The sequence below is a fragment of the Somniosus microcephalus genome, chromosome 4, assembly GCF_052327205.1.
Source record: "Somniosus microcephalus isolate GS21.2 chromosome 4, FLI_Smic_1.0, whole genome shotgun sequence".
Lineage (NCBI taxonomy): Eukaryota > Metazoa > Chordata > Chondrichthyes > Squaliformes > Somniosidae > Somniosus > Somniosus microcephalus.
Genome location: NC_140990.1, coordinates 159,197,410 through 159,268,858, shown reverse-complemented (window position 1 = coordinate 159,268,858; position 71,449 = coordinate 159,197,410). Strand labels below are relative to the sequence as shown.

The following is a 71,449-nucleotide window of genomic DNA, read 5'->3' as shown; positions in this document are numbered from 1 at the left end:
CTTACCTGGTCTCTGGAGCCTTTTATAGCCCCGCTGCTGCCGCTGAATTCCCACCGACGCTCTGAGGCCTTACCTGGTCTCTGGAGCCTTTTATAGCCCCGCTGCCGCCATGAATTCCCGCCGACGCTCTGAGGCCTACCTGGTCTCTGGAGCCTTTTATAGCCCCGCTGCCGCCATGAATTCCCGCCGACGCTCTGAGGCCTTACCTGGTCTCTGGAGCCTTTTATTGCCCCGCTGCCGCCGCTGAATTCCCGCCGACGCTCTGAGGCCTTACCTGGTCTCTGGAGCCTTTTATTGCCCCGCTGCCGCCGCTGAATTCCCGCCGACGCTCTGAGGCCTACCTGGTCTCTGGAGCCTTTTATTGCCCCGCTGCCGCCGCTGAATTCCCACCGACGCTCTGAGGCCTTACCTGGTCTCTGGAGCCTTTTATAGCCCCGCTGCTGCTGCTGAATTCCCACCGACGCTCTGAGGCCTTACCTGGTCTCTGGAGCCTTTTATTGCCCCGCTGCCGCCGCTGAATTCCCGCCGACGCTCTGAGGCCTTACCTGGTCTCTGGAGCCTTTTATTGCCCCGCTGCCGCCGCTGAATTCCCGCCGACGCTCTGAGGCCTACCTGGTCTCTGGAGCCTTTTATTGCCCCGCTGCCGCCGCTGAATTCCCACCGACGCTCTGAGGCCTTACCTGGTCTCTGGAGCCTTTTATAGCCCCGCTGCTGCCGCTGAATTCCCACCGACGCTCTGAGGCCTTACCTGGTCACTGGGGCCTTTTATAGTCCCGCTGCCGCCATGAATTCCCACCGACGCTCTGAGGCCTTACCTGGTCTCTGGAGCCTTTTATAGTCCCGCTGCCGCCATGAATTCCCGCCGACGCTCTGAGGCCTTACCTGGTCTCTGGAGCCTTTTATAGCCCCGCTGCTGCCGCTGAATTCCCACCGACGCTCTGAGGCCTTACCTGGTCTCTGGAGCCTTTTATAGCCCCGCTGCCGCCATGAATTCCCGCCGACGCTCTGAGGCCTTACCTGGTCCCTTCCAACCCCACTTCCTTCTGCTTCCATCCCTTGATAAAACTGCCCCCATCACTTACAATGTTACTTTCAAACTCCCAACTATCTAGACTTTGACTCTCTGTTCATCAGAGTACTTTTGTAGCTATTGATCTGCTGAATCACATCCTTACCTCCACCTTTGATGGCCTTGTCCCTAGACAAACCCTTACTCTCTCTCGCCCTGCTCTCCTCTGGCAAAATTGCTCACTCCTCCAGCATCATCCAGGAATGCAAAGATAGCCCCTGGCTTCTTTTCTCTACTACCAACCATCTCCTTAAACTCCCCTGCTCCCTCCACCCTCACCTCCAACAACAAGTGTGAGGAGCTCATGTACTTCTTTGTCACTAAGATTGAGACCATCCATTCAGCTACCATCTCTCCTTTCCCCTAGCCTATCAAGCCAAGCTTCCCCTTGCCATAGATGTGAACGAGCATCCCTGTCTAAGTTCTCTTTTATCTCCCCTCATGCCCTCACTGAGGTTTTATCCATGAGACTAACCTCCTGCTCTGTCGACCTTATTCCCACTAAACTGTTGACCATCTGATTTCCCTTCCTGTCCCCAGGTTAGCTGATATTGTTAACAGTTTCCTCTCCTCAGGTTTTCCTTCCTTTCAAATCTGCCGTCATCACCCCTCTCTGTGAAAATCCACCCTTGACACCTCTGACCATACAAACTATTGCCCCATCTCCAACCTCCCTTTCCTTTCTAAAGTCCTTGAACATATTGTTGCCTCCCCAATCCGTGCCCATCTTTCCTGCGACTCCATGTTTGAACCCCTCCAATCAGATTTCCACCCCTGCCACAGCACTGAAACAAAGTCATAAATGGCATCCTATGTGACTGACCATGGTAAACTATCCCTCCTCATCCTCCTCGACCTGTCTGCAGCCTTTGACATGGTTGACCACAACATCCTCCTCCAATGCCTCTCCTCCGTTGTCCAGCTGGGTGGGATTGCATTCGTCTGGTTCCATTCCTATCTATCCAGTTGTAGCTGGAGAATCACCTGCAATGGCTTCTCTTCCCACTCCCACACTGTTACCTCTGGTGTCCCCCAAGGATCTATCCTTGGCCTCCTCCTCTTTCTTATCTACATGCTCCCCCTCGGTGAAATGAGCCGAAAGCATAGCATCAGTTTCCACATGTACGCTGACGATACCCAGCTCTACCTCACCGCCACCTCTCTCGACTCCTCCACTGCCTCTGAGTCATAATTTCCTCCAATTAAATATTGGGAAGAACAAAGCCCACAAACTCCGTTCCCTAGCCACCAACTCCATCCTTCTCCCTGGCCATTGTCTGAGGCTTCACAACCTTGGTGTCCTACTTGACCCTGAGCTGAGCTTCCGACCCCATATCCTCTCCATCACAAAGACCACCTACCTCCACCTCCATCACATTGCCCATCTTTGGAAGTGGTTTCTTTTAGGAAAAGATTTCTCCATTCCAGGAGGAGAATTAGGTCCAACAATGAAACTGAAATAACCTGTTGCATTGAAGATACAATACTGCTGAAACCCTCATCCATGCTTTTGTTACCTCCAGACTCAACTATTCTCTTGCTCCCCTGGCTGGCCTCCCATCATCCATGTTCCACAAACTTGAGTTCATCGAAAACTCTGCTGCCCGTATTCTAACTTGCACCAAGTCCTGTTCCCCCATTACCCCGTATTCGCTGACCTACATTGGCTCCTGGTCCAGCCACGTCTCGATTTTTAAATTCTCAAGATTGTGTTCAAATCTCTCCATGGTCTCACCCCTTCCTATCTCTGTTACATCCTCCACTCCTGCAACCCACCAAGAACTCTGCGTTCCTCCAAATTGGGCCTCTTCTGCATCCCCGCTTTTCTTTGTGCTGCCATCGGCGGCCGTGCCTTCAGAAATCTCGGCCCTAAATCCTGGAATTCCCTCTCTAAACCTCTCCACCTCTCTCTCCTCCTTTGAAGCCCTTCTTAAAGCCGACCTTTTTGACCCAGCTTTTAGTCACCCATCCTACTATCTCCTCCTTTGGCTCGGTCTCATTTTTGTCTGATTACACTCCTGTGAAACATCTTGGGGTTATATAAATGCAAGTTGTTGTTGTTGTATCGTTGGGCTGTCCTGAGGTGGTGAAAGGTGCTATATGAGCACTGATATTGTTCTTTCTTTCTTCACTGTTTCTAGTACTCAATCTCCCATTTTCCCAAGATTTATTCTTCACTGGGGGTAATGATCCTTCGTCGCTTGGCAGTCAATTGGCAGAGCAGATCGCCCGCCTATTATAGAACCCACCCAATTTTCATTTCCACGAATTACATTTTTCAATGTTTGCAGTATTAACTCTTCAGTGTGTCTATTACATACTTTTCAGTGTTTCCAATACTCATATGTAGCCAAGTGGGAAAATGCAGTGAATATTTAAGTCCACTAGATGGCGCGGTTCATTTTCCCCTTTAGAATTTGAAAAAAGGAGAAAAGGGTTATGGGTAAGGCCATGTGATGCCAAAGGAACCTCCCCTTTCTTCACAGCCTCCATTTTCTAGATCCAGCGTGAGGGATGTGCTCTGAGGAGAGTTGGGGTGAATATGACTTTTGAAATGAACTTAGTCTGCGTAAAGTACAACTAAAACAGCATTTAGTGCAGCCAGACATAGTTTTAAAGTGATATTGTTTCCCAAATCACTCGATATCACGGGGATGCTTGCAGATTGTCCCACCATGTGCTGGTGTTAACCTTTGTTAAAATTGTTGTTGAGTCCTTGGGGCTACGTTTCGAACGAGTTTAATACTTTCTGTTTGCTTGTAAGAGGTAACAAGTGATAACGGGACATACGAATGTATGGTATGATATGTTTTGTTTTGTATAATGATTGTTAGCTAATTAACTACCTGCACCTGTGGTTTACCTCATGTTCTGTTTTACAGCAAGCCACTGCCGTATTTTATCGACTGTGTTTTATGTATTTACAATTTCATCCTAAACCTAGACCCAAGTTATTAATACAGAATAAAAAACCCCAAAAACGAAAGTTCGTGTCCTGTGCTGCTCCATTTCGCCAGGCTACACATTTTGGTACCAGGAGTGGGGTCTGTTAGCTTGGAGTTTCTCAGGCTTGGGAAAGTTACATAAAATACGGCAGTGGGGGAAGAGCGGTGTGATGCCAAGTGGACCTGGAGACGGACGGAGAGTGCTGCCTGGGGTTGCTAAGGAGGACCAGACCAGACAGACGGGATCCAGAGGGCGCCAGGACCAATCTGGGAGAGGACCCATCAAGGCACCGAGGAGGGACACCATTGGAGAAGAATCGTCGCAGCGGCCATCCCATTCAGTGACTGTCAGGGACTTGTGAACTGAGTCAAAATGTTAGACCCTCCTGAGGAGGCCGGTGGAGCTCACAATTCGGATGGTGAGGACAATACCTCTAGTGTGGGTGAGGGCAACCAGATAGATCAACTCAAGGCACAGATTTCAGAGTTGAAAAAAAACCATGACCAAGCAATGGCAATTATTGCCACTCTAGGTAATGGGGCAACCAAGTCATATGTGTATGTACCCAGAGAGCGTCAGGTCCAACCATTCAGTGGTGAGGTATCTAAAGATAGTCGTTCAGTTGATGAGTTCATTGAAGAGGTTGAAAGTGTACTACGAGCTAGAGATCAGACTCCTGCAGAGCAGGTAGATTTCATTCGATCTTTGTTGAGGGGGGCAGCCCTACAGGAAATTAGGTTACGGTTGGGTGGAGAGTCTAAGCAGCCCAGTGACCTGTTCAGTTACCTAAGGGGGGCTTTCACCGAAAAACGCAGTGAGTCCCAGCTGTTAGAAACTTTCTATGGACGCAAGCAAGAAGAGGGTGAAGATTTCCGAGAATACTCACATGCACTCTCTCAGATTATTAGAACTTTGGTAAAGCAATCACCTGATGCTGTGCCGGACACAAAACGGGTTGTCAGAAACAGATTTGTTGATGGTGTTAGAGATCCCTCACTCCGGAGAGAGTTGCGCAAGTTTGTACGAGACAACCCCCAGTCTACCCTGTTCGATGTACGTGAGGAAGCTGTCTTATGGTCCTTAGAAGACCAGCCCTGTAGCACTAAAGTTGCAAAGAGCAAGAATGTAGTGTGTGACAGTACGGGGAGGGATCTTCAGTGTTCTGCCATTGGGGTACCAGGCAGCCAGGCTGTCACTTTACAGGATGTTCTTAAAGTGGTGGCGGAACAGGGTAAAGCTATCGGGGAACTAACAGAGGCAGTACGGGGTCTTGCTCTACAGAAGGAAAACACGGGTAATGACAAGGTTGGGAAACCTAGAGCCAAGCCAAAGTTCACTGATGAAGGTCAGCCTATTTGCTTTAAGTGCAACGGGGCGGGGCACATTGCCAAACAGTGTCCTCAGAAGCACGAGGTAGCAAACACATCCACCAATGCTGGCTGGGGTGCAGGAAAACTAACTCCCTCGATTGCCATGAGCCGGGCAATGCGAGGAAAACCTGCAGGCTCTCAGAACAGTACTGGTATTCGTGACAGATTTCTTGACCGTGCAGTAGGTAAATGTCCAGTAGTAGATCTCAAGATTGGGGGGGTTACTGCTAACTGTTTACTGGATACCGGGAGCCAAGTCAGCACTATTACTGAAGTTTTTTTCAGAGAGCACTTACTTGGGAGGGATGAGGATATGCTGCCTACAACCGGGTGGCTTAAGATCACTGCCGCCAACGGGTTGGACATTCCCTACTTGGGCTACCTTGAGTTAGACGTTGAAACTATGGGCATAACCTTACCCGAATGTGGTTTCCTGGTAGTCAAAGAGCATCAGCAGTCACAGCCTGCAGCACCAGGTCTTATTGGTATGAACATTATCAGCCGATGCAGACAACTAGTTCATGCTGAGTTTGACACTACTCTAGGGGGAAAGTTGGATTCAGATTGGAGGGAGGCATTTCAGCAAGTACAACAGTGTAACATCACTCCAAAGTCATCTTCTGTCCGTGTAGCTGGTAGGGGTGCTGTACATGTGCCTGCGTCTTCCATAGCTACAGTCTATGTAAGGGGAATTAAAACTCAGTCAGGTGGCAGCACTAAAATGCTGTTGGAGCCAGGTAACACACCATTGCCAGGTGGCCTGGTAGTTGTCCCCACTCTAGTTCAATCAAAGGGACATTTATTTCCAGTGCAGGTGGTAAATTTCTCTGAGGAGGATGTGTGGTTAAGCCCCAGGACCAGGCTTGGTATTCCGACTCAGGCAGAGTGTGTAGACAAGGACTCCTGTGAGGTGCGATTTCAACGCATCTCCGCTGACACAGAGGAAGTAACTGTTGGCAGAAAAGAAGGACAGATGACAGACCAAGACATTCAGTTGCTTTTGGACAAACTACACATAGGTGGCACACAGGGCCAACAAGCAGAGTTAGGGGCACTTTTAGCCAGGTATTCGGAAGTATTTGCTTTTAAGGATGAGGACCTAGGCTACACTGATAAAGTTGAGCATGAGATTAACTTGGTAGATGACACACCAGTTACAGAGCCATACCGTTGTATCCCACCTACACTGTACAAAGAGGTGAGGGACTGATGCGCTATCAATTACTCATAAAAGACTGAGAGTTAGAAGAGTAACTAAAGGCTTTTATTAACAACAGAATGGAGGTCTGCCTCGAGTGGTCGACCGGTCCAGGATACCAAGGGCTGGGGAGCAGTCACCTTTATACTAGGACCTGTGGGAGGAGTCAGCCGAGGCATGTCCAGGCATGTACACAGTGGAATACAAACAGGACAAACAGGAATACAAACAGTGGTTTACCACATTCACCCCTTGTTTAAAATTGAGTCCGGCGGGGTGAAGTGTATTAAAAGTTAGTGTATTGGAGTCTCTCCGGAGGTCTTGTCTGCCGCTGTGATCGGCGTGGCGACGGCAGGGGTAGTGAAGCTTCCGGCGTCGAGTCCAGCGTAGGCTGTGGCACAGGCGTGTCGTCCTCGTAGATGTCGAGCGGGTCGCGGGGCCCAGGCCTGCCGTCTGCTGGGGCTGGATATCGGATCGTGGGGGGGGGTGGTAGTGGGTAGTGGGTTACTGTGGTCCCCGAGGGTGCAAGGTCTCTTATGGAGACTGTGTCCTCCCGCCCGTCCGGGTATGCGATGTAAGCATACTGGGGGTTGGCGTGGAGGAGGTCGACCCTCTCGACCAGGGGGTCCGTTTTATGGGTCCTCACGTGTCTTCTCAGTAGGACCGGCCCTGGGGACGTCAGCCATGGCGGTAGCGATGTCCCTGATGTGGACTTCCTTGGGAAGACAAACATTTTCTCATGAGGGGTGGCGTTAGTGGCAGTGCAGAGCAGTGACCGAATAGAGTGGAGCGCATCGGGGAGCACATCCTGCCAGCGGGAGGTTGGAAGGCCCCTAGACTTTAAGGCTAGCAGGACGGCCTTCCAAACTGTCGCATTTTCTCTTTCCACCTGTCCGTTCCCCCGGGGGTTGTAACTGGTGGTCCTGCTTGTGGCAATGCCCCTAGTTAGCAGGTACTGACGGAGTTCGTCGCTCATAAACGATGAGCCCCGGTCGCTATGGATATAGCTGGGGAAGCCGAACAGGGTGAAGAGGTTGTTCAGACATTTAATGACCGTGGCACTGGTCATGTCCGGGCAGGGGAAGGCGAACGGGAAACGGGAGTACTCATCAATAATATTGAGGAAGTACACATTGCGGTCGGAGGAGGGGAGAGGCCCTTTAAAATCAACGCTCAGGCGCTCGAAGGGGCGAGTGGCTTTTATCAGGTGGGCCCTGTCTGGTCCATAAAAGTGTGGTTTGCACTCAGCGCAGACTTGGCAGTTCCTGGTCATGGTCCTGACCTCCTCAATAGAGTAAGGCAGGTTGCGGGCCTTGATGAGGTGGAAGAACCTGGTGACCCCCGGGTGGCAGAGGTCATTGTGGAGGACCCGTAGTCTATCGATCTGCGCGCTGGCGCAGGTGCCACGCGATAGCGCATCCGGGGGTTCATTTAGCTTCCCGGGCCGGTACAAGATCTCGTAGTTGTAGGTGGAAAGTTCGATTCTCCACCTCAAGATCTTGTCATTTTTGATTTTGCCCCTCTGCTTGTTGTTAAACATAAAAGCAACTGAACGCTGGTCAGTGAGCAGGGTAAATCGTTTTCCGGCCAGGTAGTGCCTCCAATGACGCACAGCCTCCACAATCGCCTGGGCCTCCTTCTCAACAGCGGAGTGTCTGGTCTCCGGGCCTTGGAGGGTTCGTGAAAAGAAGGCCACGGGTCTCCCCGCCTGATTGAGGGTAGCGGCCAGGGCAAAGTCGGACGCGTCGCTTTCCACCTGGAAGGGGATGGATTCGTCCACTGCGTGCATGGTGGCTTTGGCAATGTCCTCCTTGATATGGTGGAAGGCTAAGCGGGCCTCTGCCGTCAAGGGAAAAGAGGTGGACTTGATCAGCGGACGGGCCTTGTCCGCATAGTAGGGGACCCACTGGGCGTAATAGGAGAAAAACCCTAGGCACCTCTTCAGGGCCTTGAGGCAGTGGGGCAGTGGAAGTTCCATAAGGGGACGCATCCGGTCGGGGTCGGGGCCGATGACTCCGTGTTCCACAACACAGCCAAGGATGGCGAGGCGGTTTGTGCGGAATATGCACTTCTCCTTGTTATATGTCAGGTTTAGGAGTTGGGCGGTGCGGAGGAATTTTTCGAGGTTTGCGTCATGGTCCTGCAAGTCACGGCCGCAGATGGTCACATTGTCCAGATATGGGAAAGTGGCCTGCAACGCATTTTGATCTACCATCCGGTCCATCTCCCTTTGGAAGATGGAGACCCCGTTGGTGACGCCAAAGGGAACCCTAAGGAAGTGATAGAGGCGGCCGTTTGCCTCAAAGGCAGTGTACTGGCGGTCCTCAGGGCGGATGGGGAGCTGGTGGTACGCTGATTTCGGGTCAATGGTCGAGAAGACGCGGTACTGCGCGATCTGGTTGACCATATCAGCTATACGGGGGAGTGGGTAGGCGTCCAGCAGGGTGTAGCGATTTATTGTCTGGCTGTAGTCGATGACCAGGCGCTGCTTCTCGCTGGTCTTAACGACCACAACCTGGGCTCGCCAGGGGCTGGTGCTGCCCTCAATAATCCCTTCTTTCAGGAGCCGCTCCACTTCGGTTTTAATGAAAACCCTGTCCCCGGCACTGTATCGCCTGCTCTTTGTGGTGATGGGCTTACAGTCGGGGGTGAGGTTAGCAAACAGTGGTCGGGGGGTGACTCTGAGTGTGGAGAGGTTGCACCTGGTGCGCGGCGGGCAATTTGGAAGCTGCTGGCTGCGGACTGTGAGTGGGGGTAGGGGTCCACCGTACGCCATCGTAACACTTTTAAGGTGGCACTGAAAATCTAACCCCAGCAGGACGGCAGCGCAGAGGTCAGGCAGGACCAGAAGTTTAAAATGATCATACACGGTCCCGTCTACTACGAGTGTCACCACGCAGTAGCCGCCGATGTCCGCCGACTGGGACTCGGAGGCCATAGAAATCCGCTGTTGCGCAGGCAGGACTGGGAGAGAGCAACGCCGCACCGTGTCGGGGTGGATGAAGCTCTCCGTGCTCCCAGAGTCAAAAAGGCAGATTGTATCGTGACCATTTACCTTAATGTCCATTGTGGAACTGGCCAGTTGGTGCGGTCTCGCTTGGTCCAGTGTAACGGATGCCAGCGTAGGGGTCGGTGTGTCGCTGCGGGTATCAGATGAGGCGGTGTCGGGGGCCTGCTGCGTCCCGGCTGTCGTCCAAGATGGCGGCGTCCATGATCCCCATGTGGCTGGAGGCGTCCAAAATGGCTGCTGTACCGGTGATTCGCACACGGCCGGGGAGGTCCAAAATGGCGGCCCGCATGGCCCACACGCGGCGCTGCTGGGGTTCGGGGTGGCTTTGGCCCTGCAGACGCTAGCGTAGTGTCCCTTCTTCCCGCAGCCCGAGCAGATCGCGTTTTTCGCCGGGCAGCGCGCTCTGGGGTGTTTTGCCTGGCCACAGAAGTAGCATTTCTGGCCTTGGGGCACTGCTGTCTGGCCTTGGGACACTGCTGCGGTAGTTGAGCCGTTGTTGGGGTGTGGCTGGGGTGGCACGGCGCTATGAGGCGGTCCTACCGTGTCCCAGGCTGTCATTCCCCGCGGCGTCCACGGTGCAGAGGAGTAGGCATCCATGCCCTGGTAGGCTGCATCCAACGATAGTGTGAGTTCAGAGGCCTTGTTGAGGTCGAGGTTACTCTGCTCCAACAGTCGCTGTCGTGTGTAATTGGATCTGTGGCCCGCTACAAAAGCGTCCCGGATAAGTTCCTCTGTGTACACGGCGGCCTTTACATCCTTACAACCACAGGCCCGGCCAAGCACAGACAGTGCCTGAAGGTATTCCACGGTCGATTCCCCAGGTTGTTGTTTACGACTCCCCAGGAGGTGCCTGGCGTACACTTCGTTCACTGGGCGCGTGTACTGGTCCTTGAGGAGCTTGATAGCATCCGCGTACGAGGTCGCGTCTTGGATGACCGAGTACACTCGGTGGTTCACTTTGGAGGTCAGGACATCCAGTTTGTCCTCGTCCGATTTGATTGCTTCGGAGGCGGTCAGGAATTTTTCGAAACACTTAAGCCAGTGAGTAAACTTGGTGGATGAGTCCGCCTCCCGATGATCTAAGTCCAGGCATGCTGGTGTGAGGATCTTCTCCATTATAAAAATGTTGTTAATAAAATTGATGCGCTATCAATTACTCATAAAAGACTGAGAGTTAGAAGAGTAACTAAAGGCTTTTATTAACAACAGAATGGAGGTCTGCCTCGAGTGGTCGACCGGTCCAGGATACCAAGGGCTGGGGAGCAGTCACCTTTATACTAGGACCTGTGGGAGGAGTCAGCCGAGGCATGTCCAGGCATGTACACAGTGGAATACAAACAGGACAAACAGGAATACAAACAGTGGTTTACCACAGGGACCACATCACTAAGCTTTTAAGAAAGCGTGTCATCCAGGAGAGCAATAGTTCATACGCTTCACCCATAGTGGTAGTTCGTAAGACTGATGGAGACATACGACTATGTGTTGACTTTAGGAAACTAAACTCAAAAACCAGACGTGACGCATTTCCTTTGCCCCGCATTGACGAGAGTTTTGATGCCCTTCATGGTGCAAAGTTCTTCTCGACCATTGATCTTGCAAGTGGGTACCACCAGGTTGCTGTTCGTGAAAGTGACAGGCCTAAGACTGCTTTTACAACTCCTTTTGGCCTTTTTGAGTACCTCAGAATGCCTTTTGGTGTCTGTAATGGACCTGCGACTTTTCAACGACTTATGCAAGCGACTATGAGCGACTTAGTGTTCCACATCCTATTAGTGTATTTAGATGACATCCTTGTGTTCTCTCAGACCTTCCCGGACCATTTAGAGAGGCTTGAGACAGCTCTAAGACGACTGAAAGAGACAGGTTTGAAAGTAAAGCTTGAAAAGTGTCACTTCCTGCAGCAGGAAGTCAGGTTCCTTGGGCATCAAATTTCAGGGGAGGGTATAGGGACAGATCCAGAGAAAATTGCCGCCGTAAAGAAGTGGCCGGTCCCCAGTACAGTCAAAGATCTGAGGTCATTTCTTGGCTTCTGTAGTTATTACAGGAGGTTCATTGAGGATTTTTCTAAACGAGCTGGCCCTCTCCATGACGTAGTCAATGCATGCCTTAGGGAAGACAGCCCAGCAAAAGCAAAACGGTTGTTTGAAGGTTCATGGACAGCTGCGTGCCAAGCTGCTTTCGAACAGCTGAAAGAAAAGCTGATCAGTGCTCCAGTGTTAGGTTACGCAGATTTCACTCAGCCTTTTATTGTAGAGACGGATGCCAGTAACCTAGGATTAGGTGCCATCCTCCACCAGCAGCAGGGAGATAGGAAGAGAGTGATAGCATATGCCAGTAGGAGGCTCCGGAATGCTGAAAGAAATGACAGAAACTACAGCAGTATGAAACTAGAGCTCCTCGCCCTCAAATGGGCTGTTTCAGAGAAATTTCGAGGTTACCTTCTAGGTTCCAAGTTCACTGTCATAACAGATAACAACCCCCTGTGTCACCTTTCTACAGCTAAGTTAGGTGCTGTTGAGCAAAGATGGGTGGCTCAGTTAGCTGTTTTTGACTTTGACGTCAGGCCGCTGTAATGCAGCAGCAGATGCCCTCTCTAGGCAGCCGTTAGCAGGGGAGCCCGAGTCAGACAGTGGGGAGGCAGACTATGATGGTTGTGTGGCCATATGTAATGTCACTCACAAGGGAACAGCTCTAGGACCAGACTTAGTGACAGCAGGAGTCAAGTGCTGTAAAGTCAGACAGATCCGTGTTTCGGACGCAGAAGAAAGTACTGAGCGTAGTGAGTTGCAGGGTAACACACCAACACTTCCCGGTTACTCTAAAGAGGAACTACGTAAGTTTCAGGACACAGACCCCACCCTCAGCGTGTTTAGGAAGTTTTGGGGTGAGCAGCGAAGGCCAACTTACAAGGAGAGGTCGCAGTTATCCAAGCTAGTATTATCCACGTTAAAGCAGTGGCCCCGTATTTGTGAGCAAGATGGTTTGTTGTACCGTGTAATCGAGGATGTCCATGTTGGTGAATGTCACCAGCTACTACTGCCCTCTTGTTTGAAAGAAGTCGTGCTTGAAGGTGTGCATGATCGTATGGGCCATCAGGGAATAGAGCGCACACAGAACCTTTTGAGACAGAGATGTTTTTGGGTTGGGATGTATGAGGATGTGGAACAGTGGGTCAAGAAATGCGAGAGGTGTGTTTTGACAAAAATGCCCCACCCCAAGATACATGCCCCTATGAAATCATTTCTAGCCTCCCGGCCCCTTGAAGTAGTTGCTGTAGATTTCACCATGCTGGAACCGGCCTCCGATGGTCGTGAGAATGTGTTAGTGGTGACCGATGTTTTCACTAAATTCACACAAGCCTTCCCTACTCGGGACCAAAAGGCTGATACCACGGCAAAAGTCCTTCTCAAAGAGTGGTTCATGAAGTATGGGGTCCCAGAAAGATTGCATTCAGACAGAGGTCGAAATTTTGAGAGTGAAATCATTGCCGAGCTGTGTAAGCTTTATGGTGTAAAGAAAACCCGCACTACCCCACACCACCCAGAAGGAAATGCTCAATGTGAGAGATTCAACAGATCTTTACATGATCTTTTGCGTACACTGCCTCCAGAAAAGAAGCGCCGCTGGCCTGAGCACTTATCTGAGTTGGTGTATGCCTACAATGTAACACCCCATGCTACGACTGGCTACTCACCGTACTATCTGCTTTTCGGGGTTCATCCACGCCTTCCTGTAGATGCTTTATTAGGTCAGGAGCAAGTGTTAGACAAGAAACATGAGTGGTTGGTTGTCCACCAAGAGCGTTTGAAGGAGGCACATGCAAGGGCAAGAGAGTACACTAAAAAGAAATCAGCTCAAAGAATTGAACTTAACAAAGACAAAGTGTACTGTCCAACCATTGAGGTGGGTCAGTTGGTATACTTACGACACAGGCCTTTGGGTAGGAACAAAATTCAGGATGCTTGGGGTCCTACTGTGTACAGAGTGGTGCAGGTACAGGGTACTACACATGCAGTTGAGCCTGTAGAGGGCGGTCCTTTAAAAAGGGTCCATAGAGTTAATCTTAGGCCATGTGTTACCCCTGTCCCTGAGCCTAGGCGGACGAGAACCAAGTCCCCTGTCACCGTACCCCCTGTCACTCTTTTGACAGAATCGTTGCCAGAGCCCTCTGATACTGAGTTTGTTGTGGTAGAGGAAGTCACCTATCCAGAGTTAACTCAGGAGGAAAAAGTAAACAATGATCCTGTTGGTAACGCCCAAGATGTACAGGAATCAGAGGCTGTTTCTGAGCCAGAGCATTCAGATCCTTCTGAGTGTGGGACTGAGGTTGAGGTACCCATTCCGGCTCCTCGCAGAACTAAAAGAGCCAATGCTGGGGTAAACCCTAACCCATACCACTTGCCTCAGTCAGCCTGTAATGCAGTCTCACTCAGTCCTGAGGTGTTCTCTCATGTTTTATCGAGTCTGGGTACTGCATTTTTTCGAGAAGCTGTAAAAGAAGTGAAAAACGGGTGCTAAGTCACCGAGGATGTTGACTTTAAAGCAGGGGAGAATGTAGCCAAGTGGGAAAATGCAGTGAATATTTAAGTCCACTAGATGGCGCGGTTCATTTTCCCCTTTAGAATTTGAAAAAAGGAGAAAAGGGTTATGGGTAAGGCCATGTGATGCCAAAGGAACCTCCCCTTTCTTCACAGCCTCCATTTTCTAGATCCAGCGTGAGGGATGTGCTCTGAGGAGAGTTGGGGTGAATATGACTTTTGAAATGAACTTAGTCTGCGTAAAGTACAACTAAAACAGCATTTAGTGCAGCCAGACATAGTTTTAAAGTGATATTGTTTCCCAAATCACTCGATATCACGGGGATGCTTGCAGATTGTCCCACCATGTGCTGGTGTTAACCTTTGTTAAAATTGTTGTTGAGTCCTTGGGGCTACGTTTCGAACGAGTTTAATATTTTCTGTTTGCTTGTAAGAGGTAACAAGTGATAACGGGACATACGAATGTATGGTATGATATGTTTTGTTTTGTATAATGATTGTTAGCTAATTAACTACCTGCACCTGTGGTTTACCTCATGTTCTGTTTTACAGCAAGCCACTGCCGTATTTTATCGACTGTGTTTTATGTATTTACAATTTCATCCTAAACCTAGACCCAAGTTATTAATACAGAATAAAAAAAAACCAAAAACAAAAGTTCGTGTCCTGTGCTGCTCCATTTCGCCAGGCTACACATACTTCAATATTTTCAATGTTCAGTCCTTGGTGATTCCAACACTCACACTTCAGTGATTCTAACAGTCAATCAAACACGGGACAGCTGCGGCCTGTACGCCTCTCCTACAGGCCCACTTGTACCAATTGGATCAAAGAGCCTCATTGAATCCTATTCACCAATTCACAGAACATTACAGAACTAGAGCATCACACAGTGCTGACAACACACCAAGCTGCCGTGAGATCAGAAGCCAAGAATAGTTTGATCAGTGCTACAATCTCTTCGATCTGAAATGTAGGTCAGTTGCTGTGAAAGGTTTAAACCACTCACTTCTCAGTAAAGATAACCAGAAGTCTGTTTATCTCTCCTTTGCTTTAGTTGCTGACTCCTTGCTCTAGTGACAGGGTTAATCTAACCAGAGAATCTGACAGGTTGTCAGTTTTGTTTGAGGCTTTGCAATTCTTCTTGAGTTCGAGTGCCTTGAGGAGTACACCTCTTACCCATGGTTCTTTTATTGCCTCTACACTCTCTGATTCCTTGACCCGACAGCGACAGTTAGATTTAAAAAAAGAAGTAACAGAGGAGATTCATCAAACTGATCAGAGGATAAGGGAGGCAAATAGGCAGAAAAAATTGACGAACAAAGCATGGCAACCCCTAGCAGGAGAATGGGTACAGGGAAAGAAGTTCGAGCAAAAACCTGGTTTAAGACTGAAGTGGAAAAAACCTGTTCAAATACATTCCGTTATTAACAAATGAACAGTTAAAATACATATTAACCAGCCGAATGGCAAGCATATTCTTAAAACTGTCTCCATAAACAATCTCAAAAGATGTCCTGCGGGATACCAGAATGGAGGAACGATACAAGGTGCAGTCGTACACTGCCTTTCAAGACCCAGCTTGGAGCACGACACAGGAAATGGATGCGATCGAACTACTGACGACGGTCAGCCAGACAGTGTCGCCGACTCCTCCACACGATGCTTGGCAACGCCTCAGGAATTGGATTCGCAAAAAGCCACAACCAAAACAAGTAAAGATCAATGAGTTGCTTCAACAAAGGAGGAAAACACTGCGGATGGAGAAGGAATCAACTGAGCTCCTGGCAAGGCCTTTGCTGTTAAGTATGTGTATTGTATTGAACAATTAACACAAAGACTTAAACGTATAACTCAAACAGGTCTTTACTGGTTGGAGGGAGGGACTGCACGTAGGTCTTTACTTCATGCCCACAGGCGGGAACTGAGGGGAGATCAGTACCCCTATGGCCAGGAGTGGTACTGCATATCACTACGCCTTACAAGTAGTGCAGTCCTGTCCATAGGTTCAAAGTAGCACACATATTACATACACAACATTCCTCCCTTCCTAGCTTTACAGTCATCTCCCCATTTAACATAACGTAATAACATATATACATATATAACTTCAGGTTTACATAACAGAATAACATAGATACATAGATAACTTCATGTCAAAACAGATCACAGATTCAGTCTCTGCGGAAAACAGTTCACAGATTCAATCTCTGTGGTGTAGTCGGTTCACGTTGCTGGAGTGACTCATTCAATAGTCCTTCCATGGATTTAACAGTTTGAACTTCCGAACTGAATTGGCTCCGTTCGGAGGGACCACGTGTGTGATCTGGTAGAGGTAATAATGGTTCAGATGGGTCATCTTCTGTTTCGACTTTTCCTTTTCTGCTTCTTGGAGACTCTCTGGGCTCCACTGTCAGCTGCCAGCTGCATGCGCAGTTCCTCCTTCTCTTCCTCCTTTTTCCGTAGTAGAGCCACCTTCTCCCGATGTTCCGTAGACTTTCGGTGCTCCTCCATGATTTCTGTATGGTGGGAGTCGAAGTTACAAGTTGGGCAGGACAGGACATAGTAATATTCGGTGTCGTCCTGATCTAGGCCAGCGAGAGGGTCTTCTATTTCCTCCATACCCAGCTGGGCGTTAGCCAGCTTTTGTTCCAAGTCCAGACATCTTTCCTGAAGAGACTTCTTCATGCGTACCTCTTCATCCAGCTTTTTCTGGGCTTTCAGCAAGTCGTTTACTAATGACCTCATTTGAGATTTTACTACTTCAACTTCTTTTGGAGATTGATTGATCGGACTATTCAATCCCTCTACCGGAGCAGCTGTTTCAGCGGTCTGTTGTTCTACGTTGACGTGAGTCAGCGTACTTTTGGCATCCAAGGGCTGCTCTGTTGCAGTCATCTCAGTCTGTGTTGCCACCTCAGCTCTTCCAATAACCTTTGAGAGCTCCGAACCCCTTTCGTTTGAATATTGAAGTTCGTGTTCAAGTTTTTTCCATTTCAGAGTCCTGTCCTTCAGCATATGCAGGAGTTGGCTGACCGTTAACTCCTCTGACACCAGACGTTTTGTGTGCTCCTGCTCCATTTTCTCCATCAGCTGCTTCTGTTGTCTTTCCAGATTCTCCAACTCTATATCAAAGAACTCTTTCGTTGCATTCAACTCTTGCTCAAAACGGCGAAGCATTTGTTCTAATTGCTGTTGTAGTTTGAAATGGAGTTGAGTTCGAGCCCGGTGTCCCTCAGAAATGGGCACATCAGTAGACTTGCCAGACTCAGAATCCACAGTTAAACTATGTTGTTGTTGCTCAGTGGAATTCTGTGCTGAAACTTTGTCTTTTGCACCTGAGTTGGGCTTACCATCATCCGTTCCAGAGTCTGGGCCGACTATCTTCACCGAGTTCTCACTCGTTATTGTTTGTAGGAAATGCCAGTCCATATTCATTTTCCTAATCCACTCCCATCCTAGTAGTGGAGAACCTCCTTCAGATATCACATATAAGTCCATTATTTGACTGTCTTCGCCCTTGTGGACCACTGCAACCTCTATTTTCCCAATGGGGTACACTCTTTGCCCCGTGTATGTTTTCAATATAATCCCCGTATCCTGTAGGGGAATATGTTGGAATAACTTTCCGTAATCTTTCTTATTTATGACCGTCAATGCCGATCCAGTGTCCAATTCCAGTTTTACTTGGACTCCTTCTATCTGAAGAGTGACCCAAATTGTCTGGAGGTCTGCACCCTTACCAGCGTTGAGTACTCTTAAGCTAGCCAGTTCATTACAGCTTAAGCTAGCCAGTTCATTACTGCTAGCGTCTGAATCGGACTCCTGTTCGGTCACCTTGTGTACCTTTGCGTATTTTCCTTGCGGTGACTTCTTGTTGCTGGTCTTCTTCCCTGACCTGCATACTCTAGCTATATGTCCAAGTCTACCACAAGTTCTACATTCTTGGTTTTTAAACCAACACTGGTTCTGATCATGCGTTGTCTTTCCACAACGATAACATTTGCCAGAACTCACACCCAATTTGTGTGCACTGAGCTCCGGTGACCGTAGCTGCATTACTGCCGTGCCTCTCGCTGCGGCTTCGTGTGCTGCTGCCATAGTGACCGCCTTCTCAAGCGTCAGCTCATTCTCCTCGAGCAGTCGCTTTTGTGTATCCTGTTTAAATAAACCACACACAAATTTGTCTCGTAGTGCATCTGTCAGTCCCGTTCCAAACTGGCAATATTTCGCTAATTTACGCAATTCCAGCAAATATTCAGCATTGCTTTCATGCTGTAGCTGCCTTCTGTCGTAAAATTTAAATCGTTCCGCTAGCATCAGCGGCGTGGGGTTTAGATGATCTTTCAGGACAGTAACAATCTCATCGAACGTCTTATCCGTCGGTTCATCTGGTGATAACAGGTGTTTCAATTGCCCGTATGTCTTCGCACCCATTAAATTTAATAATGTTAGAGCTTTATCTTGGTCACGAATTTTATTGGCCTTACAATAATTTTTTACTCTTTCAACATATATGGCCCAATCTTCGAGGTCACTATCAAAGGTGCTAATATTCCCGTGTTTAGGCATTGTAGATTTGCAATTTCTCAGATTTTATTTTGTTTACTTGTTATCAAAGATGGCGGCTTCCCGCTCTTGCCGTCGTCCTCCGCCCACAAAATGGCGGTTTTCCCGCGCTTGGCGGTCTTCACCCGTCCCCCGACGCCGTCTCCCTTCAGCCCCCGAGTGCGGCCCTTATCTTCGCCGCGATCGCCCGAGTGCGGCCCTTATCAGCGGATGCGATCGCTGGATAGCGAAGTGGCTCCCGACCGAAGCGGCTCTTGCTCGCTCCCTCCCGGGCTCTGGCTTACCCGCTCGCGCGTTTCACCGCGGCTCTTATCAGGGATTGCGATCGCCCTTATCTTCTCCAACTTCCCCAGCCCTGTCTTTGCAGCCAACGCTACACGGCTTACCCCACCACCTAGGTTGAACAAGGAAACTGCAGAAAGACTTCTGTCAGTCGCTGGAAGCTGTCAGGATGGCTGCTGCATTCCAGTGCTCAGTCGCTGATGGAGGCTTCAGAGTCCTAAAGCCTGTCGCCTCTAGTGGGGTGGTGATGTTTGAAACCTCTCTTCAACTGCCGCAGGGTAAGAACCTGACTCGTCGCCAGTGTTAAGTATGTGTATTGTATTGAACAATTAACACAAAGACTTAAACGTATAACTCAAACAGGTCTTTACTGGTTGGAGGGAGGGACTGCACGTAGGTCTTTACTTCATGCCCACAGGCGGGAACTGAGGGGAGATCAGTACCCACAGTACTATTTATACCCCTATGGCCAGGAGTGGTACTGCGTATCACTACGCCCTACAAGTAGTGCAGTCCTGTCCATAGGTTCAAAGTAGCACACATATTACATACACAACATTTGCGAAAACAAGAATCTGTCCTCACGTTGGATCAATGGAACAGCGAGTCAAGCTTCAGCCAGTTCCAAATGACATCTCCTTGACTCGTACGAATAACTCACCTCTACGGAACGTACGTCTGCCAATTGGACATTCTAAGTACATGTTGTTTAGCTAATTGCATGACAATGTACCTATCATCCTTTTAATTTGTGTTCAATTTAAAATAGGGCAAAATATTGTCCTGGGATGACTCAAAGGAATTTTTATGTAGCACATACTTGGGCTCTTGTGAATCTCGTGACATGAATGTACTATTGTAACCTTATTAATAACATTGACCAAACTCTGCCCTGATGTTTGAGCTCATTTTTTGGTCAAGAGGTGGGTGTGAAGGAATAAGCCAGATAACCTATTCAGAAAAATGCACCATTCTATGAAAATATTCTGGCCTTATTAAAACAGAACAAACTGGGTCCGGAAATCTCGAAACCTAACGATGAAAAAGCTGTGAAAGCATTCTGGCTATAGAGATAAGTTGTTGGCACTGAATCAATAACCTTATTGAAACAGAAGGTTAAAGGCTCCGGTAGGCTGAACCTTTTGGAATAAGGTGATGGTTCACCCTGGACAAGGTGTTCTAATTTACAATTTGTAAAGAAGCACATAAAAGTAAGAAACATCTGCTTTCGTAAAAATTACATCAAGTAAAAAACACCTGCCATAACACCATTTTTATGGTAAACTTAGAACACCTAGAAAAGAGACATAATTCTGTAATGCGACCAGCTGAGGTGACTGTAAGAATTGCAGGGGTCAGCAGAAAAGTGACTAGAGATAATTAGCTTACATCAGTAGCAAACCTTAAAGGAAATACCACCAGAAAAGGGTATAAATATTGAACTCTCAAATGGGATAGTAGACTCGCTTTAAAGGGGCAAAGTGATTCTCGGCTTCAGAGGCAGCTCTGTAAGTCTCCAGCTCTTTGTACCTCGGGGATCAAAGGTATTTGATTTTGGTGGATATCCTGAATAGAACTTTAAGAACTGTAAAACTGTAGCGAAGTTAAGATTTGAGAGTAAGGTTCTCTGATAATAGGATTGTAAGCTTTCTCTTTTTGGAGCTGTTAATGTGTGATTGACTCACCAATTGTAAATTACATGTCGGTTCTTTAATAAATCTATATATATTTGGAATTGTCTCACATAAGACTTCTGTATCAAACTCGCAAACTCAATCTCTGTACACTCTTTGGTGAGGAGTTGCAGAATTCTAGGGGAGTTTTCCAGACCCTCATATTATCCGGAACGTTACAGTCTAGCTAAATGTATTAAAAGTGCTATCTAGAGGATGGTAACATTTTCAGTTGTTCCTTTTCTTTAGGGATAGTCTGGACCTTTAGACCCAATTAAGCGTCTTTAGGTTTCGGCTACCTCAAACTTTAGTTGCAAGTGAACATCTGAGGAATACGCCTGATCCGGGGTAACCCTAAAGGGGCTAGGACTAGTAATGATCCCTTCAAGTGGAGGGGCTGAATGGCCTCCTACTGCTCCTATTTTCCAGTTTAATGGCAAGGAAATGATGGAAACTAAAAATCGAGCGCTTTGACCTCTGCGCCCAATTCGCTAATCTTCACCAATCAAGACTCCAGTCAGCCATAGATTCTCCTAAAATGTACTCGCAAATGTTACAAGCCTAATATTCAGTTGATGTTCCACCTCTTTTTTCTGAAGCTTTGGCTCAGCTTTTGCTAGTTTTCTAGACTGGCATATGGGCCCTTCACCTGAGCTGGGATTGAGCCCAGAGGCCAGTGTCTAACACACCACACCACCCAGTGCTGAGGGTTAAGCACAGGCTCCTTGTAGTGGGAAAGTTCTGCTATCGGAGGAGTTGGCGTGTCATTACTGACAATTGTTTCATCTTCTGTGTTTGCATCTAGAGCAGATGCCAGGAAACTTTCATAATGACTCAAGGTTCTGAACTTCATTGATAAATGTTTTGATAATGCAAAATTAGGCTACAAAACACCCACCATGTGTCTGTTTTTAGCCTGTCTGTGCCCACCATCGAGATTTAATCTCACAGGTGCAGAAAATGAAATTACTGATTTCACTTAAATGAGATCAACACGTCTCTGAGTGGCCCCAGATGTTTCAGGACAATAATACGCAGAAACCCTATACAGCAAATTACATTATTTTATTGAGAACGATTTAAAAAAGGAGAACTTTCTGGAACTAATCTAAAATCTATAAAGCTCTTTAATCACAAAGCAGCCCCCAGAACAAACACACGGGGGTTAACAGTTAAAATACCAGAACACTAAGCTCAGCGATCTTGAGCAGCCTTGTCCCCAGACTCGGGCTTGGGCAACTGTGGGGACATCAACAGATACAAAGTGCAAGAGTGAAGCCTCCTCCCCCACCACCCTCCTGTCAAAGCAACAGTCATTCCTCATAAAACAATGGCAGTCACTGTCTGTGCATGGCTGGACCTCCATTGTTTCAGTTTGACATTCTGCTGGAACTGTTTTTCTGCCTCTATACTCTGCTTGGCGGGTTTTGCTCACAAGTCAGCAGTGTCACTTATGAAGACATGGAACATGAGGGGGAGCTACCTCTCGCACTGAGCTACCGGGGGGGGGCAGCTGTTATTATTTTTATTCCCCTTAAATTTGGCCACAATTAATCTGTGAAGGCGTCGAGTCATGGAGAGTATTAAGAGTCAACCACGTAGTGTGGGACTGGAGTCATGTGTAAACCCAGATCAGGTAGGGGTGGCAGTAGTGACACACTATCCGGACTGCAAACTGTGTAGAGGTGGCAGTGAACCAGTTGGGTTCCGTCAGCTTTCATGGTCATTTTGCTGGTACCAACCCATTTGTTGAATTCCATTTCACAACCTTACCAGGGTGTGATTTGAACGTGCAAATTTTGGGTTGCTGGTCCAGTACCAGAAACACAAGGCTACTTTCTCCCTTAAGATAGCTGCCTTGTGGTCAGATCAAGTGAGGTCCAGTAATCCAACCCCAACCCTGGTGTCATAAATTCTCTTCTCTTGTCTTTCCATGGCAGTTTACTTCTAATGCCTCTGGCTTAAACTAGAAAGATGGGTAAGGGATCTACAAGAAATGTAACCAGCCTATTTATAAACAAAACAGGAAAAGTGGGCACAGGAAAGAATAAAGTAAGGTAGGACATTGATGGCAAGGGAATAAATAGAGTTATAGAACAGGAGCCTAAAAAGATGGTTAAACATAAATTGAGAGGAAATCCTATTAAAATGAGTTAAACTGTCTGTACAGCAATGCACACAGTGTCCGTAATAAAACACGGGAGCTGGAGGCAATCATGCGTTATGAGGAACCAGACATAGTAGGGATTACTGAGACATGGCTAAAGAAAAATCAGGACTGGGAATTAAACATTGCAGGGAGTAACATATTTAGAAAAGATAGGGAGGGAAAAAGAGAGGTGGAGTAGCTGTACTTATTAGGGATAACATAATGGCAGTAGAAAAAATGACGCAGATATCAGCAAGACAAAAATAGAATCCATATGGATAGAGATAAAAGATAATAAAGAATCAATCACACTACTAGGCGTAGTCTACAGACCACCTAAAAGCGGAAGGGAGGTGGAGGAAGAAATATGCAGACAAATTAGGGAAATGAGTAAAAAACATAGAATAATAATCATGGGGGATTTCAACTACCCTGATATTAATTGGGCAGGAGAGGTAGGTAAAGGGGATAAGGGAATGGAGTTCCTACAATGTGTACAGGACTCCTTTCTAACCCAATATGTAAAAAGCCCGACAAGGGAGGATTCACTATTGGATCTTGTAATGGGGAATGAACCAGAGCAGATGAGAGAAGTAAAAGTAGGGGAATGTCTAGGCAATAGTGACCATAATATAATATGCTTTAAGATGATAATTGAGAAGGACATAAGTATGATGAAAACCAGGTTAATTGGTTGGAGAAAAGCTGATTTTGTGTGGCTGAGAATAGAACTTGGGAAAAAAAATGGGCAACGATATTGGCAAATAATGATGTAGAACAGCAATGGGAAACATTTAAAATGGTGTTCAACAGAGTGCAGGAAAAATATATTCTGCTAAAAGGAAAGAACAATCTAAACACTAATGAGACTCCATGGATGAATAAAGCCATAAGGGAACAATTGAGGGTAAGGAAAGAGGCATACATTAAGTACATAGACAGCAGGGGAGAGCATGATAAGGGAGAATACAAAAAGATTAGGAGAGAAGTCAAAGAAACAATTAGGGAGGCAAAGAGGAACTATGACATTAAATTATCAAGGAACATAAAACACAATTGTAAAATATTTTATAGGCACATCAATAAAAAAAGGAAGGTTGAGATGGGAATAGGGCCATTAAGGGATGGACAGGACAATACCACAGATAACGATAGAGAGATGACAGAAATATTAAATAATTATTTTGTTTCAGTATTTACCAGGGAGATAGAACAGGTGGACATGGCATTGGATGACGAGATTAGTAATGAGATAAGTGCATTTAAAATAATAAAGGGGACATATTAAATAAACTAATCAAACTCAAAGAGGATAAAACCCCTGGTCCGGATGGATTGCATCCATGCATTTTAAAAGAACCTAGGGAAGAGATAGCAGAGGCATTACTACACATATTTAATAATTCATTAGAAAAATGTGCAGAGCCAGAGGACTGGCAGATAGCTAACGTAATACTGATATTTAAGAAGGGAGATAGAACATGTCCAGGGAATTATAGACCAGTCAGCTTAATATCGGTGGTAGGAAAAATAATGGAATCCCTACTAAAGGAGAAAATAGAAGAACATCTAGAAACCAAAAATAGAATAATGAATAGTCAGCATGGATTTCAAAAGGGAAAGTTTTGCTTGACCAAACTGATTGCATTTTTTGAAGAGGTAACAGAGAGAGTAGACAATGGTAATGCAGTAGATTTATCTAGGTTTTCAAAAGGCCTTCGATAAGGTACCCCATAATAGACTGATGGACAAGGTCAGAGAATGCGCAGTCATGGGACAAGTAGCAGAATGGATTGCTGGCTGGCTTCAGGACAGAAAGCAGAGATTAGGAGTAAAGGGTAGCTATTCACAGTGGCAGAAGGTGGGAGTGGTGTTCCACAAGATTCAGTGCTGGGACCACTGCTGTTCACAATTTACATTAACGATTTAGGCTTTGAAATCAAAAACACAATTTCTAAATTTGCAGATGACACCAAATTGGGGGGATAGTCAATACTGAGGAGGACAGCAACAAATTACAGGAGGACATTAATAAACTCACAGAATGGGCATATAATTGGCAAATGAAGTTCAACGCAGATAAATGTGAGGTATTACATTTTGGTCGGAAGAATAGGGAGGCCACTTATCACTTGGAGGGTGCGAGTCTAGGTGGGGTAGAGGAACAAAGGGATCTCGGAGTACAAATACACAAATCACTAAAAGTTGCGACACAGGTTAACAAGGCCATAAAAAAGCAAACCAAGCACTATGGTTTATTTCGAGAGGTATAGAATTGAAAAGTAGGGAAGTTATGCTAAACCTGTATTGAACCTTGGTTAGACCACACTTGGAGTACTGTGTACAGTTCTGGTTGCCATATTATAAAAAGGATATAGAGGCACTGGAGAGGGTGCAGAGAAGATTTACAAGGATGATACCAGAAATGCGAGGGTATACATATCAGGAAAGGATGAACAGGCTGGGTCTCTTTTCTCTTGAAAAAAGAAGGCTGATGGGGTGACCTAATAGAGGTCTATAAAATTATGAAAGGTTTTGAGAGAGTGGATACAGAGAGAGTGTTTCCACTTGTGGGGAAGAGCAAAACTGGAGGCCATCAATATAAGATAGTCACCAAGAAATCCAATGGGGAATTCAGAAGAAACTTCTTTACCCAGAGAGTGGTGAGAATGTGGAACTCGTTACCACAGGGAGTGGTTGAAGCGAACAGTATAGATGCATTTAAGGGGAGGCTAGACAAGCATATGAGGGAGAAGGGAATAGAGGGTTATGCTGATAGATTTAGATGAGGAAAGACGGGAGGAGGCTCGAGTGGAGCATAAAAGCCGGCATGGACTGGTTGGGCCAAATGGCCTGTTTCTGTGCCGTATATCCTATGTAATCCTATGTGTCACATTGCAGGAAGCCACCACACTGATTCAAAGTTAACTCGGGTGTCAAGACTGGCACATTTGAGAATAAAAATAGTGCAGTTGCAACATATTTACATTTTATTGCAGCACTTCTTCCGGAGATCTGTTTAGACTGTGAAGAATGGACTAGTGCCAGCACTCTACCACATTAACTCTGTCTTGGCAGAGTGCAGAAGGCATTAAGCCATTGCAATGAGTCTTCCGTGCTTGTTCAGTTTAGCAAACATTTTTTTCAGCATTTGTGTGAAAGAGTGGCAGCCGGCTCAGTGTTCCCCCTGTTCTGCTCTCTGCCTGCGCTGGGAGCCATCCGCTCATAGACAGCGTTCTCTTCTTCTTTCTGTCTCGGCTTCTGCAAAAAAAAAATATCTACATGGTCATTTCAAGCCATAACTTCCAGTGCACACAGCAGCTAATTCAGAGATACCACTAGGTATAACAACAACTGTCTACATTTATATAGTGCCTTTAATCTTGGAAAACTTCGCAAGGTGCTTCACAGGACCCCAGCTATTCACAATATATATTAATGATCTAGACGAGGGAACTAGATGTAATATCTCCAAGTTTGCAGACGACACAAAGCTGGGTGGGTGTGTGTGCTGTGAGGAGGATGCAGAGAAACTCCAGTATGATTTGGACAGGTTGGGTGATTGGGCAGATGCATGGCAGATGCAGTATAATGTGGATAAATGCGAGGTTATCCACTTGGATGGCAAAAACAGGAAGACAGGTTATTATCTGAATGGCAATAGATTGGGAAAAGGGGAAGTGCAACGAGACCTGGGTGTCCTTGTGCACCAGTCACTGAAGGTAAGCATGCAGGTGCAGCAGGCGGTTAAGAAGGCAAATGGTATGTTGGCCTTCATAGCGAGAGGATTCGAGTACAGGAACAAGGATGTCTTGCTGCAGTTGTACAGGGCCTTGGTGAGGCCACACCTTGAGTATTGTGTGCAGTTTTGGTCGCCTTATCTGAGGAAGGATGTTCTTGCCATGGAGGGAGTGCAGCGAAGATTCACCAGGCTGATACCTGGGATGGCAGGAATGACGTATGAAGAGAGATTGGGTCGATTAGGCTTATATTCGCTAGAGTTTAGAAGAAACTTATAAAATTCTAACAGGACTAGACAGACTAGATGCAGGAAGGATGTTCCTGACGGCGGGGTAGTCCAGAACCAGGGGTCACAGTGTAAGGATAAGGGGTAAGCCATTTAGGACTGAGATGAGGAGGAATTTCTTCACCCAGAGAGTGGTGAACCTGTGGAATTCTCTACCACAGAAGGCAGTTGAGGCCAACTTATTAAATATATTCAAGAAGGAGTTAGATATATTTCTTAAGGCTAAAGGGATCAAGGGATATGGGGAGAAAGCATGGACAGGGTACTGAATTTGGATGATCAGTCATAATCTCATTAAATCTCGAGGGGCCGAATGGCCTACTCCTGCTCCTATCTTCTATGTTAGCAAACAGAAATTGACACTCAGCGAAAGAAAGACATATTAGGAGGGGTGACTAAGAGTTTGGTCAAAGAGGAAGGTTTTAAGAGGGAGGGAGAGGTCGTGAGGCAGAGAGGTTTAGGGAGGGAATTCCAGAGCTTGGGGTCCAAACAGCTGAAGACACTGCCGCCAATGGTGGGGCAAAGGAAATCGGGGATGCGCAAAAGGCCAGAATTGGAGGAGCGCAGAGATCGCAAAGGGTTGTAGGGCTGGAGGGGCGAGGCTATGGAGGGATTTGAACATGAGGTTAAGAATTTGTAAATCGAGGCATTAGTTCGGGGGCCAACGTAGGTCAGAGAGCACAGGGGTGATGGGTGAACATGACTTGGTGCGAGATAGGTACGGCCAGCAGAGTTTTGGATGAGCTCAAATTTATGGAGGATGAAAGATGGGAGGCTGAACAGAGAGCATCGGAATGGTAGTCTGGAGGTAACCAAAGCATGGATGAAGTTCTCAGGAGCAGATGGGCTGAGGCAGGGGCGGTGACCGGCAATATTATGGAGGTCGAAGAAGGGGGTCTCTTGGGAATGGAGCGGATATGGGGGCCGGAAGCCCAGCTGAAAGTCAAATAGGACGGCGAGGTTGCGAACAGTCTGATGCAACCTCAGAGAGTGGGCAGGGAGAGGGATGGAATTGTAATGAGGGAACGGAGTTTGTGGCAGGGACCAAAAACAATGGCTTCGGTCTTCCCAATGGTGAATTGGTATAAAGGGTTGGGGACAGGCATGGCTGTTGGAACAAATCTAACATTGTACAGGTCTCTTGCAAAATGGTGGCCTCCCACATGGTCACTGATGCACACATTTCTAGTAGGGTCGGTGTGGGGCGGGGGGGGGTGGAATCCTCCCCGCTAGTTCAAGTTAACCTTTCACCCACCTCCTGAGAAATACCATGGGGCAGAAAACGTTAGTGGGAGTGGTATACAGACCTCCAAACGGTAATGCGGAGGTTGGGGATGGCATTCAAAGGGAAATTAGAGAAGCGTGCAATAAGGGCACAGCAGTCATCATGGGTGACTTTAATCTACATATAGATTGGGCTAACCAAATTAGTAACAATACTGTGGAGGAGGAATTCCTGGAGTGTTTACACGATGGTTTCCTGGACCAATATGTCGAGGAACCAACCAGAGATCAGGCCATCTTAGACTGGGTATTATGTAACGAGAAAGGATTAATTAGCAATCTTGTTGTACGAGGCCCCTTGGGTCGGAGCGATCATAATATGATCGAATTCTTCATTAAGATGGAGAATGAAATAGTTGACTCAGAGACTAGGGTCCTGAATTTAAATAAAGGAAACTACGATGGTCTGAAGTGTGAGTTGGGTAGGATTGATTGGGGAATGTCACTCAAAGGGTTGACGGTGGATAGGCAATGGCAAACATTCAAAGACCGCATGGATGAACTACAGAATTTGTTCATCCCAGTTTGGCATAAAAATAAAACAAAAAAGGTGACTCAACCGTGGCTAACAAGGGAAATTAGGGATAGCATAAGATCCAAGGAGAGGACATATAAATTGGCCAGAAAAAGCAGTAAACCTGAGGATTGGGAGCAGTTTAGGATTCAACAAAGGAGGACAAAGAGATTAATTAAGAAGGGGAAAATTGAATATGGGAGTAAGCTTGCAGGGAACATAAAAACTGACTGTAAAAGCTTTTATAGGTATGTGAAGAGAAAAAGATTGGTGAAGTCAAGCGTGCGTCCCTTGCAGTCAGAATCAGGGGAATTTATAATGGGGAACAAAGAAATGGCAGACCAATTAAATACATATTTTGGTTCTGTCTTCACAAAGGAGGACACAAATAACCTCCCAGAGATGTCGGGGAACATAGGGTCTGATGAAAGGGAGGAACTGAAAGAAATCAGTATTTGTAGGGAAATGGTGTTAGGGAAATTGATGGGATTGAAGGCCGATAAATCCCCATGGCCTGATAATCTACATCCTAGGGCACTTGAGGAAGTGGCCCTAGAAATAGTAATTGCATTGCTGATCATCTTCCAACATTCGGTGGAATCTGGAACAGTACCCATGGATTGGAGGGTAGCTAATGTTACCCCACTATTCAAAAAAGGTGGTAGAGAGAAAATGGGGAATTACAGACCGGTAAGCCTGACATTGGTAGTGGGAAAAATGCTAGAGTCCATTATAAAAGATGTAATAGCAGAGCACTTGGAAAACAGTGACAGGATCGGACAAAGTCAACATGGATTTACAAAAGGTAAATCGTGCTTGGCTAATCTACTGGAATTTTTTGAGGATGTAACTGGTAAAATAGATAAGGGAGAACCAGTGGATGTGGTGTATTTGGACTTTCAGAAGGCTTTTGATAAGGTCCCGCATAAGAGATTAGCGTGTAAAGTTAAGGCACATGGGCTTGGGGGCAAGGTATTGACTTGGATAGAGAACTGGTTGGCAGACAAAAAGCAAAGAGTTGGAATAAACGGGTCGTTTTCCGAGTGGCAGGCAGTGACTAGTGGGGTACCGCAGGGATCGGTCCTTGGACCCCAGCTATTCACAATATATATTAATGATCTAGACAAGGGAACTAGATGTAATATCTCCAAATTTGCAGATGACACAAAGCTGGGTGGGCGTGTGTGCTGTGAGGAGGATGTCGTGAAACTCCAGGATGATTTGGACAGGTTGGGTGATTAGGCAAAAGCATGGCAGATGCAATATAACGTGGATAAATGTGAGGTTATCCACTTTGGTGGCAAAAACAGGAAGGCAGATTATTATCTGAATGGCAAAAGATTGGGAGAAGGAGAAGTGCAACGAGACCTGGGTGTCCTTGTGCACCAGTCGCTGAAGGTAAGCATGCAGGTGCAGCAGGCGGTTAAGAAGGCAAATGGTATGTTGGCCTTCGTAGCGAGAGGGTTTGAGTACAGGAACAAGGCTGTCTTGCTGCAGTTGTACAGGGCCTTGGTGAGACCACATCTTGAGTATTGTGAGCAGTTTTGGTCGCCTTATCTGAGGAAGGATGTTCTTGCCATGGAAGGAGTTCAGCGAAGATTCACCAGACTGATATATGGGATGGCAGGAATGACGTTTGAGGAGAGATTGGGACGATTGGGCTTGTACTCGCTGGAGTTTAGAAGAATGAGAGGGGATCTCATTAAAACTTATAAAATTCTGACAGGATTGGACAGACTAGATGCAGGAAGGATGTTCCCGATGGTCGGGGAGTCCAGAACCAGGGGTCACAGTCTAAGGATAAGGGGTAGGCCATTTAGGACTGAAATGGGGAGGAATTTCTTCACCCAGAGAGTGCTGAACCTGTGGAATTCTCTACTACAGAAGGCAGTAGAAGCCAATTCATTAAATATATTCAAGAAGGAGTTGGATATATTTCTTAAGGCTAAAGGGATCCAGGGGTATGGGGAGAAAGCAGGGACCGGGTACTGAAATTGGATGATCAGCCATGATTGCATTGAATGGCGGAGCAGGCTCGAAGGGCCGAATGGCCTACTCCTGCTCCTATCGACTATGTTTCCTTCAGCTCCTGCTGTCACTCTTTTTGCCCTCCTTTTCTTACTCCATTGTCACCACTGCTGCCCTGTGCGCGGGAGGGTGGGGGGGAGTGGGGGTGCGGGGATGGGAATATGCCCCTGTGGGTGGGGTTCCTGATCTTGTGCCAGTGGAGAAGCAAGTGGTAGGAGTGGGAGTGGCATGAGGGGCCAATACTCCCCTTTATCCTCCCATCGGCCCCTCTCCCCACAACGTTTGTGCCTATACCACCAAATAACTTACAGGATGGAGCCATTGTGTGCATAAATAGCAGCTAAAATCAACTGGAGGTTGGTTTCTAAATCACTGCATCATACGGCACAGAAGGAGGGGGTGGGCAAGCGGCGAAAGGCAGCCGCCACCCAATCAAATTTCTAGGCCCATGATTTTGAGATCGCTTGCATGTACATCCTAGACACGCTCTAGTCCAAATCAATGACTCCCCAGGGGACGGACAGTGGGGCCGAGGAAGATTGGGCTGAGAATTACAAAGTGTTGATCACTGTGAGGGAGGCAGTGAATCCAGCGGAAGTCCCACTGGACTGGAAATAAGACAGCCACAGGTGCCTATTTTCACAAAAAAAAGCCAATGAAACAACCCCATGTAACTACAACCCCTGGTACTGGGAAAATAACATAATCCTTCATGAGGAACACATTCATGGATTAACCAAATGAAAACGACCTGGGAAGTGTCGACCCAAATGGATTCAGAAGGGGCTGCAAAGTGTGGGGTGTCCCAGGGATCGGTGCTGGGAGATGTACTGAGTGGAGTGTCCCAGGGATCGGTGCTGGGAGATGTACTGAGTGGAGTGTCCCAGGGATCGGTGCTGGGAGGTGTACTGAGTGGAGTGTCCCAGGGATCGGTGCTGGGAGGTGTACTGAGTGGAGTGTCCCAGGGATCGGTGCTGGGAGATGTACTGAATGGGATGTCCCAGGGATCGGTGCTGGGAGATGTACTGAGTGGAGTGTCCCAGGGATCGGTGCTGGGAGATGTACTGAGTGGGATGTCCCAGGGATCGGTGCTGGGAGGTGTACTGAGTGGAGTGTCCCAGGGATCGGTGCTGGGAGATGTACTGAGTGGAGTGTCCCAGGGATCGGTGCTGGGAGATGTACTGAGTGGAGTGTCCCAGGGATCGGTGCTGGGAGATGTACTGAGTGGGATGTCCCAGGGATCGGTGCTGGGAGATGTACTGAGTGGAGTGTCCCAGGGATCGGTGCTGGGAGATGTACTGAGTGGAGTGTCCCAGGGATCGGTGCTGGGAGGTGCACTGAGTGGGATGTCCCAGGGATCAGTGCTGGGAGATGTACTGAGTGGAGTGTCCCAGGGATCGGTGCTCGGAGATGTACTGAGTGGAGTGTCCCAGGGATCGGTGCTGGGAGATGTACTGAGTGGAGTGTCCCAGGGATCGGTGCTGGGAGATGTACTGAGTGGAGTGTCCCAGGGATCGGTGCTGGGAGATGTACTGAGTGGAGTGTCCCAGGGATCAGTGCTGGGGAGATGTACTGAGTGGAGTGTCCCAGGGATCGGTGCTGGGAGATGTACTGAGTGGAGTGTCCCAGGGATCAGTGCTGGGAGATGTACTGAGTGGAGTGTCCCAGGGATCGGTGCTCGGAGATGTACTGAGTGGAGTGTCCCAGGGATCGGTGCTGGGAGATGTACTGAGTGGAGTGTCCCAGGGATCGGTGCTGGGAGATGTACTGAGTGGAGTGTCCCAGGGATCGGTGCTGGGAGATGTACTGAGTGGAGTGTCCCAGGGATCAGTGCTGGGGAGATGTACTGAGTGGAGTGTCCCAGGGATCGGTGCTGGGAGATGTACTGAGTGGAGTGTCCCAGGGATCGGTGCTGGGAGATGTACTGAGTGGAGTGTCCCAGGGATCAGTGCTGGGGAGATGTACTGAGTGGAGTGTCCCAGGGATCGGTGCTGGGAGATGTACTGAGTGGAGTGTCCCAGGGATCAGTGCTGGGGAGATGTACTGAGTGGAGTGTCCCAGGGATCGGTGCTGGGAGGTGCACTGAGTGGAGTGTCCCAGGGATCGGTGCTGGGAGATGTACTGAGTGGAGTGTCCCAGGGATCAGTGCTGGGAGATGTACTGAGTGGAGTGTCCCAGGGATCGGTGCTGGGAGATGTACTGAGTGGAGTGTCCCAGGGATCAGTGCTGGGAGATGTACTGAGTGGAGTGTCCCAGGGATCAGTGCTGGGGAGATGTACTGAGTGGAGTGTCCCAGGGATCGGTGCTGGGAGATGTACTGAGTGGAGTGTCCCAGGGATCAGTGCTGGGGAGATGTACTGAGTGGAGTGTCCCAGGGATCGGTGCTGGGAGATGTACTGAGTGGAGTGTCCCAGGGATCGGTGCTCGGAGATGTCCTGAGTGGGATGTCCCAGGGATCGGTGCTGGGAGATGTACTGAATGGGATGTCCCAGGGATCGGTGCTGGGAGATGTACTGAGTGGGATGTCCCAGGGACCGATGCTGGGAGATGTACTGAGTAGAGTGTCCCAGGGATCGATGCTGGGAGATGTACTGAGTGGAGTGTCCCAGGGATCGGTGCTCGGAGATGTCCTGAGTGGGATGTCCCAGGGATCGGTGCTGGGAGATGTACTGAGTGGAGTGTCCCAGGGATCGGTGCTCGGAGATGTACTGAGTGGAGTGTCCCAGGGATCGGTGCTGGGAGATGTACTGAGTGGGATCTCCCAGGGATCGGTGCTGGGAGGTGTACTGAGTGGAGTGTCCCAGGGATCGTGCTGGGAGATGTACTGAGTGGGATGTCCAAGGGATCAGTGCTGGGAGATGTACTGAGTGGAGGGTCCCAGGGATCAGTGCTGGGACATGTACTGAGTGAGATGTCCCAGGGATCAGTGCTGGGAGATGTACTGTGTGGAGTGTTCCAGGAATCGGTGCTGGGAGATGTACTGAGTGGAGTGTCCCAGGGATCGGTGCTGGGAGATGGACTGAGTGGAGTGTCCCAGGGATCGGTGCTGGGAGATGTACTGAGTGGAGTGTCCCAGGGATCGGTGCTCGGAGATGTCCTGAGTGGGATGTCCCAGGGATCGGTGCTGGGAGATGTACTGAGTGGGATGTCCCAGGGATCGGTGCTGGGAGATGTACTGAGTGGGATGTCCCAGGGATCGATGCTGGGAGATGTACTGAGTAGAGTGTCCCAGGGATCGATGCTGGGAGATGTACTGAGTGGAGTGTCCCAGGGATCGGTGCTCGGAGATGTCCTGAGTGGGATGTCCCAGGGATCGGTGCTGGGAGATGTACTGAGTGGAGTGTCCCAGGGATCGGTGCTCGGAGATGTACTGAGTGGAGTGTCCCAGGGATCGGTGCTGGGAGATGTACTGAGTGGGATCTCCCAGGGATCGGTGCTGGGAGGTGTACTGAGTGGAGTGTCCCAGGGATCGTGCTGGGAGATGTACTGAGTGGGATGTCCCAGGGATCAGTGCTGGGAGATGTACTGAGTGGAGGGTGCCAGGGATCAGTGCTGGGACATGTACTGAGTGAGATGTCCCAGGGATCAGTGCTGGGAGATGTACTGTGTGGAGTGTCCCAGGAATCGGTGCTGGGAGATGTACTGAGTGGAGTCGCCCAGGGATCAGTGCTGGGAGATGTAGTGAGTGGAGTGTCCCAGGGATCGATGCTGGGAGATGTACTGAGTGCAGTGTCCCAGGGATCGGTGCTGGGAGATGTACTGAGTGGAGTGTCCCAGGGATCGGTGCTGGGAGATGTACTGAGTGGAGTGTCCCAGGGATCGGTGCTGGGAGATGTACTGAGTGGAGTGTCCCAGGGATCAGTGCTGGGAGATGTACTGAATGGGATGTCCCAGGGATCAGTGCTGGGATATGTACTGAGTGGGATGTCCCAGGGATCGGTGCTGGGAGATGTACTGAGTGGAGTCGCCCAGGGATCAGTGCTGGGAGATGTACTGAGTGGGATATCCCAGGGATCGGTGCTGGGAGATATACTGAGTGGGATGTCCCAGGGATCGGTGCTGGGAGATGTACTGAGTGGGATGTCCCAGGGATCGATGCTGGGAGATGTACTGAGTAGAGTGTCCCAGGGATCGATGCTGGGAGATGTACTGAGTGGAGTGTCCCAGGGATCGGTGCTCGGAGATGTCCTGAGTGGGATGTCCCAGGGATCGGTGCTGGGAGATGTACTGAGTGGAGTGTCCCAGGGATCGGTGCTCGGAGATGTACTGAGTGGAGTGTCCCAGGGATCGGTGCTGGGAGGTGCACTGAGTGGAGTGTCCCAGGGATCGGTGCTGGGAGATGTACTGAGTGGAGTGTCCCAGGGATCGGTGCTGGGAGGTGTACTGAGTGGGATGTCCCAGGGATCGATGCTGGGAGATGTACTGAGTGGAGTGTCCCAGGGATCGGTGCTGGGAGATGTACTGAGTGGGATGTCCCAGGGATCGGTGCTGGGAGATGTACTGAGTGGGATGTCCCAGGGATCGGTGCTGGGAGATGTACTGAGTGGAGTGTCCCAGGGATCGGTGCTGGGAGATGTACTGAGTGGGATGTCCCAGGGATCGGTGCTGGGAGATGTACTGAGTGGAGTGTCCCAGGGATCGGTGCTGGGAGATGTACTGAGTGGGATGTCCCAGGGATCGGTGCTGGGAGATGTACTGAGTGGAGTGTCCCAGGGATCAGTGCTGGGGAGATGTACTGAGTGGAGTGTCCCAGGGATCGGTGCTGGGAGATGTACTGAGTGGAGTGTCCCAGGGATCAGTGCTGGGGAGATGTACTGAGTGGAGTGTCCCAGGGATCAGTGCTGGGGAGATGTACTGAGTGGAGTGTCCCAGGGATCGGTGCTGGGAGATGTACTGAGTGGAGTGTCCCAGGGATCAGTGCTGGGGAGATGTACTGAGTGGAGTGTCCCAGGGATCGGTGCTGGGAGATGTACTGAGTGGAGTGTCCCAGGGATCGGTGCTCGGAGATGTCCTGAGTGGGATGTCCCAGGGATCGGTGCTGGGAGATGTACTGAATGGGATGTCCCAGGGATCGGTGCTGGGAGATGTACTGAGTGGGATGTCCCAGGGACCGATGCTGGGAGATGTACTGAGTAGAGTGTCCCAGGGATCGATGCTGGGAGATGTACTGAGTGGAGTGTCCCAGGGATCGGTGCTCGGAGATGTCCTGAGTGGGATGTCCCAGGGATCGGTGCTGGGAGATGTACTGAGTGGAGTGTCCCAGGGATCGGTGCTCGGAGATGTACTGAGTGGAGTGTCCCAGGGATCGGTGCTGGGAGATGTACTGAGTGGGATCTCCCAGGGATCGGTGCTGGGAGGTGTACTGAGTGGAGTGTCCCAGGGATCGTGCTGGGAGATGTACTGAGTGGGATGTCCCAGGGATCAGTGCTGGGAGATGTACTGAGTGGAGGGTCCCAGGGATCAGTGCTGGGACATGTACTGAGTGAGATGTCCCAGGGATCAGTGCTGGGAGATGTACTGTGTGGAGTGTCCCAGGAATCGGTGCTGGGAGATGTACTGAGTGGAGTCGCCCAGGGATCAGTGCTGGGAGATGTAGTGAGTGGAGTGTCCCGGGGATCGATGCTGGGAGATGTACTGAGTGCAGTGTCCCAGGGATCGGTGCTGGGAGATGTACTGAGTGGAGTGTCCCAGGGATCGGTGCTGGGAGATGTACTGAGTGGAGTGTCCCAGGGATCGGTGCTGGGAGATGTACTGAGTGGAGTGTCCCAGGGATCAGTGCTGGGAGATGTACTGAATGGGATGTCCCAGGGATCAGTGCTGGGATATGTACTGAGTGGGATGTCCCAGGGATCGGTGCTGGGAGATGTACTGAGTGGAGTCGCCCAGGGATCAGTGCTGGGAGATGTACTGAGTGGGATATCCCAGGGATCGGTGCTGGGAGATATACTGAGTGGGATGTCCCAGGGATCGGTGCTGGGAGATGTACTGAGTGGGATGTCCCAGGGATCGATGCTGGGAGATGTACTGAGTAGAGTGTCCCAGGGATCGATGCTGGGAGATGTACTGAGTGGAGTGTCCCAGGGATCGGTGCTCGGAGATGTCCTGAGTGGGATGTCCCAGGGATCGCTGCTGGGAGATGTACTGAGTGGAGTCGCCCAGGGATCAGTGCTGGGAGATGTACTGAGTGGAGTGTCCCAGGGATCGGTGCTCGGAGATGTACTGAGTGGAGTGTCCCAGGGATCGGTGCTCGGAGATGTACTGAGTGGAGTGTCCCAGGGATCGGTGCTGGGAGGTGCACTGAGTGGAGTGTCCCAGGGATCGGTGCTGGGAGATGTACTGAGTGGAGTGTCCCAGGGATCGGTGCTGGGAGGTGTACTGAGTGGGATGTCCCAGGGATCGATGCTGGGAGATGTACTGAGTGGAGTGTCCCAGGGATCGGTGCTGGGAGATGTACTGAGTGGGATGTCCCAGGGATCGGTGCTGGGAGATGTACTGAGTGGAGTGTCCCAGGGATCGGTGCTGGGAGATGTACTGAGTGGGATGTCCCAGGGATCGGTGCTGGGAGATGTACTGAGTGGGATGTCCCAGGGATCGGTGCTGGGAGGTGCACTGAGTGGGATGTCCCAGGGATTGTTGCTGGGAGATGTACTGAGTGGAGTGTCCCAGGGATCGGTGCTGGGAGATGTACTGAGTGGGATGTCCCAGGGATCGGTGCTGGGAGATGTACTGAGTGGAGTGTCCCAGGGATCGGTGCTGGGAGGTGCACTGAGTGGGATGTCCCAGGGATCGGTGCTGGGAGATGTACTGAGTGGGATGTTCCAGGGATTGGTGCTGGGAGATGTACTGAGTGGAGTGTCCCAGGGATCGGTGCTGGGAGATGTACTGAGTGGGATGTCCCAGGGATCGGTGCTGGGAGATGTACTGAGTGGGATGTCCCAGGGATCAGTGCTGGGAGATGTACTGAGTGGCGTGTCCCAGGGATCGGTGCTGGGAGATGTACTGAGTGGGATGTCCCAGGGATCGGTGCTGGGAGATGTACTGAGTGGAGTGTCCCAGGGATCGGTGCTGGGAGATGTACTGAGTGGAGTGTCCCAGGGATCGGTGCTGGGAGATGTACTGAGTGGAGTGTCCCAGGGATCAGTGCTGGGAGATGTACTGAGTGGGATATCCCAGGGATCGGTGCTGGGAGATATACTGAGTGGGATGTCCCAGGGATCGGTGCTGGGAGATGTACTGAGTGGAGTCGCCCAGGGATCAGTGCTGGGAGATGTACTGAGTGGAGTGTCCCAGGGATCGGTGCTGGGAGATGTACTGAGTGGGATGTTCCAGGGATTGGTGCTGGGAGATGTACTGAGTGGAGTGTCCCAGGGATCGGTGCTGGGAGATGTACTGAGTGGGATGTCCCAGGGATCAGTGCTGGGAGATATACTGAGTGGAGTGTCCCAGGGATCGGTGCTGGGAGATGTACTGAGTGGGATGTCCCAGGGATCGGTGCTGGGAGGTGTATTGAATGGGATGTCCCAGGGATCGGTGCTGGGAGATGTACTGAGTGGGATGTCCCAGGGATCGGTGCTGGGAGATGTACTGAGTGGGATGTCCCAGGGATCGGTGCTGGGAGATGTACTGAGTGGAGTGTCCCAGGGATCAGTGCTGGGAGATGTATTGAGTGGCGTGTCCCAGGGATCGGTGCTGGGAGATGTACTGAGTGGGATGTCCCAGGGATCGGTGCTGGGAGATGTACTGAGTGGAGTGTCCCAGGGATCGGTGCTGGGAGATGTACTGAGTGGAGTGTCCCAGGGATCGGTGCTGGGAGATGTGCTGAGTGCAGTGTCCCAGGGATCGATGCTGGGAGATGTACTGAGTGGGATGTCCCAGGGATTGGTGCTGGGAGATGTACGGAGTGGAGTGTCCCAGGGATCGGTGCTGGGAGATGTACTGAGTGGAGTGTCCCAGGGATCGGTGCTGGGAGGTGTGCTGAGCGGGATGTCCCAGGGATCGGTGCTGGGAGATGTACTGAGTGGGATGTCCCAGGGATCGGTGCTGGGAGATGTACTGAGTGGAGTGTCCCAGGGATCGGTGCTGGGAGATGTACTGAGTGGGATGTCCCAGGGATCGGTGCTGGGAGATGTACTGAGTGGGATGTCCCAGGGATCAGTGCTGGGAGGTGTACTGATGGGAGAGTTCCAGGGGCTGGTGCACGGAGCCCTACGCTTCCTATTGTTCATAGACAACCTGGACTCAGAAGCAAATTGGAATTTGTTCATTCTTGCAGATGAGAGTAAGCTGGACTGACTTTGGGGCGGGGAGGGGATAGAGGCGCCTTGATTTGTACAGTTGTATTTGATGAGACAGTCAAGGAAATAGAGAAGAACCAAGGCAGATGTAATTCACTGGCGCAGCGGGAGACGTACTCTATGAATGGTGTTACACTAGCTAAGGGAGAGGCTGAACGAGATCTGAGGATGACCATGGACTCAAAAGTGAGTGAGTCCAGTCACTGCAGAGCCGCAATCCACAGAGGGCGCAGAATGTGACGCGAGATTTCAATCAGTAGGGTATAACTCAGAGAATGTCGTGACGAAGCTCCACAGGACTCTGGTGAGGCTGGATCCTGAACACTGCGTTCAGGTCTGGTCACCAAGCCCTGGGGGTGAAGCAGAGAAAGGCCCCGGGGCTGATCCCTAGTGTCTGGGGGACTGAGTTATAATCAAATGTTAGAAAAGCATGGTTGAAAATTCCTGAGTCGCTCCTGCTCCGCTGGTCTTACTTTGCCAGAAGTGTGACGAAAACTCCCATTCACATGCATCAAAGGGGTTTGTGCCCCACCTCGGGCGGAGTGGGAGCAGCTCCCAGGCCCATGCATTCTTCAGGCTCGATAAGAGCCGAACGAGAGGTGACTATAAGGAGGTGCACAGGACACTAAGTGGAATAGAAAAGGTTAAAGCGGAGAACTGTTTCAAGACAAGGGGATACATACAGGTACGAACTGGTAAATAACAAGTTCAAGAGTGCTGTTCGGAAACACAGAGAGAGCAATCAGTACCTAGAATGGGTCCAGGTAGGGTTGGGAGTCAAAACTCTGGAGTCACTCCAGAGGTAGCTAGATGCTGTGCTGCTATGGAAGGATGTGCTGAAGGCTTCCCTTGTCTCTACTTATATTTGTGATCTTAGTGATGTTTTCTTTGGCACTTACTTTAGCTGCGCAGGTCACCAATGTCAGTACAATACTGTAGATCATGCAGAAGAGAGTCAGGATGCCTAGAACTGCTACGATCAGGAGCAATAAAAACTGGGTACCTGAAACATGACCAAAAATATGGAATGAAAGCACATTGTATGTTGAGATGCTCCGTCGCCTCATGTCTGTCAATATCACCAAAGCAAGAGGGCTCTGATATTTGCTGCACCTTTCTGTGAAACTTAGATCTGTACTCTAGGCCAGGTGCCCTAAAAATGCCTAGAGATGTCTTCAAAATGGAGTTTGCTGCATTCCTATTGAACTAATCGAGGAGTTTAAAATGATTAAGGGATTCAAAGGGTAGATAAGGAGAAACTATTTCCTCTGGTGGGGGAATCCAGAATGAGGAGGAACAATCTTAGAAATAGAGCTAGGCTGTTGAGGAGTGAAATCAGGAAGTACTTTTTCCACACGAAGGGTATTGGAAATCTGGAACTCTCGCTCCTAAAAGGCTGTGGATACTGGGACAATTACATTTTAAAGAATGAGATTGATAGATTTTTTTTGCTGGGTAAGGGTATCAAGGGGTAAGGGACAAAGGCGAGTAAATGGAGTTGAGGTACAGATCAGCCATGATCTGATTGAATGGTGGAACAGGCCTGAGAGGCTGAATGTTCTCTCCTGTCCCTATGTTCCCATGCAACTCTGGAAACCAGAGAGAGTTCATTCTAAGAACACTGGGTACTTAAAGATAGCCTGTGTTCTGTGGGAAAAAGGATCACTCACAGTTAGCATCAGGAAGTAAAAATACCCAGGCTTATCAAGAGTGAATGAAGGATTGTGTTTGATCACTATGAGAGGAAGTACATAGAGTGATAACCATTTATTTTATCTCTCTTCTAGGGAACAACTTGATTTATGAATTCGTCTCACTCAAACCATCTTACACCAACCAGTTCTGATTATAGGAACTAATTTACGACAAGGGTCAGGATAAAATAAATAAAGGTAATCGAACTGAAACGTCAACTCTGTTTCTCTCTCTACAGATGCTGCCTGACCGGCTGAGTATTTCCAGCATTTTCTGTTTTTATTTATTTTATCCTATAATCTGAACCAGTTGGTGTAAGATGGGTTGAGTGAGACAAATTCATAAATCAAGTCCTTCGCTAGAAGAGAGATAGCGGCTTTCTAAACGGTTCTTTGATGAGGGGTGACTTTTTTTTAAATTTGTTTATGGGATGTGGGCGTCGCTTGCAAGGCCAGCATTTATTGCCCATCCCTAATTGCCCTTGAGAAGGTGGTGGTGAGCCACCTTCTTGAGCCGCTGCAGTCCATGTGGTGAAGGTACTCCCACAGTGCTGTTAGGGAGGGAGTTCCGGGATTTTGATCCAACGACGATGAAGGATTGGCGATATATTTCCAAGTCAGGATGGTGTGTGACTTGGAGAGGAACCTGGAGGTGGTGGTGTTCCCATGCGCCTGCTGCCCTTGTCCTTCTAGGTGGAAGAGGTCGTGGGTTTGGGAGGTGCTGCTGAAGAAGCCTTGGCAAGTTGCTGCAGTGCATCTTGGAGATGGTACACACTGCAACCACAGTGCGCCGGTGGTGGAGGGAGTGAATATTTAAGGTGGTGGTTAGGGTGCCAATCAAGCGGGCTGCTTTGTCCTAGATGGTGTCAAGCATCTTGAGTGTTGTTGGATAGAGTTAAAGATTAATCTGGTACAATTTGATTAATATCCCTCAGCAGGTTTATTAGGGTCCCGATCCTACTGTTCTTAGAGTATCACAGCACTAAGATTTGTGATTTTCATTGGCACGTCATATTCTAAACAGATTGGCTGTCTCACATGAGTGCGTAAGTGTGCGACCACAATCTCTTAATCCAGTTCTTAGTGGCTGTGCTCACAACAATAAACAACCCATAGTTCACCATTAATTTGGCAGTCTGAGTCAGAAAGGCCACCAGACAGCTGGTGTGGGGTAGCGACAAATATCAGGCCTTTACATTAGAAGGCACTCTTCTGAATTTGGGGCTGAGGCACATTGTTGGAACAGTGTAGAGGGAGCTTTACTCTGTATCTAACCCGTGCTCTACCTGCCCTGGGAGTGTTTGATGGGACAGTGTAGAGGGAACTTTACTCTGTATCTAACCAATGCTGTACCTGCCCTGGGAGTGTTTGATGGGACAGTGTAGAGGGAGCTTTACTCTGTATCTAACCCATGCTGTACCTGCCCTGGGAGTGTTTGATGATACAGTGTAGAGGGAGCTTTACTCTGTATCTAACCGGTGCTGTACCTGCCCTGGGAGTGTTTGATGGGGTAGTGTAGAGGGAGCTTTACTCTGTATCTAACCCGTGCTGTACCTGCCCTGGGAGTGTTTGATGGGGTAGGGTAGAGGGAGCTTTACTCTGTATCTAACCCGTGCTGTACCTGCCCTGGGAGTGTTTGATGGGACAGTGTAGAGGGAACTTTACTCTGTATCTAACCCATGCTGTACCTGCCCTGGGAGTGTTTGATGATACAGTGTAGAGGGAGCTTTACTCTGTATCTAACCGGTGCTGTACCTGCCCTGGGAGTGTTTGATGGGGTAGTGTAGAGGGAGCTTTACTCTGTATCTAACCCGTGCTGTACCTGCCCTGGGAGTGTTTGATGGGACAGTGTAGAGGGAGCTTTACTCTGTATCTAACCCATGCTGTACCTGCCCTGGGAGTGTTTGATGGGACAGTGTAGAGGGAGCTTTACTCTGTATCTAACCCGTGCTGTACCTGCCCTGGGAGTGTTTGATGGGGTAGTGTAGAGGGAGCTTTACTCTGTATCTAACCCGTGCTGTACCTGCCCTGGGAGTGTTTGATGGGGTAGTGTAGAGGGAGCTTTACTCTGTATCTAACCCGTGCTGTACCTGCCCTGGGAGTGTTTGATTTTTACGCAATGCGCCTGAAATTGAAAGTCTTCCTTTCCCCAGTGCGAACATGCCTCATGTTGACGAGCACACAAATTTACCCAAAAACTGTATCAATGCAAATCTGCCCTCACATTTCTCGTTCCTGGTGTAGATGATTGTCCCGTCCCCCTGTTTGGAGTCATAGGGTGGTGGGTACATTTTCTGAATGTTGCAGAAATAATTGTCAATTACTGAAGCATTCAGTCCATACAAGGTGACGGAGACTTTGTTTGGTCTCCGTATAATCCGGCAGTGATGGGGATGTGTTGAGTTGACAGTGTTAGTGGATGAATTTGTTGTTCCAATACAAATCTCCATTTTGTTCCTCCCTTTAAGAATTGTTAACTTTAATTCTGCGTCATCACCGCCGGTGTAGAAACAGTCCAGGGTGGCCTCACCAGTGCTTTCAACCTCCAGGAACATGGGCTGGGAAACTGTTAGTGTTGCTACAAGGAAAGAGAGAAAGTAACATCAATCACTCCTGCTCAATGTGTTACATCCATTATAATCAACCAATCAGTCTTGTTTCATTTTACATCCAATTTACACCCCGCCCGATTGACAGCCCACTCGATCTTACTCTCCGTTATTGAAAAGTAAAATCTTGGCAGTGTGTAAAATGGAAGGCCGATCTGATTCCATCAGTTTCTTATCAGGCGGGTTAGTTTAAAATTACCCTCAATATATCAGCTTCAGAAAGTGTGGTAAGCTGAGTGAGAGTGTGACAGATACTTAGAGATAGACAGGCAACGGGGTAGATTTTCAACTTGCTGCCTGGGTGTGAAACTGGCATTGCGGATGGACCACCCATTAGAGAACCCGTCCAACTTTCCTTTCCATTGTGGAAATCAGAAGCAGGTGGTTTCTATAACAAGCAGCCAATTCACAACGCCAGTTTCAGGCATGGGCGGCAAGTTGAAAATCTACCCCAAAGTGTCTTCCTCATTCTAGTTTGAGTTCTTTTTTAAAACATAACACCAGGTTTTCCTTCCACAGTGATGTCAGATCGAAGGACCGCCCAAGACCACTGCAGCCCTACCCCCAGTGCGGCCAAAGCCCAGGATCATTCCCCCAGTGCAATCCCACAGCTAAGCTTCACTCCCCCACCCAACCGACAACCGCTAAATACTAGGCGCCTAAAAATTCAGCCCATTCCAAGTTACAACTGGGGTAGATCTCCAGTCAAGGCCCTGGGAAATCAGGCAGAACCAGGATTTCTCCCAAATTTCAAATGGGTGGCCATGGGGATGGTCTTCGGCCGATAACTCCCCCACCCCCACTCCTCACATCAAAGGGGTACTCTGGGAGGAACACCTGGGATTCCGCTGCCCTTAAAGGCTTCAGCAGAATTTTTGCCAGCTGAGATCTGCAGCGAGTCCTGCTGAGGAACCAGGAAAAGCAGCAGTAAGGTGAGCAGTCCCCTTGGCTCTCATTGGAGTCAAAGACCCCTTTCAGGCACTTTTCTTTAGTCCGGGAAGACCCTCCAGGAGCCTCGTGCCAACATATCAGGCCGGCCGCCATTGATGCGCCCACCAAAATACACTAATGACCCCATCCCCAGCACTGGCACATAGAGTCATACAGCACAGAAAGAGGCCCTTTGGCCCATCGTGTCCGCGCCGGCCATCAAGCACTGTCTATTCTAATCCTATTTTCCAGCACTTGGTCCATAGCCTTGTATGCTATGACGTTTCAAGTGCTCATCTAAATGCTTCTTGAATGTTGTGAGGGTTCCTGCCTCTACCACCCTTTCAGGCAGTGAGTTCCAGATTCCGACCACTCTCTGGGTGAAAACGTTTTTCCTCAAATCCCCTCTAAACCTCCTACCCCTTACCTTGAAACTATGCCCCCTAGTTATTGACCCCCCTACTGAGGGGAAAAGTTCCTTTCTATCTATGCCCCTCATAATTTTGTACGCCTCAATCAGGTCCCCGCTCAGCCTTCTCTGCTCTAAGGAAAACAACCCCAGCATGTCCAGTCTCTCTTCATAGCTGAAGCGCTCCAGCCCAGGTAACATCCTGGTGAATCTCCTCTGCACCCTCTCCAATGCAATCACACCCCTCCTATAGTGTGGCGACCAGAACTGCACACAGTATTCCAGCTGTGGCCTAACTAGCATTTTGTACAGCTCCATCATAACCTCCCTGCTCTTATATTCTATGCCTTGGCTAATGAAGGCAAGTATCCCATATGCCTTTTTAACCACCTTATCTACTTGTCCTGCTGCCTTCAGAGATCTATGTACATGCACACCAAGGTCCCTCTGATCCTCTGTCCTTCCTAGGATCCTACCATTCATTGTGTATTCCCTTGCCTTGTTAGTCCTCCCAAAATGCATCACCTCACACTTTTCAGGGTTAAATTCCATTTGCCACTGTTCTGCCCATCTAACCAACCCGTCTATATTGTCCTGTAGCCTGAGGCTTCCCTCCTCGCTATTTACCACTCCACCAATTTTCGTGTCATCTGCGAACTTACTGATCATACCTCCTACATTCATATCTAAATCATTAATGTACACTACAAACAGCAAAGGACCCAGCACCGATCCCTGCAGTACATTGGACACAGGCTTCCAGTCACAAAAACAACCTTTGACCATCACCCTCTGCCTCCTGCCACTAAGCCAATTTTGGATCCAATGTGCCAAATTGCCCTGGATCCCATGGGCTCTTACCTTCTTGACCAGTCTCCCCTGTGGGACTTTGTCAAAAGCCTTACCGAAGTCCATGTAGACCACATCAACTGCACTACCCTCATCTACACACCTAGTCACCCCCTCGAAAAATTCAACCAAATTGGTTAGACATGATCTCCCCCTGACAAAGCCATGCTGACTATCTTTCATTAATCCTTGCTTCTCCAATTGGAGACTAATTCTGTCCCTCAGAATTTTTTCCAATAATTTCCCTACCACTGATGTTAGGCTCACTGGCCTGTAATTCCCTGGTTTATCCCTACTACCCTTCTTGAATAATGGTACTACGTTAGCTGTTCTCCAGTCCTCTGGCACCTCCCCTGTGGCCAGAGAGGTTCTGAAAATTTGTGTCAGAGCCCCTGCAATCTCCTCCCTTGCCTCACACAGCAGCCTGGGATACATCTCGTCAGGGCCTGGGGATTTATCCACTTTTAAGCCCACTAAAATCGCTAGTACCTCCTCCCTCTCAATACTAATTTGTTGAAGTATATCACAATCCCCCTGCCTGATTTCTATGCCGACATCGTCCTTCTCCATAGTTGCAGATGGCCAGAAGTCCTGATCTGCCACTCTCCAGCGGTGGAGCAGGGACCCTGGCATGTTGGCTACCAGGGTCCAGAAGTCCTGGACTGGAGGGGACACATTCACAGCACAATCAGAACATGCATGCTTGGGGCAAGGCTTACTAGCACACTGGGACCAGGACCTGGCAGAAGTGGGGTCTGCGTGTGTTAGAAGTGACAGTCTCCCAACGGCAGAGGATCATGGCAACTTTGAATTTTAACCACAGATGCGACTCATCATTTTATAAATGCAGTTTAATCAGCAGGGACAATTAGTACCGCAGTGAAAGAATCGTATTAAACAAAAGCAAGTGTTTTCATACAGTACGGGGCTAAGCCCCCTGAACTAAGGAGAGAGAAACAGGCCAATACCAAAACCTGATAGAGAGAGAGACAGAGAAAAAGAGAGTCAGAAAAACAGAGACAGTGAAGTGCTTTTGAACTGTAATCACCATTGTAATGTAAGAAAATGCACCAGCCACAAACAGCAATGAGATAAATGACCAGGTGATCTGTTTTTTGGTGATGGTTGAGGGATAAATATTGGTTAGGAGAAGTCCCCTGCTCACTTTGAACTATTTCTGTGGCATCTTTTACGTCTACCCGAGAGGTCAGACGGGGCCTCAGATTAACATCTCATCCGAAAGATGGCAGCTCCATCTCCAGGGTAGTACCGCACTGGAGTGTCAGTTTAGATTTTGTGCTCAAGTCCCTGGGAGTTGTACTTGAACCCATGACCTTCTGACTCACTGAGCCACAGCTGACACCTGCTCACTGTCCTCTGACCCTGGCTGGGAGCTGGGTATGTGCGAATGTTGGGTGGGTGCAGGACCAGGTTCAACTTTAATATACAGTCGAATAGCCTACCAACGTTCAATGCACAGGCTCACACAAATGAGGAGTGGAGGGATCAGTGAGTTGCAGGCTTTACTGGGGCCCATCGAGCTCCGTCTCACACCATCAGCCTCAGTAACTCCCCCCAGCCCAGTGGCCGCAGCTACCATCAATAGCTGCCACTCAGCCACACTTAAAACAAACAAGAGTTTCAGCAGTAGAAGATGTGCAATGAAGAAGAATTGGTGCTGACTCAGTGTGTGAAGAGGACCCCCAATGGTGAAGTCTTTCATCGTGGTTTATCTCATACTGACAGCCATAAAGTGGCTTCCAAGCTCAAAGTGTTTCTGAAATTCTCTGATGGTGCATGAGGCGCGAGGGTAGCGATAACTAAGTCGTCAAAAACAAAGGTCAAAATGTTATCATCGTTTCAGATGACGTTGTTTATCGTTTCATCACGGAAACAAGACAGCAATAATTTTACAGGTTGTAATCTTTTCATCTTGGGTTTTTTCCTTCCTCCCCCCAGGGGTGTACAGTTCCACAGAAGACCGTAACTCGTCGATTCTTCTGTCGTAAGACTGGGCAGAGGCCCATTTCCCCACCCCTCCTCCTCAATTAAGGGGCTTGCCGCATTTCCCTACATTACAACAGTGACTACACTTCAAAAAGTGCTAGCCTGTAAAGCGCTTTGGGCATCCTGAGGTCTCGAGTATAGCTGCAAATATTTCTTTTAGATTCTGTTCCCAACCTGTCTCATTTGAAATGGAGTTAATCAGCCCCATTAAAGCGGGGAATAGAATTTGATATGGGCACATCAACATTCATGCGATAATATCACAAATTTCCCTCTTGTCGTATACTCCATATTGAAAATAATAAAAAAGTTTTGTTCAGTGTGATACCTGAAGCTGCTGGAATCTCCCACGTCTTATGACACTCACCATTATTTCCTCCCTCCGCCATTGTGGGATCAATTTCGATATTAGCAGCCTCAGCCTCTCTCCACTGACTGCCTCAGTCTGTGAAATTACACAGCACAGAAACAGGCCATTCGGCCCAACTGGTCTGTGCCAGTGTTTCTACTCCACACCAGCTTCCTTGACTCCAATGACCTCTTCTCACCCTGCCCTCCATCCCTCTAAGCCCTTCTCCCACATGTATACATCAAACCTCCTCTTAAACGTATCAATGCTCTCTGCTTCTACCATTCCAAGTTGCAGTGAGCTCCACATTCTCACCACTCTCTGTGTAAAGAAATTCCTCCTAAATTATTTATTTGGTCTGTTAGTGGCGATCTTATATTTATGCCCCCTTGTTCTGGGCTCGCTCACAAATGGAAACCGTTTCTCCATATCCGCCCTACAGAAATGATCCACAGTACTTTGTTTTGGATGTTATTATATTTCTGGACAAGGTGTTAAACCGAGGTACCCATCTGCTCTCTCAGGTGGATGTAAAAAATCCCATAGCAATATTTCGAAGAAGGGCGGGGGAGTTCTTCCCGGTGTCCTGGCCAATGTTTATCCCTCAACTAACACCTAAAACAGATTATCTGGTCATTTACCTCCTTGCTGTTTGTGGTACTTCAGAAGTACTTAATTGGCTGTGAAGTGCTTTGAGACGCCTCGAGGATATGAAAGGCGCTATATAAATGCAAGTCCTTTTTTGTTTTAATTGCTGCAGATTTCCAGTATTCTGTGTACAATATATAGACTTTGATTCACCATAACTGGCCCCTCTCCTCTCTTTATCCAAAGTCAATGCACACACATTTCCAAATGGGGTCCCACTGGAAAGCAATCTGAAGCAGGTGTCTTGGTTCTTCCCAGCCCATAGACCCGAAGACCCAGCTATTTCCCCAAACTCTCCTCCCTGGCTCAGATAGCAAATCCAACACAGACCCGGGACTGATGCATTGCTGGGAGGCGGGGGTTGGGGTGGGGGTGTTGGATGGTGTCCCTTCAAGGTTTTTAATGAGAGAAATATGCACATAAACATTTTTGAGGAGAAATCTGAGGCTACAAATATTTCCTGAGACAAAACTACACAAAAAGAGTGTTCTTACCATCTAACCTCCCAGCTGTGTGCACCCAGAGGAAGATCACCAGCAGCTGCGGGAGGCACTCCATGAGTCTGATGATCTGGGTCCTGCACGCTGTTTATTTCAAATGGCACTGAAGGCTGCAGAGCCTATTATTTATATGGTGATGAGTAATAGGAAGCGGTTTGTGTGGGTTTTGGAGATTGTAATCTGCACCGGAAGTACTGACGATGAGGCTCCCATTTCCCTTTCCCTCCTACACGGCATCACATTCTGCGCTCATGTTGGGAATGTTAGGTACTGAGGTTATAGCCTAATGGAAGTATCTTTTCAAGCTAGCGCTCTTGTTTTGCCTCCTACCCTCTGTGCCCACCCCTCCAGATCTCTGCACTGCAGAAAGTTGGCTGTCCTGTGAGGAAACCAGACAGTGGCAGCAACACAGCGCCAGCTGACAGGAAGTTCTCCACTCACCCCAAGCAGACTGGGAAAGAGCAATTCCAGTGGGAGAGAAAGACAGAATGTGATAGAGAGACAATAACAGAGAGACAGAGGGGGAAAAATCTGGTTGCTTTGCGCCTCCTGTTAGTGCCCTAAGAAGGTGCTAACGGGGCGCAAAGCAACTAGCGCCCGGGCGCGGCGATGTTTGCGCCACTCGCAAAATTGACCAGACATTTTGCAACGCCCCGGTAGCGCCTCGGACCAGATATTGAGTGGCGCCCCCTGCCTTTCCGCCTGCCGCTAGCAACGACAGGTATAGGGGAGCGTTTTGCAGTCGGGAAAGGATTGGGGAGCGCTATTTAAAGGCGGCCGCTTCCTGCCTTTTTTTGTTGGCTACATTTTTGCACCACGCATTCTGAGAGAGAGAGAGAGACTGAGACTTCTGGAGAGATTCAACGCCGTGTGAAGGAGTTTTGGGTACTGAGTTGCACTTTGCAGGTTCATTTTGATTTGACCTTCCTTGCATCGATTTAGAAGAGGCTATGGGGATTGCACTCTGAGCTCTTTCCCTGGGCCTCTCCATTGTTCTTTCCAGCAGAATTGATGTACAGGTCTCTCCAGGCTGAGAGTCAAGGCTGCAATGAGCAGGGTGTGGATGGAGAGCAAGATCAACCATCCCCTTTAAGAACTGGCTGGCGCCAGTGTGTCTGTGGTCCATTGCTATCTGACATCACATGAGCTTCGCCAGCGCTCTGAAGTAGCACCTTGCTCCTTGGCGTTAGCTCCTTAAGAGAGGTGTGTAGCACCTGATTTAGCACTCCAATCACCTCCAGGGGCGATAGAAGCCAAGTTTGCAGTCGGAGGCGATAATTAGCACCAGACGCTGAACTTTGCGCCCGGCCGATAATTGTGCCCCAAACAGGGCGATACCGAATTTCTCCCCCAGAATGTGATAGACACTAGCAGAGATAGAATGTGACAGAGAGACAGAATGTGATAGACACTAACAGAGACAGAATGTGACAGAGAGACAATAAGAGACAGAATGTGATAGACACTAGCAGAGATAGAATGTGATAGAGAGACAGTAGCAGAGAGAGAGAGCAATAGAGTATAATGAGCGAGAGACAGGGAGAGAGGGAAACTATGACAGAAAGCAACAGAGAGGAGAGATTAGAGAAAGAAGTGGAGGAAAAGAGACAAAGAAATAAACAGAGACAGCATGGCAGACATTTGGGCTGGATTTTCATTCAGGTGCGGGTTGGTGTCATGTAATCCGCATTACGTGTTATCCACACAAATCTAATTCGATGTGGGAGATTGATGCTATTTCAACTAAATTGCCCAATTGAGTTCCAACGTGTGGGAACCCATGGCAAATGAGTTTCTCCAGTCTGAAAGTCGCCTTCGATGATGTCATCATTGCTGCTACATTTAAGGTCTGCAAGAAGCCTTGCTTCTTCTGCAGACTACCAACCTTTTGACCTTTGCTGATACACTGAGCTGGAAGCAGAATGGCCAGAGAAAGACTGAGGTCTGCACCCCATTTCGACGACGTTGCCCTGCAGGCTGTAGTGGAGGGAGCAAGAGCTCACAAGGAGGTGCTCTTCCCTTCATCAGGGAGGAAGAAGCCTCCCCAGCAGACAAAGGCTGTGTGGCTGCAAGTGGCAGAGGAGGGCAACATCTTATTGGCTACCTGCAGAACCTGGATACAGTGCAGGAAGAGATTTCATGACCTTCAGCGCACTGGAAAAGGGAGTATGACTTTCCCATCACTCTCAATTTGATCCCCATTGCCTTTCCTCACCAACACTCAGCTTTAGCAATCTCTTCCTCCACATCCCACTTGACACTGACATCCATGCACCCTTACCCATTCCATCTCTCTCTATGCTCACATTCACCTAACTATTCGACTATGCAGCCCTCACACTCTGATGCTATGAAAACAACTGACAACACAGGGATAAACCAGGGAATTACAGGCCAGTGAGCCTAACATCTGTGGTAGGGAAATTATTGGAAAAAATTCTGAGGGACAAAATTAGTCTCCACTTGGAGAGGCAAGGATTAATCGGGGATAGTCAGCATGGCTTTGTCAAGGGTAAATCATGTCTGACAAATCTGATTGAATTTTTCGAGGGGGTGACTAGGGGGGGTGGATGAGGGAAATGCTGTGGCTGTGGTTTACATGGACTTCAGTAAAGCTTTTGACAAAGTCCCGCATAGGAGACTGGTCAAGAAGGTAAGAGCCCATGGGATCCAGGGTGCCTTGGCGCGTTGGATCCTAAACTGGCTGAGTGGCAGGAGGCAGAGGGTGATGGTCGAAGGTTGCTTTTGTGACTGGAAGCCTGTGTCCAGTGGGGTACCTCAGGGATCGGTGCTGGGTCCCTTTTTGTTTGTGATCTACATAAATGATTTGGATGAGAATGTAAAAGGTATGATCAGTAAGTTCGCAGATGACACGAAAATTGGTGGGGTGGTAAATTGTGAGGAGGAAAGCCTCAGGCTACAGGACGATATAAACGGGTTGGTCAGATGGGCGGAAAAGTGGCAAATGGAATTTAACCCTGAAAAGTGCGAGGTGATGCATTTTGGACGGACAAATAAGGCAAGGGAATACACAATGAGTGGTAGGACCCTAGGAAGTACAGAGGGTCAGAGGGACCTTGGTGTACATGTACATAGATCCCTGAAGGCAGCGGAACAGGTAGATAAGGTGGTTAAAAAGGCATATGGGATACTTGCCTTCATTAGCCGAGGCATAGAATATAAGAGCAGGGAGGTTATGATGGAGCTGTACAAAACACTGGTGAGGCCACAGCTGGAGTACTGTGTGCAGTTCTGGTCGCCTCACTATAGGAAGGATGTGATTGCTTTGGAGAGGGTGCAGAGAAGATTCACCAGGATGTTACCTGGGATGGAGCGCCTCAGCTATGAAGAGAGGCTGGACAGGCTGGGGTTGTTTTCCTTGGAGCAAAGAAGGCTGAGGGGGGACCTGATTGAGGTGTACAAAATGATGAGGGGCATAGATAGGGTAGACAAAGAGGAACTTTTCCCCTTAGTAGGGGGGTCAATAACAAGGGGGCATAGATTCAGGGTAAGGGGCAGGAGATTTAGAGGGGATTTGAGGAGGAACTTTTTCACCCAGAGGGTGGTTGGAATGTGGAACTCAATGCCTGAAAGGGTGGTAGAGGCAGGAACCCTCACAACATTCAAGAAGCATTTGGATGAGCACTTGAAATGCCATTGCATACAAGGCTATGGACCAAATGCTGGAAAATGGGATTAGACTGGACAGGGATGGATGGGCGGCGCAGACACGATGGGCCGAAGGGCCTCTTTCTGTGCTGTAAAACTCTATGGCTCTATGACACAGGAAGGTCCCTTGGTCTTGCCACCTCACTCCATCTTTGTCTCCTTCTAAGCATCTATGCTATGGATTCTCTACACTCACTCCTTCATTCTCACTCAACCTCCACTTGTCTCCCTCATTGCAGGAAAAGAGAGCTCACAATAAAAGAGAATGAGCAAGGACAGGAGGAGGGCCACCATCAGTAGCCCACCTCACCCCCTGGGAGGAGGCGGTCCTGGAGATCGCAGGAGTGGAGGACAATGCGCATGTGGGGGACGGACAGACGGGTGCATCACACCAAGCTGGTGACAGAATAGTTTTCCATCTCTCTCATTGACATTGCATGAGTCATTGATAATGTTTCGGAAGCTCTAACAGATGGACTAATGGTCATCTGCAATATGCAATGTGCATGTAACCTTGGCATCACATCTCTGACTCTTTCCTTTACTCCTCCACAGGACCATCGCAAGCACCCGTCCCCACTAGCCAGGAGGAACAGGCTGAGCTTCCAGACTCCTCAGAGGAAGCTGCAACCTCTGAGGGCGCAGCGTCAGCAGAATTAAGCGCACCCAGCACCAGCGCAGACACTCACACCTCGGTGGGACCTTCGGGACATAGAGAAGTGTTGTCACCTGGTGTATCACAGCTCACAAGTGAGCATCAACAGATTGTGGAGACAGGGACAGCAGTGGAGAGTCCTAGTTGGAGGACGCAGGACTCTGCCAGCTCGGCTCAGCTGCATGTCAATCCTCTGCCTCTGGGTCCATTCATAAGATCAGAGGTGATGGAACTCCAGGAAAAGATGCAGGAGTCTCTGGCAGGTTTTGTCTCCAGTGTCGCTGCGAGTGTGGAGCGAATGGAGGAGTCCCTCGCTAACATGAACAGAGCCTTTGTGGAGTCATTGGCGCATGAACGCATAAACATGGAAAGGATGGCAACCTCCATGGAGGTACTAAGTCGCCAGAGTGTTGAAAACATGGTGAGTGTTCAGAATAGACTGACATCTCTGGAAGAGCGATGGTCAGCTATTGAACAGAGAAACCAGACCTTCATGGCAGTCCCTCTGAATAGGACTGCCAGTGCAGATACGGGTCCTCATGGCCCCCCTGATGTGCAGCAAGGTGCTCTCAAGCCACTTGCAAGCGCTGAGGGGGACCTGACCCATGAGAGGGAAGTTGGTGGCAGACATCCAGGAAGTGGGGGCTCCTCTCCAAGCCCTCACACTTCCATGCCACCGCAGAGCCCTCGGTCAGAGCCCCACCAGAGTCCACACCCAACTGAGATCGGCATCTCAACCCCTGCACAGCCGCAGGAGCAGCAGACTGTTGATGAGCCCTCACAGGTTTGCCACCCCAGAGGACGCCCGCCAAAGGTGTTGAGACAGGAGCAGCAAGAAACTGAGCAAGGGGCCTCCACATCTGCTGAAGCCACAGGGGAAGCACCACGTAGGAGCACGTGTAAGAGAAAGATACTGCACAAATAGTCACAAGGGTAGTCACTTGGGTGAAATTTGATGTTTTATGTGTAAAAGCCATCATATGAATCATGTACATAAAAAATCTGATGGCCTACTGATGCAGTTGTGGCGTGTGTCATTTTGCGAATGGGACTTCCACATTGAGGGCTTAGGATTACTTGCAATTGTCAGTATGGTGGTCAAATTGCTAGGAATCAGGTGGTTCGTGGCCATTGTCAATGCTCAGGTAAGAAGATGCGAGGCAAAAGTGCTTGAGTGGCTAGGCTAAGCAAATCTGGCCAAGATGAGTGCGTTCCTTGCATCCCAGGCAGCTATGTTCTCGCATACTGCTGCCGCTGGTTGATGGGCCTCTGCAGGATGTTAGTTTTCGCTCTCCTCCTCCTCCTCATCTGAGGAGGATATGTGAGGAGCCACTTGGTCCTCAGGAATCTGCAAGCCACGACGCTGTGCAATGTTGTGAAGTGCACAGCAAACCACGACGATTCTGGAGACCCTGGCTGCTGAGTACTGCAAGGCTCCACCTGATCTATCCAGGCATCTGAAGCACATCTTCAGCAAACCGATGGTTTGCTCGATTATGGCTCTGGTGGACATGTGGCTGGAGTTGTAGCTCTCCTCAGCTTCGTTGGATGGTCTCCTCAACGGCATCATTAGCCACGTCCTCAGGGGATAGCCCTTGTCTCCAAGTAGCCATCCGTTAAGTTGGTCTGGCGGACTTAATAGCAGAGGCACACTAGACTGGCACAGTATGAAGGAGTCATGGCAACTGCCAGGGTACTTGCCACAAACATGCAAAATTTCCTTCTTGTGGTCACACACCAGCTGAACGTTAAGGGAGTGGAAGCCCTTGCAATTGACAAAAATACCTGGATTTTGATGGGTGCCTTAAGGGCCACGTGTGCAGTCAATGACACCCTGCACCCTTGGAAAGCCTGCTAGATGAGCTAATCCAACCGCTCGTGCCGTGACACTTGCGCGATCCTTGGTGAAATGGATGTGATTGTGCGCGAGGGCAAAAAGGGCATCGGTTACCTGCGTGATGCAAGTGTGTGCGGCCGCCTGGGAGATGCCGCTGATGTCTGCTGCTGATCCCTGGAATGAGCCTGAGGCAAAAAAGTTGAGTGCGGTGGTGACTTTGACGGCTACTGGTAAGGGTTGTCCACCTGGTCCTCTGGCCTGCAGGTCTTGTTGCAGCATTGCACAGATGTCACCCACTACCTCTCGCGAAAGTCGGAGCTGCCTTTGACACTGCTGCTCAGACATGTTGAGATAGCTGACCCTGTGTCTGTAGACCCTGTTTGGGGGGTATCTCCTGCACTGACGGGCTTCCATGCGCTGGCCCCTTCTGACCTGTGCATCTTCAGATGTGCGAGCAGCAGCTTGGCGCACCTGTTGTTGCTGCTGCTGTTGGGGCCTGCTGTTGTAGTTGCTGCTGCTGTTGTTGTTACTGCTGTTGTTCGGCCTCATCTAATATCCAGAAGGGGAGGAAATAAATGGCTCCCATGCTTCTGGTAGATGCCTCAGTTGAGGAAGCGCTCAGTGAAGGTGGCGAGAGGGGTTTCCCAGGAGGTCACACTGGAGATGGGTGTCAGGCTCCAAACTTCCACAGCTGTGGTTATGCCTTCTAAAAGTTCCCCCAGACCCGAGACTACAAAGTCCTGCCACCTGCAAATGATGGCTGATCAAATCTCCTCTTTAATGGTTGAGCTGCAGCTGATAGTCAGCAATCCAATTGTGCTCCCGCCAGGTTTCACTGTCGTGTTTCAGAACAGGCGTGTTTCACGTGGGAAAAGGGTTAAAATCGCAATGGCCATTCAAAATGGCATTATAGAGGCAATTTAGTGCTTGTTAAGGGCCTTAACGGCCTATCCCGCCTCTTGGAGGCGGGACGGAGACGGGACCATCAGACACAAATTTTTGAAAATTGCTTGGAAGCGGGATGGAGGTGGGGTCGGGCCTGCCTGCCAGTTTTTGCAATTTTAACCAGGCGCACGCCTCCACGGCCCAATGAAAATCTTGCCCAAAGAGTGCAAGAGAGAAAGAAACAAAATGAGCATGACAGACAGAGAGGGAGACTGAGAAAGAAGTACACAAAAAGAGAGACCGAGAAAGAAAACAGAGACAAAGATTAAAGAGACAGAAACTGGATGGAGAATGAGAAACAGACAGGGGAAAAATGGAGAGGTGTTCATTTGCATGCTGTTATGCAGTTAAAAATGAACTGACTGCATGGAAAAATACACAAAGCTTGACGTACGCATGGCCAATGCACCATCTAATGCACTTACAATGGCACTTTCCAACTCCCAACTGTGTAGCCACTGGACCTCCCTCTGCCACACTTCCGTAGCTAACAATCTGCTGAATCATTCCCCCAACCTCGTCCCCAGGAAAATCCTTACTCTCTTCCACCCTGGTCATTCCACTTATTACAGCCCCCATCTTCACTCCCTTAAGTCCAAGTGACGCAGACTTGAACATTTATGGCGGACAACTGGTTTAGCCATTCACCACCTGATCTGACTGGACCACATCAAGCATTATCGGGTCCTGCTTCCTCGACCAAAACTGTTCACTATTCCAGGATCATCCAGGAATGCAAAGATAACCCCCGGCTTCTCTTCTCAACTGCAAACCATCTCCTTAAAACCCTCCCCTCCACCGTAACCTCCAACAAGTGTGAGGAGCTCTGCAGCAGAGTCATGATATTCATGAGAAATTAGATGTAAATGCAGGCCATGCTGACCAACTCATCAGCATCACTTTAATGTGTGTGTGCACACCACATTAGCTGATATTGCAGTGAAAGAAGGAAAGAAAAAACTTGCATTTAAATAGCGCCTTCACAACCTCAGAACGTCCCAAAGCATTTTACAGCCCATTTTGAAGTGTAGTCATTGTTGTATTGTAGGAAGCGTAGTAGTCAATCAAAAAGGCTAATGGAATATTAACCTTTATAACTAGAGGGCTAGAATACAAAAGGGAAGACGTTTTGCTACAGCTGTACAAAGCCCTGGTTAGACCACATCTGGAGCAGTATTCGGCAGCGCACCTTTGAAAGGATATATTGGCCTTGGAAAGAATGCAGCACAGATTCACCAGAATGTTACCAGGATCTAAGGGCTAAACTATGAGGAGAGATTACATAAACTAGGCTTGTAAACCCTGGAATATAGAAGGTTAAGGGGTGATTTAACTGAGGTTTTTAGGATTTTAAAAGGAATTGATAGTGTAGATAGAAACTTTTTCCACTGGTGGGGGAGTCTAGGACAAGGGGACATAACCTTAATATCAGAACCAGGCCATTCAGAAGAGAAGTTGGAAACACTTCTTCATGCAAAGGGTGGTAGAAATGTGGAACTCTCGGCCACAAAAAGCAGTAGGTGCCAGCTCAATTAACAATTTTAAATCCGAGATCGATAGACTTTTGCTAGACTAGCGTATTAAGGGATGTGGAGCCAAGGTGGGTGGATGGAGTTAGGATACAAATTGATCTAATTCAATGGTGGAACAGGCTTGAGGGCCAGAATGGCCTCCTCCTGTTCCTACGTTCAATCACATGGTGAGCATCAGCCTCTGCTCTTCATTCTGCATCTCCTGAGTCATACCTGTAGGATTCGCAAAATCCAGGAAAATACAGCCTACATTTTAAAACCCCTGAAATGGCCACATTTTTAAGAGCACAAGATGGAGTCGGCAGATCACATGACTCATTTCAGAAGGACATACCACTGCAATACCTTAAAGAAACCTGAGTCACCACCGATTGGAAAATTCCAGACTGACTGCAATTGATATGGTAATAAAGGTAGCAGCAGTAACGAAGTCAAAAACAAAGGACTTGCACTTGAAAAGGTCATGTTAATCGCCAGATAAACGTAAACCCATCACTGAAATCACAGAGCACAGACAAGACCCATTATCTGCATCAAACTCAGCGGGGCACGGGACATAACCCATCAGTTTGGTTTTGGCCATGATTAAAGTCGTTAAACTAAAGTACCAGCTTTTGTCAAAGTAGCCGGCCCAAAACTTTGACAAAAGAAAACCCCTGATTTGGCGCCAAAGATAAGGGCAAGGAAACGGTATAACTGTTGGGGGAAAATCGACGGGCAGAAGGTACGATCGGAGGCAGAGAACAACGAGAGGTTAAGGTTAAGTTGAACGGTTCGAGTGGAGAGGTCCGATTAGGAGGTTCGATTACGGTTCGAGGAGCACGGAGGTTCTACAAGTTCGAGCAGGAGAGCAGGTTCAGGAGCCCGTCCCAGAAGGAAGATCAGTTGGGAATCCCGGAAGCTACAGGAGCACCAAGGTCGAGGACAGTTTTAAAACCCTGGTGAGCATAGAGGCCCAACTCCACCTAGCTGACCTAGTAGAGGGATACTTTAGAGACGGGAGGGTTTTAATATTAAGGGCTTTGTAATCGGGAGTGTTATTTATCCTTCGTTGTACCGCGCGCTTTCCCCACCCCCATTTTATTATACCGCAGCTAATGAATTGATGTATTTTAAGATAGTCAAAGTAATTCTTGTGTGTTAAATTTTAGTTCCCATTGGGAGGCGTGTTAATGATTTTGTCTGTGTTGTTTCTTTGTTCCCTGTTGTAAAGTCTGTAGGTTGTGCAGTTAATAAATACACAGACTTCAGAAGTAACAAACAAACAGGTCTTTACTATTCGAAGGTCCGGGCGAATCTGCCCCAGAAATCCTGCTACAACACTTATATACTGGTGTGGTCACTATCGGTATTACAGTATACAGAAGCCAAACAAATAGTGCCACACCTAAAGTAGTTCCCTTAAAGGTGAACGGTTACATTCAATAGTTCCCTTAAAGGTAGACGGGTACATACACTACAATCCTCCCTTTTTAGTTTATTACTTACAGAGTCCCCGTTAAACATACATATCTTCAACTTCCCATAAAACAAATTACAGCTATAGTCTCGGTGGAGTCAATGTCATATAAAACAATTTACAAATATAATCTCGGTGGAACCAGTTCACAGGTTCCGTCTCTGCGGAAACAGTTCATAGATTCAGTCTCTGATCTTGACTCGTTCCGAACAACATTTCTTTGGGGTAGCCGGTTCACCTGGCTAGCGTGACTCCTCCATAGCCTTTTTCTTGACGTAGCAGCTTGAACTTTCGTCCTGTTGAACCAGCAGTGCGGACTTTGACAACCAACTGGCTGTCTTGACATTTTCCAGTTTTTCAACTAATTTAGCTCCTTTCATAATGTCCCGCCTGGAATGGTAGAAGTGCTAATATTTTAGACAGTTATTATCTTCTGCTTCTTCTTTTTCTTTTCTGCCTTTTTGAAACTCTCGGAGCTCCTTTCTCGGCTGCCATCTGTAGCGCCACCAACTCTCTATGTTCCTTAGACCTTAAGTGCTTCATCCGGATTTCAGCACTTTGAGAGTTTTCATCACAAGCTGGGCAGACCACATCCTCATAATATTCAGTGTCACTCAACAGGTCATGGTAATATTCAGGTTCGTCCTGAGTTAGGCCAGCGAGAGAGACTTCTTCTTCCTCCTCACCCGTCTGGACGTTAGCTGACGGTGGTTCCTTCCCTAAACATCTTTCTTGAAAAGCCTTCTTCATGCATTCATATTCATCCCGCTCTTCCTGGGTTATCTGCCATTCCTTCACGACGGACCTCATTTGTGAGTTCAATACCTTCCTTTCCACCGGTAATTGCGTTATCAGGCTATTTAACCCTTCTACTGAAGTAACGGTTTCCACCTTCTTCTGTTCACCTTGACGTGATTCAACGTACTTTTGGCATCCTTGTAAAATTTGTGTTGCCACCTCAGCTATCTCCGTGACTTTTGAGAGCTCCGAACTCGTTCCCCCTGAAGATTGAAGCTCGTGTTCAGATTGTTCCCCTTGTAGAGTCTTGTCCTTCAGCATATGAAGGAGTTGGCCGACCGTTAACTCTTCCCTGGGAACACGGTGGGTCAGAGTCTTCTCCATTTCATCCACCTCTTCCTCCAATACTTCCACCTTACGTTCCTCTTGAACTTTGGCTTTCAGCGCTCGGAAAAGTTGCGCCCTGATGCTCTCTAGTTCATGTTCAGGGACCATTCTTACAGTGTCCTGTTCTTCCACTGCAAGGATTCCCAGTTGAATCTGTTCTTCAAGTTGTTGAACCTCAGACATTGCCGCCTCATATTTGTCTTGGGTGTCCTTCAATGTTTTTATAAGTTCTTGGACATCCTGTCTTTCATGCTCTGCCATGATTTTCACCTCTAATTGCTCATCTATGGATGGAGCTTCTATCGATGAGTCTGTCTTGGCCTTGAGCTCATCAAGAATTTCCTGCAGCCTTTGGACTTCTTGCTCATGTTCAACCTTTAGTTGTTCATATGCTTCTACTGAAACTAGCTTCTCGGAGGCTGCCGAGTTAACCCCCTTCTGAATTGTAGCCTGGGCCTGTTCATACTGTTCTTTCAACTTCTCACACTCTGCTTGTAAGGAGTCGTAAAGAAAAACTGGAATAAAATCCTGGCTCCCTGAAGATTTCTCTTCCTTTGGTTCATTCTGTAAATATTCTAGTTCCTGAACAGCATCAGGGGAATGTGATTGGTATTTGGCCATGATGGCTCTATGGTCGCTCTCTGCTTGAGCTAGCTGTCTCTGTAGTCTTTCCAGGTTCCCCCATTCGGTGTCCCAGAACTTTTCCATATTTTTCATCTCCTGTACGAGACGATCACTCAACTGTTCTAATTGTTGTCGTACTTTGACATAAGTTTGCGTCCGAGCTCGGTGTTCTTCCGTCATGGATGAATCCTTTGCTTGAACAGGCTCAGAATTCTCTGTCAACCTGGAGTTCTGCTCTGCAGCTTTATTCTTCTTGGTACCATAAGTCCTTCTGCCTGTCTTCGTTTTCGACTTGGTCTTATCATCATCCATTTCAGAATCTGAGCTAATAGCTTGCACCGAGTCCTCCCTCATTATGGCTTTTAGGTAATGCCATTCCATGTCTATTTTCTTAAACCACTCCCGTCCTAGAAGTGGTGGTCCTCCCTCAGGTAATACGTACAAGCTCATTCTTGGGTGTTCTTTACCCCTATCTCTCACCTTGACTCTTATTTTCCCCACGGGGTATACGTTATGCCCCGTGTATGTCTGTAATACGAACTTGGTATTTCTTAAAGGTATGTGAGAGAATAGCTGGTGGTAGTCCCTTCGGTTGATGACTGATAGAGCTGATCCAGTGTCCAGCTCCATTCTTACTTGGACTCCAGCTATTTTTAGTATGACCCAGATGGCCTGTAGATCCGTTTCTTTACCCACATTGTGGATTCTCAGACTACCCAGCTCCTGGTTGTTTGGGTCTGAGTCTGAATTCTGTTCGTCTGAACTCTTCTCAGCCACCTTGTGTACCTTGTTGTACTTTTCTGGTGGTGGCTTCCTTTGACTATTGGTCTTTTTCCCGGACCGGCATACCTTCGCGATGTGACCCAGTTTGCCACATTTCCTACACTCTTGGTTCTTAAACCAGCATTGATTCTGGTCATGCGTTGTCTTCCCACAACGGTAGCATTTTGTTGTGCTTGAAGTAATTTGGTCCACCCCGAGTGCCGCCGCCTTTCGTTGCATTTCCGCCGTTCCTTTCGCTGCGGCTTCGTGCGATGCAGCTATAAGGACAGCCCTGTCCAGTGTGAGGTCGTTCTCTTCCAGTAGTCGCTTCTGCGTCCCTTCTTTGGACAATCCGCATACGAACTTGTCCCGCAGCGCTTCTGTCAGATTCCCTCCGAACTGGCAGTATTTCGCTAGCCTACGCAGTTCGACCAAGTATTCCGCATTGCTTTCGTCTTTCTTCTGCGTTCTTGCGTAGAATTTGAATCGTTCAGCCAGCATCAGCGGTGTGGGGTTCAAGTGGTCCTTCAGCACAGCCACAATCTCTTCGAAGGTCTGATCCGCTGGTTTATTTGGTGCTATTAGATGCTTCAAGAGCCCGTATGTTTTTGCCCCCATCGAGTTTAGCAATGTTATCGCCTTGTCGTCTTCCTCTATTTTGTTGGCTTCGCAATAGATCTCTATGCGTTCCACGTACGTGGCCCAGTCTTCTATTTCAAAACTAAAGTCGTTAATATTCCCTCGCTTAGGCATCTTTCTTCCCTTGGGAGCAGCACCAGTATTTCTTATTTATTTATTTGTTTCTAAGATGGCGGTTTTCCCGCGAAATCGGCGGTTTCCCGCTCTTTCCTTCTCTCCCCGCCCACTTCAATGGCGGTATGTCAATCAAGATGGCGGTTTTCCCGCGAAAATGGCGGTTTCCCGCTCTTCCTTTCTCGCCCCGTCCACTTCAATGGCGGTTTCCCGCTTCTGGCGTCTTCTCCGCCTAATGGCGGCTTCCCGCATTTCTTCCCGGTGGAAGGGGTACGCTTCCCCCTCAGCGGACAGGTTCAGCCGCTGGCTGGCTACCGCACAGCTCCCCTTACTCGGCTATGTCTTTTCCTCCCGCCCGCACGGCTCTACCGGCGCTGGGTACACCCCGTTAGCGGAGGACAGTTCAGCCGCTGGACTGGCTCTCGCGCAGTCTCTCTCTCCGTACCCGGCTCTGTCTCTCTCACCCGCACGTTCGATGCTACCGGCCCTGGGAACCCCGTTGGTGGAGAACAGCTCACCGCTGGACTGGCTCTCGCGCAGTCTCTCACCCCATTTTCGGCTGTGTCTCTCACCCACTCCCGCACGTTCGGTTTTGCCGGCTTTGAGTACCCCGTTGGTGGAGAACAGCTCAGCCGCTGGACCGGCTCCTCGCAGTCTCTCTCTCCGCACCCGGCTCTCACCCGCACGGTTCCCGTTCACCTCCCCAGCCCTCTCGCAGACCGGTGTTTCCCTCCCTGGCTGCGGCTGGGTTTCTCTTCCCGCGCCTACTCGCAGGCTCAGCGCTTCGTGGCTGCGGTCGCTGCCCCGGTTGTCCCGCCGATCGCGGTCCGGCTGTCACCCGACGCCATTGGACCCGACTTCTGGCCGGCACAGCTCCCCCTCGACCGAGGTCGAGTGCTCTGCCCTTATCCTCCGGATGCTTCTACACCTTCCCCTACTCACAGTCTCTTCGGCCGCCTTGTTTCTTGCTGGTCGGCTCACTCCGCACCGTGGCAGAAGGGTAGTCAGTGCCTGTTGCTGATACAGCTTTTGTTGTTAGTCTTCCTGCTTTCTGTTGTTGCAGCCTCGTGTTTTCTTTTGGTAACACGATGAGGGCGGTTGTCTCTCTTCGACGCTCTTCGTTGCTTATGGTAATCTTGCCGCAGGGTACGATCGGACTCGTCGCCACTGTAAAGTCTGTAGGTTGTGCAGTTAATAAATACACAGACTTCAGAAGTAACAAACAAACAGGTCTTTACTATTCGAAGGTCCGGGCGAATCTGCCCCAGAAATCCTGCTACAACACTTATATACTGGTGTGGTCACTATCGGTATTACAGTATACAGAAGCCAAACAAATAGTGCCACACCTAAAGTAGTTCCCTTAAAGGTGAACGGTTACATTCAATAGTTCCCTTAAAGGTAGACGGGTACATACACTACACCTGTGTTTTTATTCTCCTTGTAAATAAAGAAACCATTAATTTTAAAACTTACCTTGTCTCACCTGATCCATTTGTCTTCCGAGTCACAAGTTGGGCCAACACATCAAGGTAGTCTGGCAATAAGTCCAGTGTCTAGAATCAGTGAGGGGGGAGCGCTTTGAAACCGCTCACGAGCAGTGTGAAATCAAGAATCGATCTCGCACACCACAAGCTCGTTAAAAAGACCCCTTACATACCCTTCCTTCACACACAAGCATACACTGCAGTATTTAATAGTACAATGTCTTGGCAAGTACACTTGTTTAAAGAGGTGCCAGCAGTCTGAGATATGTTCTTCCTCTGTCTTTTAGGTGCCCAATGTCCTGCCTCAACCAAGCATCTCAGCACCTGGCATCACCCACTCCGACAATAGTAAACACCAGCAAGGCAACAGCCACGCCTGCTGGGAGGGAGGGGAGATGGCGAGGCTACATGCAGTACCCACCACCACTTAGATCAGCCACATTTATGTTAGGCAACCGTCTATATCGGGTCATTTCCCATAGCCATTTTCCATCACCATAGTAGAAGCTGCTTACAATGTATTGAGTGTGCCAGTAATTTTGGCCAATTCATTAAGATTTTTACGCCTCGATAAAGTACAATTATCATAATTACTTAGTCTTCTCTACCGTTTTAAAAGCGCTACTGATTTCAGGCAGATTGAAATGTTTATTAAATATCTCTCAGCTTGTACCTGCTAACTGTTCGCCTGGTCTGCAGGAGCTGAGTGTCTCTCTACTGTAGTGCGGTCATTGCCACTGTTTGTATGGGGGGGGGGTGCATGGCGAAATAGTGGCTGAGTGACGGGATTGCATACATTTACTGATGGCAGAGGCTCGAGTTGTAATCTTCCGACTCTCCTCTTCAGGATGTTGATGACTCCGACAAGGTGAGGTAGTAGCAAAATTGTGTCAGGGTGCAGATTTTGGTTAGGTACTAGTAAGCTGCTGACATTGTCTCAGTTTTACCGTCCATTACTTATAGTGGGCAAATCGTGTCAACACCACTGCACCTGTGAGAAGGGAGTTGGAGGGAGAACTCGATGAAATATCAGGGCACGAGTGAGAAGGAGCAAGTATAGGTGGGACTGGAGCAGGCGCGATCCGCCAGCCAGGGAACCAGCCGTGAAGGTTCCTTTAGCTGCACAGTCCAGGGGGTGAGTCTCACAGGACCTGACTGCAGACTCAAGTCACAAGTTCAGCATCAGCAGTTCACGCTGTCACCTGAAAAGGCCAGCATTTGTGCAGGCCCCCTGAGCGAGTTGTGCACCATAACAACTTGTATTTATATAGTGCCTTTAACCTAGTAAAACGTCCCAAGGCGCTTCACAGGAGTATTAGAAGACAAAAAATTTGACACCGAGCCACATAAGGAGAAATTAGGGCAAGTGACCAAAAGCTTGGTCAAAGAAGTAGGTTTTAAGGAGCGACTTAAAAGGAGGAAAGAGAGAGGGGAGGAAAGAGAGATAGAGAGGCGGAGAGATTTAGGGAGGGAATTCCAGAGCTTAGGGCCTAGGCAACAGAAGGCACGGCCACCAATGGTTGCGCGATTATAATCAGGGATGCTCAAGAGGGCAGAATTAGAGGAGCGGAGATATCTCGGGGTGGCGGTGGTTGTGGGGCTGGAGGCGATTACAGAGATAGGGAAGGGCGAGGCCATGGAGGGATTTGAAAACAAGGATGAGAATTTTGAAATCGAGGCGTTACTTAACTGGGAGCCAATGTAGGTCAGCGAGCACAGGGGTGATGGGTGAATGGGACTTGGTGCGAAAGACTTTCATGACCTCAGGACAGCCCAAAGCTCTTTACAGACAATTAAGTACTTTTGAAATGTAGTCACTGTTGTAATATAGGAAACACAGCAGCCAATTTGCACACATCAAACAAACAGCAATCTGATAATGACCAGATAATGGCCTAGAAATTCAGTCTGGACACTTTTGGGGCGCTAAAGTCGGGCGCTCGCTAAAGTTAGCGGCCGCCGGAAAGTGTAGGCCACTTCGCCGAAATTCAGTAGAGTTGGCCCTAAGTTTGGCCGAGCGCTGAAACTGGCGTTGAAATGCTGTGTTCCGGCGCTAAGCCGGCGATGCGGCCTAATAACGCCGAAGCCGGGCGCAGCGCAGGTGCGGTCATGTTTTGATTGACAGCAGACACCCTGACGCCGGCCAGCTCTTAAAGGGGGAAGGGTCGACTTTGACTGCTGCCACGCCCTGCATACTGGAGCCCTGCAGCTAGGCCTCAGCACTACTGGTGTGCCAAAATAGCGCCTGGAGCAATGGAGAGGGCCCGTGAGCGAGCGCAGCGCTTCTCAGAGCATGCTCTGAGTGTGCTCATTCATGGTGTGGAGAAGAGAAGAGAGATCCTGTGCCCGGACAGTGGCAGGAAGGCTCCCAGGAGCCAGTACAGGAGAGCCTGGGGCAAAATCGCCCGCAGGGTGTCATCCACCTGTGATGTCCCCAGGAGTGCGGACCAATGCTGCAAGAAGTTCAACGACCTCACTCGGATGGTGAAGGTGAGTACCCTTTCCAGTGTCCCCCTCATCCTTGCATGTGCACCTCACATTATGGGCAAAGGGACCTCAAAGGCCTAATGGGCAGCCCTCCTCCCGCAGCAATGGCACTTGCATGTTCATCAATAGCACTTTCTGCACTTAACACACTGGCCAAGCTATTCGACCATGGGAGGCAGTGCACCCAGCAACAGGGCACCACACTGGCCAAGCTATTCCACCATAGGAGGCAGTGCACCCAGCGACAGGGCACCACACTGGCCAAGCTATTCCACCATGGGAGGCAGTGCACACAGCGACAGGGCACCACACTGTACTTAGAGGCCGTCCTTTCTCTTGCAGGCCAAGCTGGCGAGCAATGTAAGGAGCCAGGCTGTCACTGGTGGAGGCCGTCCCGAGTACCAGGCGCTCACTGATCTGGAGGAGAGCGTGGCACGACTCATGCGTGGCCGGGTGACTGGCCCTGTCGCGATCGGCGAGGCGGACCCTGTACTGGTACCCACTGGTAAGGACATGACCGGTTGCACCTCTCGCGTTGCCCTCGCGCTTCAGATCTACATCCTTTCCCACTGACCGACAAATGCGCATAATGCACCACTCAGGCCTCCCTCGCTGACGGCCTGTCCTCACTCTAAAGCTACTCTTGTGCCTTCCTGCTTTCAGCTGGTGAGGAGGAGGTGGGCCCTGAAGCGCAGAGAGCCAGGCCCTTGGAGGAGGAGGACGTCGAGGACCAGGAGGAAGGCGGCACATCGGGGGAACCCTCCTCCGCGCCAGGGGATGGCAATGGAGGGGAGACGTCTGGCCTGCAGGAGAGCCAGGGGGAGGTGTTGGAGGGGAGGGCCGAAGCTGGTCCCAGTAGGGTGGACGCACGCGGGAAGGGTCCGGCAGCACGCCAGCCTTCTCCCCAGAGGGGGGAGGTGTTGGAGGGGAGGGCCGAAGCTGGTCCCAGTAGGGTGGACGCACGCGGGAAGGCTCCGGCAGCACGCCGGCCTTCTGCCCAGAGGGGGGAGGTGTTGGAGGGGAGGGCAGAACCTGGCCCAAGTGGGGTCGACGCACGTGGGAAGGGTCGGCCAGCTCGGCGGCCTTCTCCCCGGAGGGAGAGTCCGCCCTCCAGTCCGGACACGGTCCTCGCCCAGGAGGTGCGCGTCCTCGATGAGATGTCGGCGGCGTCTGAGCGGCGCCACCAAGAGTTCATGGGGGTGGTCGAACAGATGCCTCACGCCATTGAGTCCCTGGCTCAGAGTGTGGTGGCTTTCGGGGAATCACAGGCCAGGGGGTTCGAACAACTCACGGCAGCGCACGACAGGGGTGTCCAGCAACTGGCCGCAGCGCACGACAGGGGTGTGCAGCAACTCGCGGCAGCGCAGGACGCGGGTGTGCAGCAACTGGCGGCAGTGCAGGACGCGACTCGCGAGATGAGTGGTGCCATCCACACACTGGCAGAGCTGATGCGGGCACATACCAGGGCAGTTCGGGCACTCACTTCTGCCACACTCGCTGTGGCACGGAGGCATCGCCATGGCACCCGCCGCCCTGCTGCAGCACAGCGGTCTGGCCTCCCCCAGATTGCTGCGCTTGCTACACTGCCAGCCCGGCCGAGTGCCAGTGTCTCTGGCGAGCAGCGCGCACCTGCCATCAGCCAGCTTGCCCCCAATGGTGCTGCCGACACTGCCACTCCCCCAGCCAAGGTGCGACGAGCTGCTGCTAAGACTGATGCTGCCCAGCCACAGCTGCAGCAGTCAGCAGCCGGCCCCTCCCGGGCCAGGCCTCGTCTAGGCCGACCCCCAAGGGCATCTGCCGACACGCTTTGTGGCCCTCATGAGCCTTCCCCCAGCCTCGCCACACCCGCAGGGCCCAGGTTGAGGCGGAGCAGCAGGTCGGCCAGGGGCCGGAGAAGCCTGTCTAAGGACTCGCCCTCTCGGCACACCCATTAGAGCGTGGTGAGAGCGGTTTCTTTTATATTGGGGGGCTTGTGTTGTGGGGGGCATTATTTTGTTAAGGCCGAGGATCAAGGCATTTTTTGTTTTCATGGGGGTGTCTCTGTTGTGGGGGGGGGGGCTTATTTTTGTAAGGCTGCTGTTGAAGGCCTTTTGGATGGGCAAGTTTTGTTAGTCCTCCCCAGGTTTTGGGAGTGACAGATGTTTTTGACTGTTTTTTGGGGGTCTTGTCTGTTTTTCTGTTTCATGTGGGAAGGGCCCTGAGTTTGTGAAATAAAGCTTTTGATTTATTCAGCATGTCCAGGTGTCATGTTTGAAGTGGTTGTTGCATTAACCGGCTGAGGGCTTGCGGAGCGGCTGCCTCAGGTGCGTTCATTGCCACAGGCCATTCCCTGACAGGGGGCCTAGAAGTGTCGATCAATAAGCCCCCGGCGGACGGCCCTTGTCGCTCCCTCCTGGGCTGGTCCTCCTCCTCCTCCTGTTCGTCCTCCTGAGGTGGTGGTGCAATGCCAGGTGGCAGTGCCCGAGTCCTGCGGATAGCCAGGTTGTGCAGCATGCAGCACACGACGACGAACTGGGAGACTCTATCCGGCGAATACTGAAGAGATCCTCCGGAACGACCCAGGCAGCGGAACCGTTGCTTGAGGACGCCTATCGTTTGCTCGATGATGTTCCTTGTGGCTTGATGGCTTTCGTTGTATGCCTCCTCCGCTGGGGTCCTGGGCGCGCGGAGTGGGGTCATGAGCCATGTACACAAAGGGTAGCCCTTGTCCCCGATAAGCCATCCCCTTGGTGGAGGCTGTGCCTCGAACATGTCAGCCACAGTAGTCTGGCGCAGGATAAATGCATCGTGGCTGCTTCCTGGGAAGCGGGCATTGACAGCTAGGATGCGCTGCCTGTGGTCACACACCAGCTGTACATTTAGGGAATGGTAGCCCTTCCCATTGCGGTAATCCTCGGCATTGTGGATAGGTGCCCGCATAGCCACATGCGTGCAGTCAATGGCGCCCTGCACCATGGGGAAGCCCGCGATCCTGCCAAATCCGACTGCACGCTGCTCCTGCCTCTGTCGGTTCATGGGGAAGGAGATGAATTGGTGTCTCCTCGCATAAAGTGCATCGGTGACCTGCCGGATGCAGCGATGCGCGGCGAACTGGGAGATGTTCGCTATGTCCGCAGCAGCGGCTTGGAAGGAGCCACTTGCATAAAAGTTCAGAGCCACCGTGACCTTCACTTCCACCGAGAGAGACGTCCTGCACATCAGCTGTGGACGCAGATCTGTGTGAAGCAGCTGGCAGATCTCTGCAACCACCTCCCTTCTGAAGCGCAGCCTCTTCACACAATGCGCCGCAGTCATGGTGAGATAGGACACCTGCTGCCGGTATTGCCTGAGTGGGTAAGGCCTACGTTGCCGACGCCTGATGGCCCCTCTGCGTCTAGGCATGGCTGGCCCTCTCTCACAGCGTCTGCGAGCCCTTCGCACATAATGCTGCAACTGAGGGTTGGCCCCCCATACAGCCCCCATAATAAAGTTGAGAACAGATAAATCACAATGAATCAAATGTCAAAGCACTGGCCAGAAGCCAAAAATACCTCCCCTATGTTGTCCCAAATCTGTAACCTCTGTCCCTTGGTCTCTGTCCAGAAATCCAAAGCAGTAAAGTCATTGCAGCAAAATGGCTGGGCTTTATAGGTCAGTGTAAGTGCCCTTTAATTTGCGCTCCCCGAGGCCCACAGGGCCTCTTTTGCGTTCCACCTCACAGTTCTTAGCAGCGCCACGCCCACATTGGGCAGGCGCCACTGAATTTCCGGTTTGCGGCGCACAAACAGCGTTGCGCGACGATATGACGTCATAAGCTGCGCGCGCACCTGAGCGGGCGCAAACACTTTGCGCCGGCGCTAAATGTCAACTGAATTTGGGCGTCGGTGCAGATCGGACTGCGTTCAGGTGCTAAGTGTCTAGCGCCGGAAATATAGCCCTTTTATGGCGTTAGCGGCTGGCGCAACCCACTGAATTTCTAGGCCAATGTGTTTTAGCTGTTGGCTGAGGGATAAATAGTGGCCAGAACACCAGGGAGAACTCCCCTACTCTTCCCTGAAATAGTGCCATGGGATCTTTTACATTCACCTGAGAGGGCAGAAGGGCCTCGGTTTAACATCTTACCCGAAAGACTGCACCTCCGACAGTGCAGCACTCCCTCAGTACTTCACTGGAGTGTCAGCCTAGATTATGCGCTCAAGTCTTAGTGGGACTTGAACCCACGATCTTCTGACTCAGAGGTGAGAGCTACCACTGAGCCACGGCTGACACTGAGAGCCCAGTCACTTCAGGGCCTCTGAAACTGGGCTCCCTGTGCTTGAGATCTTAAACTCAGCTATAGATATAACCACATTGTTTTTGCTACGTTTCCCCGATCTCTGTATTTATACATCCCACCACTGCATCACTATTGCCTGGAGGGCTGTCGACAACTCTCACCAGAATCTTGCATCCTTTGTTGCTCCTTAACTCTACTCAAAGTGCTTTCACTGCCTGATATCACTTACTGAAATCCTTTATTTCTACTGCTGTAATTGTGACTTTTATCAATATTACTACACCTCCTCCTCCTTTCCCAGCTCTTTCTAAATATCCTATAGCCTGGAATATTTAGCTCCCAATCATGCCCAACTTGTAGCCAGGTCTCTGTGATGTCTACTACAACATACCGTTTAAGTTGAATTTGTGCTTCTAACTCATTTGTTTTATTCCATTATGCTACATGTCTTCGTGTAAAGAACTCTTACTTGGGTAACTGTCCACACCCTGCCCATATGCCCAGATAGTGATTTTAAGAACATAAAAACATAAGAATTAGGAGCAGTAGGCCATTCAGTAAGATCATGGCTGATCTTCTACCTCATCTCCACTTTTTCTCTCACTTTTGGTCGCTAATACTCTACACATTGCTACACAGGCAATTTGCAATAACAACTTGCATTTATTATAGTGCCTTTAACATAGTAAAAGGCACTTCACAGGAGCGTAATCAGACAAAACTTGACACTAAGCTAAAGGTGGTGATATTATGACAGGTGACTAAAAGCTGGGTCAAAGAGGTAGGTTTTCAGGAGCATTTTACAGGAGGTGGAAAGGCTTAGGGAGGGAATTCCACGGCTGAAGGCACTGCCTCCAATGGCTGGGTAAAGGAAGTGAGGGTTGCACAACAGAGGCCAGAGTTGAAGGAA

At 49.4% G+C, this 71,449-nt stretch overlaps 1 protein-coding gene across 1 annotated transcript; it reads right to left on the bottom strand.

The window, feature by feature from the left end:
- Positions 1 to 21,704: 21,704 nt before the first annotated feature.
- On the bottom strand, positions 21,705 to 56,634 carry LOC147119961 (T-cell-specific surface glycoprotein CD28 homolog). The gene is made up of 4 exons (XM_085984186.1): positions 56,481 to 56,634; positions 42,873 to 43,226; positions 39,854 to 39,957; positions 21,705 to 26,068 (listed from the first exon to the last, which is right to left on the bottom strand). The coding sequence occupies exons 1-4, from the start codon at positions 56,632 to 56,634 to the stop codon at positions 25,952 to 25,954; spliced, it is 729 nt and encodes a 242-aa protein (XP_085840312.1). The 3' UTR covers positions 21,705 to 25,951.
- Positions 56,635 to 71,449: the final 14,815 nt, after the last annotated feature.

What these genes read in the sequence shown, in the direction of transcription:
- LOC147119961 (XM_085984186.1), bottom strand. Translation starts at nt 56,634, where the DNA reads ATGGGGGCTGTAATAAGTGGAATGACCAGGGTGGAAGAGAGTAAGGAT. An exon ending in CTACACCAGGAACGAGAAAT is followed by an intron (nt 39,958 to 42,872) that starts GTGAGGGCAGAT and finishes GTCATGTTTCAG; the next exon opens with GTACCCAGTTTTTATTGCTC. An exon ending in TGGTGACCTGCGCAGCTAAA is followed by an intron (nt 26,069 to 39,853) that starts GTAAGTGCCAAA and finishes TTTTTTTTGCAG; the next exon opens with AAGCCGAGACAGAAAGAAGA.